Below are 59,930 nucleotides of genomic sequence, written 5' to 3'. Positions count from 1 at the left end.
CATTTCAAAGTCTCCCTCCATAAATCTTGTTCAGTGAGTTTTTCATTTTATTTCAAAAAAATAACTATATATATATATATATATATATATATATATATATATATATATAATATATATATATATATATATATATATATCCAGCCAACCTACCTACCTGATCAGAGAATGTGTCTATTTAACAGTATGTTATGAGAGACCAGATAATTTTTCCATCTAAAACAAACTACAAATGATATGACAACAAAGCATTGGTAGTGCATCATAGCAATTTGGGGGAGATGAAATCAAAAGCAAAAAGGTCTTATCTTGGCAGGGGAAGGTATATGGGCCTTGGCCCCACTTCAATTTTTTTTTTAAATGTACATATAAACATTAATTTTTTTTATATAAAAATTTTTAAAAATGATACTTTAGAGGAACTTTAATTCGGCCTCTCATAAAAAATTTGTGGCTCCACCCTTACATCCACCACAATCCATCCCTTTCTCGGGGAATCTCTCTGTAGAGGGTAAAAGAAAAAAAAAAAAAGATTGACTAAAAAAAAATGACAAAATGTAAGGTGACGCCACGGCCTAGGCGCGCCCTGCCCATATCGATTTGAATCGATTGATTCCAGCCAAATTTTAAAATACCGAGAAATGTAGAAAGCAAAACTTCGAATCATGCATGAGGAGACTCCAATACAAAAATAAATTCTTTTTGTGGGATTCTTGCCCACACCTCCTCTGCCCCACTGCTTTCAATACTGCCTCTCATTTCAGTTTCCATGCAACCCTTTGCATAATTCTCAAAACACGACTACTTTGGTAACTTCTTACCATAGTGGATTTACGTTGTCTGATGTATTTTCAAATGTGTAACCTGATCTCCCATTTAGGCTTATCTTGAATAAAAATATTATATTTTATATATTATATTATATTGTATTTTATATATATATATATATATATATATATATATATATATATATATATATATATATTTAAATCAGCTAACTATAACCCATGTGGCTCGATTGTTATTTTTTAGTTTGTTCATTAAAATCGTTGCAAAAAAGTGAATTATGATGTTAAAACCCTTGGCCAAGTGGCTATCTTAATATATGTTTCTCATTATAACGTTCTTAAGATTTATATATATTTATAAGGTTAGATTGCAAAAGAATATTTTAATAATTAAATTTTTATGTGTTTGGTTTTTGTCTCTTTACCAAGTGGTCCAGTTTTTACAAATTTTCATTATATATATATATATAAGGGTCGTCCATATAACCATCACTTTTTGTTGTCCATCACTTCTTTTTTTCTTTTTTCTTAATTGTCTACCATGTTGATCGAACAACCTTCGTTGGATGATTTGGTGATTCTAAAAAGTCTGCATAACCACCATTATATATATATATATATATATATATATATATATATATATATATATATATATATATATAGAGAGAGAGAGAGAGAGAGAGAGAGAGAAGTCGTATGTTATAGACAACTTGTGTCTTAAACAAATTTAAATAGCTAATTAAACAAGTCAAATATGTACTTAATCTGAACATGTGCACATGTTTATCTTCAGTTATGCGCATAAAGCACGCTATGGTTAAAACTGGTATTATAAAAATCTTAAGTTTTGTTATTCTTGACCTCGTGGTTGATATTTTTATTGCTCAAGAAATAGATCTAACGAGAAAATTGGTGGCGACCAACTGTCTGCTTCTTGTCTTATTCAATTGTAAGATCACAAACAAAATATTAGATGTTGAGAGCACATGCAAAAGTATATTTTAAGTTCTCTCATGTCTGTGATCTTAAACAAGACGTTGTTATGTATAAATTAATTGGCGTGTCATGAAAATTATCTGCCGTAAAATATTTTAACGAAGTTATATGTTTAACCACGATTCATTCAACTTGGTTGTGATGACTTTCTGCAAGACCTCGTTTGATGCACAACGATTTTATTGTGCATCGTGAGAACTTGCCGTTTTTGTACAGCTTTTCATTTTCAAATCAAACACAAGGAAAATTATCCTGCCGAATTCAATGGATGAGAATAATTTTACCAAGGAAAAAAGTCAGACCCCACAGGGTTGGGGTTGACTTTTTACCATGACTTTTTTTCATGATAAATTTACCGTTCAAAATTTTGCCATGCCAACAACCCTAACATATTTTGCAATATAGAAATCCATAGGGTTAAAATGATAGTCCAAATTAAGCCACATAGACCAGCATGGCTGCCACACTGATCAGTTGATGCAGGCTTTTGATCCTTCTGTCCTTGTGAGTGTACCAACATGGAGAAGGAGGTGGCATAAGGTGTCCTGCACAAGTAAGTGCTTCTCATAATTGCTTTTCTTACTCCAACAGTTGAGCATATGCATCTCTAACCCACTCAAAGAAACAAAATTAGATTTTTTATTTCCCCCCCTAGACAGAAGGAAGTGGCAAATTTGTAGCCTTATCTTCCAGAATGCTCATAGTCTTGAGCCTAGCTAGTCTTCTTCCTCATACCTCATATAGAACATGGATCAAAAATTAGGCATCATGCCTTGATTTCATGCCCTTCTGACATCCATGATGTCTAGATTTGAGGATCGACCACCTTTTATTTTTAATTTCCTCCAGTAAAAGCTGTGAGATAGGCCCACATCCTCTCTCTCTTTCTCTCTCTCATATATATATATATATATATATATATATATATATATATATATATATATATATATATATATATATATATATATATATATAGTTTAAGATCAAAAAGAGTCCACAAGAGGAAACCGGTGGTGTATAGAATTGGGGGTTTATAAGAAAGATCAAGGAATATTTGAAATTGCCAAGCTGTTCCATACACTTTTTCATGGAAGGAGGTAAGCACTATTTTAAAAAAGCAATTATGTATTGTTTTAAGGGGCTTAGCATACCTAGTTGAGCTAAGGGCTTGTAAAAAGGCAGGTCTCTAGTTCAATGTCTGTGGGCATGGCTTTGAATCTTATGTAATAGGGCGTGGTGCCTAATTTGAAAGATGCACTATTGTTATTGCTGACACCGATACATCCCTTCTCTAGAAGTAGAGGAAATGGAAAGACCTTTGGGTCTCTCTTTTAGGCAATGGGTTGTTAAGCAATTATGTGTTACGAATGTCTACCATGTGTTCCGCAAAGCCATTGTCAAAAAATGTTGTTACTCAATAGTTCATAATTAGTTTTATCTTTCTACATACTTGTTTCATACTTTTTGACAAACGGCACCTCTCATCTTTTTGCACTGATGGTTTGTGGAGCATACTTGGTGTCTCCTTCAAAAATTAAATTTTAATTTTGAACTTTCTAAGATTTTAACATCTATTGCATAGGCCTATAACTTTCTAATCTCCACTTCTTTATTTTGGGGCCCTCTCTTTTAGGCTTCACCAACTTTGTGAGTGGGAATTCCACCATTCTAAAGGAAAAGAGATCCCTTTTCCCCTGTTGCTTCCTTTATATCAGCATTAAGTGTACTTGCAAGTACGCTAATGGCCAAACTAGAAGAACCTAAGGACTTAGGTAAAGAAATGTAGCACAATTTCTAATATTTATTAGCATGGTCTATCAAAAAGGGATGTTTATCAAGAAAGGACATTGATTTGATGTTGGGTTCAAAAAAGAAATCTCAATTTGAGGTTATCTTGACTAGCGGTTCCAACATGTCTTCTAACAGTTTCGATTCCACCTTGAAAAAGGCTATGAACCAAAACAATCAACTACTTTAACAACCTCCTTTATAAGTTTTTTAAGATCTTTCACAATCTTCAAGATGAGACTAAACTTTTTTGGTATTACAGTCCACCTCCTTAAGACATACACGTTTGCGCTGTAAGACCCTAGGTTCGAATGTTAAATCATGCTCTGATATGGATCAATTTGAGCAAAATTTCTTGTTCTCTCTCAAGCTTGACAGCGGAACTAGCTAAAAACCCATGGACTGTAACTTTCCTTCACAAAGACTGTAAAAACTCCAACTCAACTTTGGCAAGTTGGACGTTGCCTTTCTTGGTCCGCTCAGGTTAGATCCACTATGGTCTAGAGTAGCCTTGTTAATTTCCATCTCCTGACAGTCTACGACCCTTGCATCGGCTGTAATGATCTTACTTTGCTGATACAAGAATTGAAATATTGAATATTTCTGTTTTCTTAAACGTTGTATTATTGTTCTTTATTTTTTGATATAAAGAGGAATCATATCACATAGACCAAAGCTTATTGGCTAAAACATCAAATTGATCAGCAAAATGACATGGAGTGGATATCTAATTAATATAGGCAACATTAAGTGAAAGGAAATTGAAATGGAAATAAAATCAAATATTATACTTGAATAAAACGTAATTTGCTCAAGATCATCATGCTAGGATGCATGTGACAGGGTAACGGTTTTCACAAAATGGAGAATTGTATACTTTCACAATTATATTGTTAAAAAGAAGAGAGGCAATGCACACTCTTTCTCGCCTTACTTTACCAAAACATGGACTAACTCTTACAGATTCAGTGTCTCTAAACTCATCTACCCCTAATTATAGGGTTATGTAATAACCACCGTCTTTAAGAAAATGGAGAGAGTGGCTTTGGAAACCATTCTCTTGTTTAGGAAAATTTTAAATTTGAATACAATACCAGAGGACTGCCATCAGTTTGACCAAATACTTAGTATCTCCTCTCTTTCTCTCTCTCTCTCTCTCTAAAAAAAACCGAGGTTTTACCAACGAAGGCTGAAAAATGTCGGTAAAACATGACAATGCGATCGTAAACGTTTTACCGATGTTCTAGACAATGTTGGTGAAAACTATCACTGACATTCTAGCGCATGTGAGTGTAGAATTTTGGACTGATGCATGATATGCATAGGTAAATAAAATTATTATCGACATCCACGGACATTGATAATAAAACTTTTGCCGATACTTGGTGGGCATCAGTAAAACGTTTACCAACACATGTCAGGCATCGTCGGTACAACTTTTACCAACATGTTGTGGACGTCGGTAAAACGTTTTATCGACATGCAGGTGGACGTCAGTAATATACTTATCGACGCAATTTCATGCATCGGTGAAGATTTGTTATTTTTTTTTTATAGACCCACAAAATGCACTACTGCAGTACTAATCTACCTGCTTCGTGAGAGCCTCATCAGTCACCTTAGCAACCTCTGTGTGTGTATGTGTGTTTGTGCATGCACACAAGAGAGAGAGAGTAGAATCATGCGCTTACTGAACCCATTAAGTACTGGGTAGACCCATAACATCTTGGGTGCATGATCCTACTTCATAGAGAGAGCTACTTGCAACTGTAACCAACTAGAAACACATGGTGAAGCACAGGAATTCTGGACTCCAATTAATTCTGGATTCCAATTAATTCTGGATTACTATATATGTGTTCATGTTGGTACAGGAGTCCAGTTCTTTGAGCCGTGATATAACGTTAATTTACTTTGCCATTCTCTTCTCCATCTTTTTTTGTATTGAATCCACTTATTTGGTGCGCAAAGTCTTCCAGTGCAATTCCATTTGATACTAAGTTTGCACTAGTGCTTCTTTGGTCTACCACGGTGAGACTGAAGAGAGGCCTCGGTCCCTCATTGCACCTCTCATCCATGGGGTTTACGGAGCTTCCTTCAAATCTTTATGGTCTAGGTGAGGACCTTAGTCCAGCTTCAATGCAAAAAACTAATAAATATATATGCGTTTAATATATTCATGTGATATAGATGTTGCCTTATAACATGACATTTACATATGAAAACTGGAACGTTTATATAGTATGTTTGGAAGCTTAGTTGTGCTTAATTAAACAGGGATGGTTTATGAAATTGTGGACATGAAGAAATTAACTTTCTCTTGTTTTGCCAGTTATAGAATAGCACTTAATACTTGAGTAAATAATAAATCACCGTTAACCTTTTAAAAGGTAACTAATAAAAACACTTCAGCATTTAATATAAAGAGGGACAAAGATGCTCTTTTGAAGACAAAAGTATCTTTCGTTGGCCACAAGAGGAGTGAGTTGTTAGGAAAGATATTTTATGCTTTTAAGTCAACAGTTTTTTTTTGGTGAGTAGGTGGCTCTTTAATATTCTATCTTAAAACTTGGGTTTCATTTTTTTTCTTTTTTCTTTTCTTGGGTTAGCGGGAGGCTCAATTTATTCATTAAATTTTAAAATTTGAACATTGAATTATTATTTGCCTAAGCGTTAAACGTTGTTTCTATTGTAATTTTTCATAAAATTATAACATATTAGTGAAATTGTATTAAAAATAACCAGATTTTTAAACATTTTTGTGAATGGGATATGTAAGAAGTTTTTGTGCTGTTTACCAGAGAGAAGTTCCCCTTAACCAACACTCAACACTCCAATCAAGGCGTATAGGAATGAACAATGAGATGAACTCGAGTCAAGCTTTCTGAGGTAATGTAAATTCATAAAAACATGTTAAAATTCATAAAAAAAAATCACAATATACTCAAATTAAAAACAAGGAAAACACGGATCAAGCCAAGTTTAAAAAAGTCTAGCACAGGTATCTCGAGCTTAATTCACTTATAAATCAAATTCCAACTCACTTGAGCATGCCTGCACAAGCGAGTTCGAATCGAATTGTTTTGAATGAAAGAGCAAATGTCAAATTGGAAGTCTTCTTCCTACCGTAGATCCCAACCCCTTCAAGCCCTAACTTATTGTACACGCTACCTGGAGAGCGTCGTGATAAACGCCGCTTTAACAACGACGCGATGCAAGCAGCCCTCGCATTTGCCTCCACGTGCGGTAAAGGAGGAGGGAGCGAGAGAGAGGGGGAGGTGTGGCAGGTGCGTGTTGAGCAATGATGATGGATGATGGGCAACGGAACTCAACCCAACCCAAACCCAACGAAGGCGGAGGCCGAAAGAGAGACGATCGAGGAATGGGGAACGCCCCCCCGACCGGAGAGACACGTCTCCCCTCGTTTTCCCTTTCCCTTCTCATCAAAAGCCGTTCTCTCGCCCCACTCCACTCGACCGCCTCTTCCCAACAGCAGCCCCACTTTCTTCTCCTTCAAGAGCAGAGCAGAGCAGAGCAGACGCCCTCCTTTTCAACCCGCCAATGGAACATCCACGATTCAAAAGCACAGAATCCTGATCTTTTGCTTGCAACGAGATCTTCCCAGTACATTAAACTAATCTCCCCTGTCTGGTGCGGCCCGAGGAGCAATGATATCCTCGCACGAGGAAAAGGCACAAAAAAGAAGGAAAAAAGAAAGAGACGGGAGGCAACGCAACAACATCATGGCGTCGGAAAGAAAGAAAGAAAAGGACGATGAAGAAACCAGATTGAAGAAGCGGGCCAGCTGTCGCCGTCTCCACCCGGCATCCACGGCCGATTGCCGCTCCTCTGTTCCCCCGATGGCCCCCCGTGTTTCCCCCTGTTCCCTCCCCTCTCCCCTTCATATTTAATGATGCTCCTCGCTTTTTCCTTTTTACCCTTCTCCTTTTCCCTTGTTCCCCTTTACCTCCACGGGAGATAAAGGTTAATAACCCATGAATTTATCGCGATATATAAGAAAAAACAAAATAAACTTCGAGGCCGTTAAAAACGGTTCAATAGCCACTCTGTGCGTCCCATTCTGGGTACTTTTCTTTGTAAATAGGGGCATTTTCGACTTTTTGCTGCTGCCCTGAATAAAGCCCCTCCTTTTTTGGCAGTGCTGTTTCCTGTCGCTTTCGGGACCGGCCAGGGTGGTGTGTGCGGTCGCGTGGGACGATGCGTCCCCCCCTCCCCCTCGGACCTGCTCTTTCCATTTCCTTGAATTACCGTATTACCCCTGACCTTTGCTACTGCCCGCTCAGATGCGGGTGTTGTGTTTTCGTTGGAGCGATCGGGGCGTTTTCGGAATTCCTATGACCTTTCGCTTTGACTTTCGCGTTTGCTAAGTTGACGGGACTGTCCTTTGACCATGGGATTATTTTTTTAAGCTCGTGACCATAGTGTCCCTACCAACCTCGATCGTACGCGCGGCAATGAGTAGGGGTAGAATCGTCAACCGGGACCACGGACCTCGATGCTTGATCTGTTATTCTTTAGGTTCTCGAAATTACCCATGACGTTTCCTCCAAATGACGGGGAAAAAGGGGACCTGTTACCTGGCTGGCTGGCCGGAGTGGCCATCCCCTGTAGGTGAGTGAGTGAGGACCATTTGGGGACTCTGGTGATTGTGCGAACCCAGAGGACGCTTTGGTGATTCGCTGAAGATGAACGGTCGAGAGCCGGGATGGATCGGTTGGGGGATGCATTTCGGCCGTCGATATTCCAGGCAGCACCACGTATAAAAGCGAGGGCCTTCCCCGTCCGGATAGAGTTTTCTGTTCGTTTTGCCTTTTTCCGTTTGTGTTGCAAGGGGGGAAGAAGGGAGGAGAAGGAAAAGAGAGGACCTGGGAGAACCGAAAGGGAAAGAGAAAGGGAGAGAAGAACTGTAGTGGCTGTTGCTGTTGCTGCTTTGCAAATGGAGGGTCCCTAGTTGCCCGCCCGGTATCTTCTTCTTCTTGTTGTTCTTCTTCTTCTTACCCTTTCCTCTTTTTCGTAACACTACTCTTTCTCTTTCCTTTTTCCTTCGCCTCATTTTTGTTCTTCCCTGCTTTTTCATCTCTTCGTGCTTCCTTTTGCGGTTCATACGACTCGTGTGAAGCATCGAACCTTGATCCGATCCCTTTTCAATCTGCACACGCCGGAGATTCCGTCTGCAGAGGTCGCTGCGGTGAGTTGCAGTTCACTCTAGATCGTCTCTCCTTTCCTTTTCTTCTTTCTGTTTTTCATATCTCATTGAAATTGTTCAACCTTATGCGTTCTGTGTAAGCTGTTTCTCTGTAATGGTTTTTTCCGGTTTTTAGTTGACTGAAAATCGAAGACGAAAATGCTGATCCCCCCCCCCCCTTCACAAGGCGTAAGACCGATCTTTTGTCTGCGTCGTGAATCAACGCGGAATGGAGATGAGCAATTGAGTTGCAGTGAGAGTGCGGAGACTAATTTTTTTAATTCGTGTTCTTTCTCAGGGGTTTCCCGTTTTCTTTTCGCCACGTTTTGTTAGTTATTTTTCCCTCTTATTGGGTTAATTCGGTTATATTTGTTTGTTTTCTTCTGTTCTGTGACAAGTGAGAGTTTGAAAGCTGTGGATTCTAAGATAAAATTCATGTTTGTTGCTCAGCTTAATAAAATTTTTAGTACTGCCGTTCTTCTTGCCTTCGTATTTCTCCTTGCTTGCTTTCTGTTTCATTTGAACAAGATTCAGTTCAGAATCGTCTCGGTTTTAGTCCCCGCTAAGCTTCTTTCGTTCTTTTCTTTGGTTTTTCGTTCTCAATTTCTGTATTCTAACTAGTAAAGAAGGAGTCCGGTGTTTTCTGAGAGTTGCACTTGAGCTGTAAATTGTTCCTGAGCGAGAAGTGCTACTCCGTGTTCATCTGGTTTGTTTTATGAGTTTTGTGTGAAAAAGTATCTGCTTTCCTTGGAGGATTTGTACGATTCTACCGTTTCTGCTTTTAATCCTCTTTCTTTCTCTTACGGGACCATATTTGCTTCTTTAAAGCATATACTCTCTTTTTGGTTAAAGCAGCAAAATCTATTCTGCGCAAATGTCTTTCCTTGTAGGCTCTAAAATTACTATCATATTGATCAATTGGGGGATTTTATCTTTGGGTGTTTGTCCTTGTGACTAATTTTGCCTGCTGTCTCTAAAAATTCATTGTCTGACAGCTATGCGCAATTACGCAACATTATCTGATTAGGTGCTTGTGTGGTGATCGTTAACAATGCAGCGTTATTAAGGGCATGCTCTCTGAGGTGTGAAGTGGTGTGAAGTGCACCGTTTTTTCACCTCTTTAAACAACTTGTAGAAACGTTTTTAAACGCCTTTCAGGCTTCCACTAAACAGGAGATTACTCTCTCTCTCTCTCTCTCGCTGAGTCTCTCCCACCGTTGCCTTTTTCTGGGACCCTTCTCTCTCTGTTCTCTCTGTGTTGAAGAATGCCTCCTTCACGGCTGTGCTCAAGTGTGTTATCTAGCTCTCATGATCTTTGCTGGAGAACCGCCGCTTCTGCTACTGGTTGTAATTTCATGTTTTCAAAGTAAAATTTGAGTTTCTCTGCCAGATTGGATCGGGTTTCTTGTGCTAGAAAGGTTACAGGCTTGTTATAGAAGATTTTGGTATCACAATTCATCAAATTTCAATGGATTTTTGCTGGCTTCCACAGGCATGTGTTCTTCACCAGTTCCAGCAATATTTCATGAATTGGATGCAAAAGTCAGAGTTTTAGGGCTTGACAAATTGGAGCTTTTGCTATCAAGCTGTGAAAAGTCGGGTTAGAACCACGAATCAAAGAAAATAATCGAGAAAAATGATCAACAATTGAGCAAAGAACACCGCACTGTTTCCATCGAGCACCTCTTCTTAAAACTGGCATCTTTTTCTTTAAATTCAAGCATCAATTTGGCATTCACATCTGCTGGATTTTTTGTTATTTTTTTATGTTGCTGTCCCATTGTGGTTAGATTTGGACCATTTGGTTGATGAACTGATTAGTTCTTTATTTGTAATCACTCTTGTCCTTGGTGTTTTTAAATGTATAGCAGGAGTCTACTTTGTGAAGCCTTAATTCCATCAACCAGACTTTTGCATGGAGCTGCCATGATTTTTTGCCTCCTTTTCACTTTCCTCTTTGATATTTTCTCAGACGACTTCAACTGTTAGATTCTTTTGTACTTGATTTGTTTTTTCCACTTTTCTTGTTTATCATGCTTCAATAATTGTCACTAAATTTTTGGTTCATGATGCTGTAAAGGCATTGCATGTGACGTGTCTTTCTTACGAATGGAACTAGGAATTTTGTCTGTTCACAATGTGGCAAGTAAAACCTGAAACGAGGAAACTGAAACCTAGTTTCACCGAGGTTGATCAGCGCAGACCTGGGACAAGCAGTCGTACGCTGACAGTGAAGGTCGTGAATACCAAAATAGTATTACAGAAAGGTCGTCCTGGTAGACCTCTTGTTCACCGGATGCATATTGCTGATTAATTGGTTGGAGATGAGACTGGAAGCGTTGTCTTTAACCTCAAGGCATGAGGGCTATAGTGCTTTTGAGTTGTCTAGTTGCTTATTGTATATGTCTATGCTCTTGTTCAAGAGTCGTGTAAAGGTGTCTATTTTTTGTTTGTTTAGTGTTTTGGTGAATGATCTTAGAGAAGTAAATGGAGCTTTCTTGTGATATTCTAGAGCACATAGTTTGCTACAATGTCATTAAAATCAATTTTTTGAATCAAATCAATCTGTCTGATTCAGAGAGCTAGGAAAATTGAATTGCAATAACTTAATAAGAATCACGTGAAAAGGCAAAAAATAAAAAAAAAAGAAACTTTGGAAACTTAAATAATAGTAATAATACTAATAATTGAATACATGGATAAGCCACCGAATCAAAACAATTTGCAGCCAAAAGCAAATGGCAACTAACATGGGTTAAATATGTTTTTTCACGTCGCCCTTTACTTACCTATTTGTTATCATAGTGGTTGTTTTTTCATTTTTTGTCATTACTTTTATGAATATCATATATTTCACAATTTTAATCCCAATGCTCATGCTTCGCTATGCCTCGGTTTACTTCACCATGCTTAATAATGCTTCGTTTTGCCTCGTCGCATTTAACAACATTGGTTAACATTCAGATTTGGTTTGTTGCTTTTGTATTTTCTCTAAAGTTTTCATTACTTCATCTGTTAAGGGCCTCATTTTAATGTCTTATACTGGATAGATTTCCTCTAGTAGCTTATGTGGGTGGCAAGCTTATCTCCAGTTTCATTAATTTACACTTTGTCCACGTAACATTCATTTGCTATATTAGTTACTGATAATGCACTCAGCAATTCACATTGAATGTGCCACCTGTATCAAATCCTTGAACATTACTCTTTTAGGATTTGATTCTTTGTAGATTTTTTTCTGTATATTTGATTCTTGTAGCTTTTTTGCAAATTCAGCATTAGTCTTCTCCCCACAGGCAAAGTTTCTCACTAGCATGCTCAATATCTTGGTGTGTCTCTGTGATGAAACTTTATGATGAGTGTGAAAGCATTAAGAATGAAGGTGTTGGAAAAGAAAGAAAATTAATTTTTAACGTAGTCCTGGCATCTGGCTTACTTGAATGTGAATTATGGGTAATGAGACTTACCTTTAGAGTATAGAGAATAAAAAGTAAAGAAATGTGGGGTTAGTTACTAGCCTCTTATATATCTGCCTTAGGAACTAACTTCCTGTGCATGGTTTAGCAGTCATCTGTATGAGATTTTACCTCTTGTAGTTGCTTTTTGATATTGCTGTCAAATTTGATCGAGGAAGAAATTATCATCTCTCTCATGACCCATCCACCTTGCTTTCCTTCGGAACATCATGTGTGTGTTTCCTGCTGCTAGTGGCTTTCTTGAAGGCACCCTCCACAAGTGCATGTTGGGAAATATAAATCTTATCATTCTCGTAGATGATTGAGGATTAATGTCCATTGAATACACCTGGAGCTTGTCATTAACTAATGGTTGGTTAAAATTCACATGCAGGTAAGACTGACTGATAAACTGCAGGATATTCCTTAATGTCATCCCCACTTGGCCATGTAGAGGAGGGGCCTAACAAGGTCCATCTGCCAGTTCCATCTGCTTCACTGGATAGCACTGGCCAGAGTAGCCCTGAATTGACCGAGCATAACTACATGGGGCTCTCAGATTCTTCTTCTGGAGATAGCTCTGTGGTCACCTCTGGTTTGGATGCAAAGGACGAGAGCATGAACTTGAAGGAGACAGAGCTTAGGCTTGGCCTACCCGGTTCACAGTCTCCTGTAAGGGATCTCGACTTCACCCTGTCAAACAATGTTAAGGTTGGGGAGAAAAACCTCTTCCCTTTGGGTCCTGTAAAGGAAGGAACAAGTGAAGAGAAACACTCGAGAAACAGCCTTTATCCAACCTCTCAGAAAAACATCGTGTCTGGAAACAAGAGAGGGTTTTCTGATGCCATGGATGGGTTTACAGAGGTCAAAGGCAATATATGTGTGGAGGGAAAATGGATGTTTAGTGCAATTTCTGATACTGAGATTAAGACTTCAGCACAGGGAAAGTTCACTGGCAGTTCAGGATTGACGACGACTTCTGTTGGTATGAAGCAGGGTACTGGGCCATGGCAGGCAAGTGGTCTAGAACATTCTGGAGCTAGGGCTTCAGCAAGTAATCTTGTGGCAAAGAGTACTAATGTTAAGGACCTATCTGCTACTCCTATAATGAAAGAGATCGTCTCTCCAAAGATATCACTGGACAGGCCTCATGTTGCCAAGGACTCCAGCAATAAGCAAATTGGCTCTGCAAACAACCACGTTGTGGCTCCTGCTGCCAAGTATAAATGCCATTTCTATAAAAATTTATAAATTGTTAAATCTGTCTACTGTCAGTTTGCTGCTTTCCACTGGACTGGTTTTTGTTTGCCACTGGTTTTTCATTTGACCTGCCTATCAAATGCAGGGCACAGGTTGTGGGTTGGCCTCCTATCAGGTCATACCGTAAAAACACATTGGCTGCAAGCTCAAAAGCTAATGAGGAGGTTGATGGAAAGCCGGGTTCAGGACCACTGTTTGTCAAGGTCAGCATGGATGGTGCTCCATATCTGAGGAAAGTCGACCTTAAAACATGTGCAACTTATGGTGAACTGTCATCTGCTTTGGAGAAAATGTTCAGCTGTTTTACAATTGGTAAGCTCCTCTATAACATTTTTTGTCTGGGTATTCTTGTTTTCCAGGTTAAATTATTTTTTTCAACTGTTATGGAAACTGTATGGATCAGAAAATCTCTTGGGCTATTTATTTATCTTTGTGATTGCTTCTCTGCCTTGGTTTTTCGGAGACATGAAGTTTGAAAGATGGAATAATCTCTCGGTCCTGTTGTATGATGTTCTGGTGTGGGATCTAGTTACTGCTTGCTCTGCTTGGTTTCAGGTCAGTGTGGTTCTCATGGGGTTCCAGGCAGAGACCTTATGAGCGAGAGTAAGTTGATGGATCTTCTTCATGGATCAGAATATGTGCTTTCCTATGAAGATAAAGATGGCGACTGGATGCTTGTTGGTGATGTGCCTTGGGAGTACGTTTCTTGAGGCTAAGACATATTTGTTTCCATGTAGCTGTGAAATTTGTAACTGTCCTTAAAGAGTCAAGTATCCCCGAGTTTTGAAGATTGAATTTCTTGTTGATTGAACTATTGTGCTTTTCTGCAGTATGTTTGTTGATTCATGCAGACGGCTACGGATTATGAAGGGATCTGATGCCATTGGCCTTGGTACGTGCTCTTCTTAGTTCAGTTTGTCAATCCATTGGGATTTTGAGAAATGCATGATCAATCATTTTCGTTGGTTTTTCCGATCTCATAATAGAATACTTTTATTCAACCTGATGTCATCATCACGTTGAATGAGCCTAGAAGGCTAGAACTTGACATGGTAAGGTGTCATAGTTGACTTGTTTCATCACATAATACTTCCATTTGGTGGTCTAAGTTTGCAACCTAAATTCTTAATCATTTTGAGCACGGGATTCAATTTAAGTTGTGAAGAGTTGAAATTATTCTTGCTTTTAGTTAGGATGTTTTAGTAGCTATTTGGAAATTGTACTTGTTTTGAAATTTGAGTGCTTTGATCCCCTCTCTCAAGTATTTGATGTTTAATTCTGTTTTGATAATCTAATTATAGGACGCAAATCTGACATTCTGCCTTCAACTCTTGTTTTACAGCTCCTAGGGCCATGGAGAAATGCCGTAACAGGAACTAGTTTGAAGCATCTGAATCATGGATGCTGTCTTCTGGTCGACGGGAGTTTGGGTGGACTCTAGCTTTTGCGGAATTTACTTGACAGTCCAAATCCTGTCTGAGTCTGCGATTAACTGTACTATGGGCATCATGATGGTGTCCAACCGCGGAGGATCTCATGTGCTGGGAGATGGTCCGTGGGCTAGATGCTACGTTATTATTGCAGCCTGAAACTGAATTTTTAGTTAGACATGTTTAAACGAACTTGGCTAGTACAGACGTTAGGTATATTGTATGCTTTCGAGTCCTTGGTTGTTTTCACCGAACATTGTCTGTAAAAAGGCCAGTCTGTTGTCTACTTTACCAGCGAGGAAAAAGTATGTTCTGCTCTGTTCTATCGGGTCTTCCACGACTGGAGGTGGCACTTATATGCGTCTTGGCACTATCCTTTGAAGTTTGTTATTTATTCCTGATATTTTCTTCCCTTCAAAGATTGCAACGACCGCGCGTTGATTGTGTTAGAACGGGTTAGCATTGGTTCCCCTGAGGTGGATCTTTCCTGCGTGCTTTGTTTTTTTTTTTTGGGGTAGTTATGAATGAGCCGGTCGTGCTTAGTACACGTGATGATGATGTCTCTTCCCCTTCGAATTGATGTCTTGGAATTCAGGACTGACATCTCCTGCTGCACATGCGCTCTGAACCGCGTCGGCATGCAGCATAGTCCAATGCGTATCACATCATCTCATTGCATAAAAGGGCGGCAGGCAGCGTGATCGTTTTGTCGATCTTTTTCGTTTTCTAAGCGCTGAATTATTTTAATTAATTATTTATTTTCAGAAAAAAAAAAATCAATGTCTTAACTGGTTCCCCTTTTAGTAAACCGGCCTGGTAGGTAAGGGTGTCGGCTGTTTTAGTACACGAGTGGATCTCAAGCTCATATTTTAACTCGCTCATATTTCAACTCGTCTTTTTAGTTGGCTCGAAATCGAGTTCGAGTGGGCTGTTTTAGTACACGAGTGGAGATCAAGCTCATAGTTCAACTCGAACTTTTAAGCTTGACTCAGGCTCGAGTAAAAATTGAATAGCTGTTTTAGTACACGAGTGGATCTCAAGCTCATATTTTAACTCGCTCATATTTCAACTCGTCTTTTAAGTTGGCTCGAAATTGAGCTCGAGTGGGCTGTTTTAAGTACACGAGTGGAGCTCAAGCTCATAGTTTAACTCGAACTTTTAAGCTTGACTCGGCTCGTAAAAATTGAATAGCAAAATGCAATTACTACTTATTTTGTTTTGAGTTTCATTTCTCAACATGTGTTTTTTCTCCTCACTTTCTTTGATTTCATCAAAATGGGAGGCTGGCACCGTCTCACCGACAATGGGCGATCGGTGAGGCTGCAAAACGCTCTCCTCTGCTGTAGATCAGCCAATGCCCAAGGTGCTATACTGTGTCTCAATCTCTCTCTCAATCTTAAACTCCCAAGGCTTGAAAATCCTATTCAAGTGAGGGTTTTAAAAGTCCTCACTCAACGAGGGTTGAGTGAGTGAGGGTTTCTCCGTGCTACCCTCGCTTGCCTGAGCGAGGGTTTCTGAAACAGGGTTTTTGAAACCCTATCGCTCAAGCGAGCGAGGGTTTCTTGAACCCCTTGCTCAAAGGGTTTTTCTTTCTGAAACCCTTAAAAACCCACGCTTGACAAGGGTTGAGCGAGCGAGGGTTTCTTGAAACCCCATTGCTCAAGCGGGTGAGGGTTTCAGAGTCTGAGCTTTTCCCATTTCAAAAACCCTCATGGGAGTGAGCAAGAGTTTCTGTTCGTAGAGTCCTCTGGAAATATTTTTGTATTTATTCTAAAGTTAGATTCTTCTCTCTTCCTCTGCACATCGACCTTCCCCTGTCACCCTTACTGTAAATGAGCTTATCAAGCCTTAGACTCGAGCTTGAGCTGAACTCGAAACTATCGAGTCGAGCTCGAGTTACTTCCATCGAGCCATTCTCGAGCTTGAGCTCGAGATTTCATTAGTCGAGCCAAGCTTGAGCTGGCTGAACTCGAGCTCGACTCGGCTCGTGTTCACCCTTCCCTTACTAGTAGGACCGACTCTGGAATCAAAGATCGGTTTTGGAAGCCAGTTCACCTCGCGGCCTTGCTACATTGCCCGAGTTTTATCAAGTGGATTTGTCAATTCCATTGCAAGGCCGTCCTTGGTGTTAGAGGCCCCTACCTTGATGGTTTTAGAAACCATCTAGTCTAGCTAAATAAACAGTCGTGCTCTTGTTTTGGGACACGAGCTTACACTAGAGGAGCTGGTTTATTGACTCGAGCTTGAGCTGGCCTCATAGAGTTCGAATAAAGTTCTAGCCAAACAATATGCAATTCGAGTCACTCTCATTGTACATTTCTACTTTCTTCCATGGTCTTTGGAATCAAGGTAGGGTAAGCCCAAAACTTACGTTTAAATTATAAAATTATAGATCTTAAATTGGAATTGTTAGATGCTTGTTGGTTACAATTTTTTACACACGTATAATTAATAAATTTTTTACATATTCAGATTTGGGATCGGAATCTAATAACGCTGCTCGTAGTAGGTCTGTTCCAAAATAGGATTAGCGAAGTCTTGTTAATGTTGTTGTGTGCTGCCTTCTGAGGCTCCAATCTTCTGGGTTTCTTTACTTTTTAACTTAATTGGTTTTGTCATTTCTAGAATAAGAAAATAGGCCACTGTGGTCCAATCACGTTCAGATGATATTGGGCCAACTGACTGATTGATATATGTAGGACCAAAATCGATACTGACAATACTTACTTGGCAGATTATATAGATCTGCTCGGCTTGGTTGGTTCATGACATGAATGTACTCGATAACAGTTCATTGGCTCGATTTTGCTTGCCTTGGTCCTTTTATGCTGGGCTTGGTGGATTGGAATTAAACTTCCAGATTCCACGGCCGGCTCGTGGCTCGTGTCATGTTTGATGGTGGACAATTAACCCACAAATTTTACTCTCCTGTACAGACGACATGGAATTTTTATTCCATGCTTTTTTTGGGGACCGATAATAGGGAGTGGTCTCTACATGCCGCCCATTAAGGGAAGCTACATGAAGTCGAAATGGTTGTCCTCAGGGCGGAGCCAAGGTAGGGCCTACATGGGCTACATCTCGGTAGCCGATCATGTGGCAGAGCTCAACTCTCTCTCTCTCTCTATATATATATATATATATATATATATATATATATATATATCCCCTAAAAGCTGGTTATGACAAATGTGAGTTATTTTGCTTCATTAGAGGTGCCATCATCAATTATTAATTAGTTGTTATATCGATTATGGCAAATGTGTGTACCATTTTGCTTCATTAGAGGTGACGTCATCAATTATATGTCCTGCTCGACTTCCAAACAGGCAATGGCCCCACTGCCTATTCTGTGGCAGCCATGCTTGTTCAAGGTGCTTAGAGATACTTCCCCAATTTTCTACTCTAAGAAGAAGGATCTATTTTAGCCATTTACTATCACATGCAAGTATTCCTTTTACCTTTTTTAGATGAGTTATCTGTTATGAAAATTTCATTTTGACTGTTTTCTGATAAAGGTTTTTGATGAGTAGTCTATGTTCACATCAAAGGGAGTATGTCCAATGAATGGAGTAGGGTTCATAGGTGTCCAGTCTCTGTTTCGAGCTCATGTGACATCAATTCCCTATAATGCAAAAGGGGGGCATCGATATAAAGGTTGAAGTATAATGTGGGCATCATCCCAAGATAACTAAAACAAACCTAATGCCCTGAAAGGATGAGAAAAAGGGTCAAGGCTTCTGCTTTTAGCTAGACGGTAGAATGAACTACTCCTACATACCTAAGGTAGCTATAAATATACATGTGATCCTAAAATATTATGCTCTCGAGGCAGCTAGGTATTTATATAGTAAAAAGGGATGAGGATAAGTATCTCTTTGTAAGACGACATACTTTTTTTTTTTTACTTCAAATCTTATACAGACTTACGTCAGTTTTTTCACCTGTCTTGTTGTTTTTACATTTTTGTAACAATGGGTGTTCTAATTAATTGTCTACCACATGTATGGATGCGTTATTCATGTGTTGCATAAATGTTAGAATTTTATCTACTGGTCTTCTGCTTGTATACTTCACTCTTTCATAATGATAATGATTTTTATTTATGAGGTACTTTCATTGCTTACAAATTGAAGCTTCCAAGAGATGTTTATTATGTTCATCAAGTGATTACAAAAAAGGGTAAACTTTGTGATACGCATTTTTAGCATTGCTAATGTTTAACGGTGCAGATCTAGTGTCAATAAAGGGTGTGTTTGTTTCACCAGGGATATGAAATCCACGGTGATTTGAGGTCACCAGGATCTCAAAAAACAATTTTGTGGATTTAAGGTAGGACATTCCTTCTCTCCCTACTTCCCCCTACAATCTGACTTTAAATCAACGGTTTTTTTACATGTAACATGTGATTTAAGATCCATGATATTAGGATCCTCAACTTGTTTAAATTAAAGATTTTACAATGCATACCTTTTAGTTGCAGTTTTGGATCTGAGATCTGACACAACCATACAGTATCTAAGTGCTATTATCTTCAAAGTATGGGTAGATAATCTCTTTCATGATTTCATCATCGCTGAAGCTTATCCGCGATTCATTTTCAGTTACAAGAATTACTGCCAACAATGAAGCATCTACTGAGTAGAGGCAATGAAACATCCGCAAGGCCTTTCATGATCACTTAAGCCACCTACTGAGTAGAGGCAATGAAACAGGGCGTTTGTCTTGCAAGATGCGGGAAGGGATAACAGTCACTGCAGCAGAGAATGTCAGTTTATTAGCCCCTATTTCTGAAGAGGAAATCATTTAGGCGATTAAGGGTGCCGACCCTGACTCTGCGCCTGGCCCTGATGGTTTCCCAAACAAGTTCTACATTCAAAACTGGGATATTGTTAAAGAAGACATCCAAGCTTATATAAGAGATTTTTTTGCTCATGGTAGGCTGGTTCGCAAGGTCAACCGTACACATATCGTCGTCATTCCTAAGATTCCAGGTGATCATAATATTGAGAATTTTAGGCCCATCTCGCTCTGCAACAGCACCACCAAATTCTTGAGTCGTATCATGGTCAGGAGAATGAGACCTATCTTATGTCGTATTATTGATGTGAACCACAATGCCTTCTTAGCAGGGAGATGCATCCAAGACAGTATTTTGTTAGCTCAGGAACTGATCCACTCTATGGAAGCTAGGAAGAGCAAGTCACTTTGCGTGAAAATTGACTTCAGCAAGGCCTACGACAGAGTGTCTTGGGAGTTCTTGGAGAATGCCATGCAAGTGTTGGGCTTTGACGCCATTTGGATACAAAAAGTGATGACTTTGGTTAGAACTGTCAGTATGACAGTAGTCCTCAATGGCAAGGAAGGAAATTGGTTTTTTCCTCAAAGGGGTTTAAGACAGAGTGACCCTTTGTCTCCGTACCTTTTCCTCATTGTTGCTGAGATGTTCACGAGAAGCCTGAAGCATGTCATTAACAATAAGCAAGTTAAACTGCCCACGATAGGTAAAGACAGGTCTGGCATTGATTCTCTGTTTTATGCTGATGACTTGATCATGTTCGCAGCCTATCACATGAAGTCATTGAAGACCATCAAGGGTATCCTTCAAGAACTGGAAAACTGCTCAGGGCTCAAAGTAAACAAAGATAAAAGCACTATCATTGGGATCAACACCAGCCCAGTAGAGCTTAGCAAGGCTGCTCGAATTATGGAGTGGCAAGATGGGCAACTCCCCTTTAAATATCTTGGAGTACCTCTTCAAAACAAACGGTTGGTAGAAAATAAATGTTCTGGATTGTTGCTTAAAATTGATCAGAAATTGGGCAGCTGGAAGAACAAATTGCTGTCTTATGCAGGCAGAATTTGCTTAATCAGGTATGTCTTATCCACTATCCCCTCTTACACAGGCATGGTATATAAACTACCTCTTAAATTTATGCAAAAAGTCGAAAGCCTGTGTGCTAACTTCCTCTGGGTTAGCAATAATAACATAAACAAAACACATTTGGTTAAATGGGATCAACTTTGCTTACCGAAGAGCGAAGGAGGAGTTGGCATGAGAAGGATCAAGGACACTAATATAGCAAATCTTGCCTATCTAGCCTGTAGAGCGCTTAGCACCAACAACATTTGGGCAGTTTATGTTAGAAAGAAATACCTCAAGGAACATGGTTTGTGGCATGATATGTCTTTCACTAAAAGTTCTATCATTTGAAAAGATATAGTTAAATCTTGGAAGCAAATCAAGGACAAAGTCTGCTGGCAAATTAAAGATGGCACAAGAGCCAAATTTTGGATTGACAGTTGGCGGTGATTGATGTTAATGACCCAATTCTTGAGGTTATCAATACTAGAATCACTGTTAGAGAGGTTATGTATGGCCCTAATCAAGCGCTGCGTGATACTGTGAACAGATGGAGGCCTGATATTGTGACACTCACCATGGTGGATAATCAGGCTGATACACTCGTCTGGGCTAATCAGCACTCCTGCCCAATCAATCGGAAACAGATTTGGGAGGCCATCAGGCTGCATGAGGAAACTGAAAAGTGGCAACAGTATATATGGGTTAAACATGGATTACCAAGGGCCACTTGGACAGTCTACATTGGATGTTATGGGAGAACCATGACTGAAAACAGACTCAAAAAACTAGGGATGCAGTTGGCCTCTAGGTGTGTTCTATGCCAAAACCATGAGGAGGATGAAAGCCACTTGTTTTTTGGATGTCCGAAGTCGGAAATTTTATGGCAATTCATTGCAGCCAAATTCAATCAAAAGATTTCTCGCCAACCGTCCATTAAACAATGCCTTGTTTGGTGGTTTAGAAGGAAATTTAGAAGAAAACTGTGGGAGGGCAATGGAAAATAACTTTCCACATGGCCATATGGTTCCTATGGCAGTTGAGGAACAAGGTTAAACATGAACAGGAACATATAGTTGGTGACTACTGCTCTATATTTTGAGAATATTGCATAGAACAATACAAAAAAGTTAATCGTAATAGAATGGACAGTCAAAAAGTGGGAATCTGGCTACGCCAAGGCATCATGGCAGCAGATTGGAGCCTCCAAGAAGGAGTTAGTTATAACATCCACATCGCATCTTGGCATGGTGAAGGTTTGAACCGTACTGCAGGACTGATTAGATGTTACAATGGAGAATACATGTTTGGAGTCTGTTCGTGGTCGAAAGAAGGGCGAGCATTCTCTGAGAACTGGATCTTGAACAAATGTCTAGAGAAGATCAATACTTCTGAGCATCTCATTGTTGTACAAGCCAACAATGAGGCTTGGAAAGATAAGCTAGACAAAGTCATCAAAGGTACCACAGACAGGGCAAGACATCTTTTGCACGTGCAGAGGCTTATCAGCAAATTGAAGTTGGCGTACCATCAACCTTCTGTGGAAGTATGTAGTATGTTGTGTTTGTGTTCCGATAATAGGGGATATAAAGAATGCTTTATGGGACAAGTTGGCTGGGATCCCAGTCAACTTTCATTTTGGTAATGTAATCATCCTCACAAGGATCTGATTTTTTTTGTATATATCTCTATTTTTTGTTAATAAAATGGATGAGGGCCTATCCCTCAACAGGTTTTCACCGGAACAATGAAGCATCTACTACGGAAGCTTCATGCCGCCAACGTCCATCTTCAGTGGCACATTCTAACTAATGCAACAATGGAGAGACATACAGGATATCGCTAGTGCAATTAATGACGTCGGTGATACCGTTCCAATATCACCATAGGCTGTTTTACTTGAATTATTCAGGAACAGCCTTCAGAGAGAGGCGGAAGTCAGAAATAGAAGGCTGAATTATAGTTTCAAAATTTTGACAAGGGACAAAATAATCATTTTCCAAAATTTTTATATACAATAAAAGAATTTTTTTAAAATTTATGTGTAAATTTTTATTTTTTATTTTTCGAAAGGGGGCCAGGGCCGGGCCCCTACCCCCATTGCCTCCATCCCTCAGACCCCATAGGGCCATACATAGACTTTTCAAATCTAGTTCTAAGAACAAAATCATCACCAATATCCACACAAGTTCTGGACATCTTGTGAGTGAATCATGAGTATCACCAACATATTGACATTTGGATGTCCAAAATGAACTAAAAAGATTTAGGAAAAGCAAGCATATCATCAAAAGAAGGCGCCAACCTACTTAACTAAATTGCCTAATGGAACATCAAAGTTTGGTTCTTCATCATGGTAGCTACCCAAACAGGTGCTTTTAATAAAACCATAAAAGCTCCAAATTCTAAATGCTCCATTACCAGAGGCGAAGCCAGGGGGCTGGCAAGTGCCATGGCCCACCCTCATGTTTTTAGATTAATAAATGCTGCCTGTAATTTTTAAAAATTTTAATTTAAGATATATAAAAATGTTGAAAAATTATATTTTGACCCCTATCAAAATATTGAATATAGAGTTCACCTCCCCAACAAAACAAATTTCTAACTCCACCCCTACTCATTAGGGCAATTAAGGAGGTTGGTACCCTTTATTGATGATATGCTTGCTTTTCCAAACCTTTTTTGGCTTTGGTTCAGAACCTAATAATATGGCAATATATTGGTGAAACTTAGATGCCCTTCACAAAATTCACGGGTTGGAGTGTTTATGAGTTTTTTTTTATTTAAATGTTGCATAATTGTTCGTGTAATTTAGACTTATTGAAAGTGCTTATGCCGCTCTTAACCATATATGCTTTTGAAGATGTTTACATATTTGAATTTGAATGTGGAGTTAAAGGAAAATGAAAAAATGTGTATACCATATCTGAATCTAAATCCAAATTCACAATGTGAATCCGATGCAAATGTAAATGCAACCTCATTGCAATATGTTAAGAACTGATTTTCAAAATATATAGACATTAAATATATGATATTTATTTAAAATTAAATTCAGTCGAATCCAAATCTGAATCCGAATGCAGTCATATATTTATCTACATTGAAATCTTCATTAAGTCTGCATTCAATCGGAGTTCTTCATCAGATGTTAAATTATTTGAAATTCCATCGTATCCAAAATTGAGTCAGGATCTTAACTGGATAATGATGTCAGGGTCTTGACTTGCACTAGATAGAACAAAAGAAGTTAACAAAATTATCCTCGAGAGTCGGTTCAGGTTCGTCATCAAATCGGTCAGGAAAAGCGAAGCGAATCGCACAAACGAGACGAACCGCCGTAGGCGCGCGTCAAGGATTTCAAAATGGCGCCATTTCTGTCCTGGCGTGGTGGTTGTCTCAATGTCGTTGCCATGACCATGGCGGAGACGAAAAGGAGAGGGAGGAAAGCGGTTGCTCAATACTGCACCCCAAGGAGATCCGCTCGGTTGGGCAGCGGGCCGCATTCAGCTGGTAGCTTTGATGGTGAAGGAGTTGAATCCGCGACGGTGGCGGCAGTCTCCGGCGGCACCAGCCGAAGACGGCCCTCTCGATCTGTTAAGGCACTCCATGGGAGGGACGCCAACCTTGGGTACACAGCCGATGCCGAGAAACTGGCAAATACGCCCCTCGGAAGATCTCCGAGAATCGAAACTCCGACGGCAGCCAATTGCGGTTTGCTTGATAAGATTCAAAAGAGAAGGTCTCCCAGGTTCATTGTTGCTGTTTCACGGGGAGAAAACAAAGAGAACGAGGGGTATACCGTCCACGGTGATGGGTTGGTGCATCCGTATGTGGTGAAGCTGAAGGAAGGGAGGGTGAGGGAGAGGGAGGCGAAAGGTAATCGCAATGGAACGAGTCAGCTTGCTCTTAGGAAATCTCCTACGTCTGCTCCACACAATGAAAGCCGTCCATCCAACAGCGAAATTTATGGCAGTATGCCAGAAAGAAGGTCCCCGAGATTCATCCATGGGGCTTATGATGAAGAAAAGAAGGAGAGAGAGAGGAATGTTGTCCATGACTGCGAGTTAGTGCAGACCAGGGTGAAGGAGTATAGTCCAAAGTGCTCGCAGGAAAGCTCCTAAATTTGCTACACCGGATGAAATTCAGAGATCCAATTTCCGAACTTCTGGTAATACACCAAAGATAAGGCCCCCAAGATTCGTTGATGCTATTTCCGATGCAGATGGGAAGGAGAATGAAGGAAATGTCACGGTGATGCGCGCGAATGTGAGAGAACATGTGAATAAGGGTATAAGGGAAGCAACGTGTAGCCGTATATAATCTTTTGCTGATAAAAAGGCAGAACGGGTGACGACAAAGGTGGAAAATTGGATGAGAACAATGAGACGAAGAATTCCAGTAAGCAATCTGCAGCGGGAGAACGCACGGAAAGGACAGATATTGTTTCAGGGAAGTTCATGCGTAACGGAGGAGGAGCAGGGAGGAAAAAAGGAACACTTCTTCTGATCTTATGAAGGACGAGAGAGGAGAGAAGAAGAGGTTGAGGGAAGAGAATGGAATTCACAAAAAAGAAAGCTGTGTGGAATCAGAAGTTAAACACGGTTACCATGACGACTCTGTTAGGAGGAAATCTGGGACTCTGTTGGAAAATTTTGGTTTTCTTGGCTGGTCACAAGATCAACAAAAGGCACTTGAAGGAGCTTACTTGATAACCAGGCCTTCGCCACACTTTTGGAGGGAGATTGCTAAGTTGGTGAGTTCCTATTATAATATAGCCTTCCAATACGACGGTAGTGATTCTCGTTTATTCTTTTCTTCCCGTACTTTACTGCTTGAACATTTGTTCATTCGTTTTCTTTTTAATAGCCGCACTGGTTTTCATAATATCCAGTTTCATAATATGCTGCCCCCATCCTTCATTTTTATATGCTTTCTACTATGTTAATTTATGTTTCTTTCTGGGAAATGCTGTTCATTGTTGGATTGTCTAGAGGATGTTTGTGGGACACTTTTATTGACTTATTTTGTTTTTCTTGCTTTGCATTTGTGCCAACCTTAACCTATAATGTGATGACCAATGTGTATATTTTGGGCATCAAGGGAAAATCATGTCTTTATATATATTACAGTTTTACTGGAATATTAGGAGGATAATTTAAAACCTATCCATACCAGAAATGTAGTTCTGACTTCTGACTAACATTAATATCATCCAAAACTAAAAACCAAGGGAAAGAAACCTGCATATCTCATATGTTTATAGGTGGATGAAACCTGGATATCTCATAATTGAGCTAAAAGGAACCTGCATATCTCATATGTATATAGATCAGGGATATCCTAATATTATGAAAATAAAGTTGGGTAACTGCATATGTTTATAAAATAAAAATTGAAGTCTAAAGGCCCCTCATTTGGGAAACTAACATATAAACAATAGCATTGTATTTAATATGGATATAATGTTTTAGAGTCTATCTCACATGGGTGAGGGTGTGGAGTATGGCAAATTTCAGAAAAACATGGGTGCATGTGTAGCAAGGGTGCATATATATATATATATATATATATATATATATATATATATAAAGTCACATCCTAGATTTCAAAATTTGTAGCATTCTGTTTCTTACATGTAATATGCATACTCTAGCCTCTGCTTTCAGATTTTACAATCTTAAAAAATAAGTAGACATTAAACAAGTAGCTGTTGCACATCTAGTATTATAAATTTATAACTGTATAAATATACAACATATAATACATATAACATGTATAAGATTGATTAACAAAATTGGTAACACATGTATAGAATAAGCAGTATATGTGCGTGTGTGTGTGTGTTAATATATATGAAAACATGTTCCCAGATTAAGAAAACTTATAAAGAACAACAACATATATGACCATATAGCACATGCAATATATAAAGTTATTATACCGTCTAATATTAAACTGCAAAAGTCTGCACTAAAAATACTAAAATCAGTATAACAGATACAACAAAACAGAAAAAAATGGAAAATAGAAGGATCAGTTCTAAAAAAATAAAAATAAAAAAGAGGACAAAAATAATCTTGATGCAGTTTGACCATAACGGATGCATGCTGACCGTAGCCAGTGCCGTGTTGGAGGCACACCCACACCCACACCCACACCTGAGTTGTGTCGATTCGGGTGCTTTTGCTGTTTTGGTGAGTCCAGGAGATGTAGTTTAGAGTCTATAATTCAAGGTTATGTAAGGCACTTCCAGGTTGGGGAAGAAAATGCTTTCTAAGAATCACACTTCCAAAGAGAAAAAACTTGATGCTTCTGTGGAATGGTTTTCAGATCTATTTTCTGTGACAAAGCAAGTTTCCCCTTACTTGACAAATAGGCTTAGGTTACCTTGAGAGAAGGCCAACTGCCAAGAGAGGACACTAGGAGTCTAGGACTACACAGACAAGTACACTATACCCTCACATCCCTTCATTGCTCAGGAGAGTACAAAACAGAATGCAATTGGTGACAAATTAAAAAAGATAAAAGACACAATATTGCAAAATGAGAGATCATCTAAGTAACATGGGCTTTGGAACATACAATTTGCTTTCAAACAAGACAAGGTGGAACACCAGAAGCAAGGAAGTGGAGCCACTGCCTGTCCCTGGAAGGCCATGAGCATGCATATCTATGGATAGAAGATTGGCCTTACCCAAGGTCTCCTGCCCTGGGTCAATCTTGATAGTAGTAGATTGGTTCTCTAGTCTAAGTATGCCACCTCCATGCTGGCACCCATTGACTTCACTCCGAACGAGTGGCCAAACTCTTTGTGAAGGGTGTGGTGAAGTATTGGGGGATCCCACAAAGTCTCGAAAGTGGAAGAGATCCCTAGTTCACACTTCACAGTGCGATTCTGGGCAAGCTACTAGAGTCAGAACTACACATCTCCACTAGCTTCCACCTGGCCAGACAAAGGGTGACATGCCCTCTTTGAGGAAGACATAAGGCACTTCGTAAGCGCAACAAAAGGGCTTGGGGGCATCTTTTGGATGTGGCCCTGGTAAAACCTCCAAATGGGTGAGGCATTGGCCTCTTCGAGCTTGCAACTGGGTTAAGTTTTTTTTTTTTCCCTTATTGAATCAATGATCACTCCATATACACATACACACATGCCTATATATATATATATATATATATATATATATGTTTAGGCATTCAAGATGAAAAAAACAGAAAGGCAACACTTGTTTGATATGTCCTTTTAGTGTCCTGGTGTGTGAGAATTGAGTCCTGTCAATGTGGGGTGTGCGACTGAAGTCTCCATGTGACAGCTTAGCAGCTAGATATTCTCTTGATTTGGAAACAATTAAACTATTCTCTATTGAAAAAGGTGTAAATTATTACAGTAGTTGTAAGATTTAAAAATGACTGACAAACAGGTTTCAATTGCATAGAAATGGGGCGTGGAGGGAGAGCAGATGCTTTCTGGAGTATGACGACTTCTTTTACCTGCTCTTTCATATTATCTCTTCGTTGATTATCCTTATATATATATATATATATATATATTGTATGATTTTGGAACTGCAAGATCTGTCTAAATGGCTTGAATTGTGGCTTATAGTGGATCCAAATGTCATAAAGTGCATAGTGCATATTTCTAGATAATAGGATTCACACACGTGCTGACACATATGTATGTATGTGTGTGTATGTAGCTGAACCCCATGCAAGTGCTATCTGAGAATGCTTTGCACCACGGTTTGCAGTTCATGTATAACTACCCAGAATATTTTCGGTTATACATATGAAGTAGATAAAATTTCAAAATTTCACGTGACTAGGCCTCTGAACACCTGTTCTGGTTGCTATACCTGTAAAATGAGTAATTCTTCACTTGATAGTGATTTTGCATGCTTCTTTGTGTATTAGTAATTCAAAACCTGAACTTTAATCTTTTATGTTGTTTAAAACATGCTGAGTCTTGCAACTAAGTTTATCTAGGCCCCTACGCTGGCTGTTCCTTGGAAATTGCCGTCCAGAAATGCTTAGTTAATTGCCTAGTGTGCTTAGGATCGTGTAAGCATTCAATAACTTGGGCATTTTCCTTCTACTGAGATTCCTTTTTTTTTTTTTCCTTTCTCTTATTTTTTCCTTTTTCTACTTCTTGAGGCAATTTTTCTTCTTCTTCTGCAATCAGAAATATCTTTTGAGGGATGTCGCATAGCTTTTCAGGCTAATGGGTATGTATACCATAACTTGTCAGTTTGATTCTCGTGTCTGCTATTCGCTTGGACCTTATGGGGTGGGGTATCATACTGACCACACTTAGGTCTCTACACAGCCCTGGATCCTAGAGGCAAAGAGAAAACCTGGGGAAGGGGGCAGGGGGGTGTTCCGCTCCTCAGGCGTTGCCTCCTTGACTAATTCTTTTGATGTTGATTGTGCATTACACACACACACACACACACACACACACATAAATCTTCCTAATACTTTTTACTGCTTAGTGAAATTATAATGTAGCACAGTTTTTAGTTTTTACTATAAACAATGTTAACATGGAAGTTTTGATTATGTTGAAGGCCTTGTTAACTCTTTTCTTTTGCAAAAATAGACTAGTAGTTTTAGCCTTTTAGGCTTACATTTGAGAAATTCAAATTAGAAATTTAGTAGTTAGTATTAGGAAATTGGAAGGTCCTGCATGCTCTATAACATTAGAAAGCACAAATATTAAATTGTGGTATTGCTTTCTTCATGCCATATAGCCTTTAACTTCAATTTTGCAACTTTATTAAATTTGTTCTTCAAATTGTTAGCTATATTTGGTAACATGTTATAGAATGTCTAGTGTGACTCTTATCGTGCATTTTGATGGTTTAACTTTTGTAAGTTGATTACCATTGGTTTTCCATTGAGAAATGGTTCAGTTCCATTGTTAAATTTAAAATCCAATGTTGCATTCTATGGTTTTTCCTTCTCTAGGACCATTTAATGTGCCTAGTCCCCTGTCTAAGGTCTATACTTAACTCACCACCTGGGTTGCACCTAGTGCTTTAAAGACATTGCTTTTAAATCAAGAACTGAAAGCTTCTTGTAACTCAAAATTTTGGTGAAAAAAAAGAAAAACAATTCTTTATTCATAAGTTCACTTGGACCATTTTGACTTTCTTTTGGTATTGGCAAACTAAGACTAGCTATCTACATGACATGGATACGTGGGCTTAGCCCACGTACCCACTCTGATACGCCGACACGTGGATCCAGGTACGGGACACGAGTGGGTACAGGTTGGATCGGTTTGGGTCAGACCTGATCCGAACCAAAAAATAAACCTTCTACAATTCGACTTCATCTCGAACAGTTGTCGAGCTCTGCACTTCACCGGCGACGTTTGTTTGAGACTTTCTTATGAGATTGTAAGAGTGAACTATTAATTTAATGTTTTTTTTCATTTTATCATTTTTAAGAATGTAGAAACAAAATGTGCACGAGAGAAGAAGAAAGCACACAGATGTAACGTGGAAAACCCTCGACTCGAGGGAAGAAAAACCACGGGTGAGGAGGTCTGGTGCCCACTAGCCTCCAGACACTCTCTCTCTTCAACACTTCATTAACACAAAGATTAGGGTTTACAGAAGTATAAGTAGTCCTAATTAGGACAAACCGGATCGGGTACGGATCCGGACCCGAACAACAAAACCCGTCAACACTCCCCCTCAAGTTGGGCATACATATCAAACATGCCCAACTTGGATACATTTCTCTCAAATGGAGTTACACTTAAGGCCTTGGTTAGGACATCAGCAGTTTGGTCTTCAGACTTCATGTAAGGTAGCGTTAATTCCTTAGCATCAATTCTTTCTCTGATGAAGTGACGGTCGATCTCCACATGCTTTGTTCGATCATGAAGAACCGGGTTGTTAGCCAAGTTAATTGCAGACTTATTATCACAATACATCCTCATAGGCCCTTCAATCTCTATTCCAATATCTGTCAGTAAGATCTTCAGCCATAACAATTCTGATACCACAGTAGCCACAGCCCTATATTCAGCCTCTGCACTCGAGCGGGAACACACATCTTGTCTCTTGCTTCTCCAAACAACCAAATTTCCCCCCAAGTAGACGCAGTATCCTGAAGTAGATCTTCTGGTGTCAACACAGCCTGCCCAGTCTGCATCAGAATACCCTTCAACTTCAATAGATCTTTGTTGCACATATAGAAGTCCCTTTCCGGGATTCTTCTTCAAGTAGCACAAAATTCTATCTACAGCCTTCAAGTGCATATCTGTAGGTGCATGCATGAACTGGCTCATCACATTTACAGCAAATGTGATATCAGGTCTAGTCAGAGTGAGATAAATCAGTTTGCCAACTAGACGTTGATATCTCCCTTTAGCTTCTTCACCCAACAGTTCTCCATCTTTGCTACCAAGTTTATGCCCAGCATCTATAGGAGTAGAGGCTGGTCTGCATCCCAGTTTTCCTGTCTCCTTTAGTAGATCCAGGGTATACTTCCTTTGACTAAGTACAAGAGTTGTACCTGATCTAGCAATTTCAATACCCAGAAAATACTTCAGCTTACCAAGATCTTTTAGATCGAATTCAGTAGATAGTAAACCCTTTAATCTTGCTATCTCTTCCTTATCATCACCTATAACAATCATATCATCAACATAAACCAATAGTAGAGTAACTTTACTCTCTCTTCTCTTTACAAACAGGGTATGATCTCCATTTCCTTGTTTGTAGCCATGTTTCTTCATAACAAGTCTGAGCCGTTCAAACCATGCTCGGGGAGACTGTTTCAGCCCATACAAAGCTTTCTTCAATTTACAACATTTTCCAGGCTTCTCAAAACCTGGTGGCATGCACATGTACACTTCCTCTTCGAGATCTCCATTGAGAAAGGCATTTTTTACATCAAGTTGGCACATCTCCCAACCCTTCAGCACCGCCAATGAAATAATAACTCTAACAGTCTTCATCTTTGCAACAGGAGCAAACGTCTCTAAGTAGTCGATCCCATATTTCTGACTGAACCCCTTGGCCACCAATCGTGCTTTGTACCTTTCAATGCTACCATCTGGTTTGTACTTAACAGTGTAGACCCACTTCGACCCAACCAAGTGGGCTGCTTCAGGAATATCAACCACCTCCCATGTCTGATTTCTGTCTAAAGCTTCCATCTCTTCTTTCATTGCATGAGACCACTTAGTGTCACCCTGAGCCTCTGTAGCATTCCTGGGAATCACAACCACAGCCAAGGAGGATACAAAACATTTATAGTCAGTGCTCAATCTAGAGTAAGATACGAAGTTACCAATAGGGTGCTGGGTACATGACCTGACCCCCTTTCTCAAGGCAATAGGAAGATCCTCCTTTTCTTTTCCAACATCTTGCTTCTGAACACGACTTGGATCATCCAAGGAAGAAGTAGGATTGGGATTCGGTGTAACCTCCTCATCATCAATCACCTTGTCAGTACAAGCTCTTCTCCTGGAATACACCTGTCCAAACATACGATTACCCTCTTGTTCTGTCACCAAAGGATGCTCTCCCTCCTTCTCCTGTTCATGTACATCAGTAGTCGTCCCCTCTTCATCTTTGCCATCTTCATCTTTGCCAAGCACCTTGGCAACAGGATTCTCTTCACGCCTGTAATCCATAAAGTCTGTAAACTGAATTTCCTGTGTGGGAGAATACTCTTCCTTAGACATTAATTTCTCCCCCTGAAGCGAATTCTCACCAAAATAGGAGACATGTTCCAAGAATGTGACATCTTTGGTAATGTGAAGACGACCAGTGGTAGGATCTAGACATTTATAACCTTTTTGAGTGGAAGAATACCCAAGAAAGACGCCCTTAATAGATTTGGGATCAAGTTTTTTCACATTGGGGCTGTGGTTATGTATGAAACACACACATCCAAAGACTCGAGGAGGAAGATGAAAAGGTTGACTACTCCCTGGAAGCATAGAGTATGGAGTACGACCCTTTAGCACACGAGTGGGCATGCGATTAATCAAGTAGACACTAGTAAGGATTGCATCACCCCAATAGTATTTTGGGAGATGTCTTTGGAACAGTATGGCTCGGGTGACATTGAGCAACTGACGATTTTTCCTCTCAGCAATCCCATTTTGAGGGGGGTATAACTACAGGATGTCTCATGAACAATCCCCCTCTTTCGAAAGAATTCTTCAACAGTGAGACACAGATATTCACGAGCATTATCAGACCGAAAAGTCTTGACAGAATTTCCATATTGGTTTTCCACTAGGAGGATGAAAGTTTCAATAATGTGAGGCACCTCACTACGATCTTTCAACAAATACACAAAGGTACATCTTGAATAATCATCTATAAAGGTTATAAAGTATTGAAAACCACCACGAGAATGAATGCCCGAAGGCCCCCACACATCAGAATGAACCAAGGAGAAAGCTTTATTAGAACGACTATTTGAAATTGGATAAGAAGCTCTAACATGCTTCGCAAACTGACACACATCACATGATAACATGGAAATGTTTAAACTAGAACATAGTTCAGGGAACAAATGTTTCAAAATCCCAAATGGGAGATGACCAAGGCGTTCATGCCAAAACAAAAATAACTGACGACACTCTTCCTCCTTCTTCTCTGTTCTGCTGACTGCTGACATAAGAGCTGTGACAACGCGTATAGGAAGCCGATACAGCCCATCAGACACCAAACCAATCACAATCTTCTTCCCTGTCACCAAGTCCTGCAAAACACAACGTTTTTCAGAAAATATAAGCTCACACTTCAGTTCCTTGGTAATCTTACTAACAGATAACAAATTTAAGGGAAGATGAGGAACATGTAAGGCATCATGAACTAAAAAATTATTTAACAAGGAAAGACTCCCTTTCCCTGCCACTGAAGTAAAGGAACCATCGGCAAGGGACACACGTTCCTTTCCCGAGGATAGCTTGTAGTCATGGAAAAGCTTGGGGTTGCCAGTCATGTGATGAGTGGCACCGCTGTCAACAATCCATTCACCCATAGAAGAAGTACCTTCTCCCCCTGAAACAGCCAATGCCTGATTGATCTTCACCTCATCTGGTGTATCTGCCTGACCAACATCAATCTTGCTCAAATATGCTCGTAGCTCACGAATCTGCTCTGCAGAAATAGAACCTTTCCCATCACTCAGACTTGTTGCAGACGATACAGGCTTCTTCCCACTCGAAGACCTCCCCCTACTATCCTTCTTCTCTGGATACAGGTCCCAACAAAAATCCCTAGTATGACCAAGTTTTTTGCAATGAGTACATTTTCGGGAAGAACGAGGAGTTCCAACAGGGGCACGGCTAACATAGGCAGACTGTTCTTCCCCCTTTCGTCCACTAGAGAGCAGCCTTCTCTGTTCTTCAGCTTCAACACGGGAATAGACATCTTCAATACTAAATGATTCGTCAGAGTTAAGAATCTGACCCCTTATATTTTCAAAGTCATCATTCAGTCCGGATAAGAAAAGGAATACCCTGTTTTCCCATTTATCAGTCATGTACTGCATCTGGTCGTGAGGACACCTCCATGGAATATCAGAGTGATAGTCAAGGTCCTCCCACTTAGATTTTAATGCTGCATAAAAGTCTGCAACCGAGAGAGCACCTTGTCGCAGGGAATACACATCCTTCATAAGTTGATACACACGAACTTTCCTTTTCTTTTGGCCATACATCTGCTCCAAAATAATCCACATATCCCTTGCAGTCTTCTTACGAAGAATGAGGGGTTGGATATCCGGGGACACTGAATTGACAAGCCAGGTTTTGACCTGGTTGTCTTCAAGAAACCATGTATCCCAAGCCAGACTATCTGCAGCAGGTTCAACCTTTCTCCCATTCACATAGGCAATGCGTCCTCGCCCAGCAATCCCCATGGTAATCGCAGCAGACCATCGGGAATAGTTCTCCTTGGTAAGTTGAATGGTGGTAACCTGAACCGGTACATGATCAGTCCGCGCAGACACAACATCAGGCAGAGTAGTGTTGACTGAAGAAGAAGACGAGTCAGCCATGATCACGAGGTAGAAGTGGCTGCCAAAGAACACACACAGCAGCAGTAACCGAGAGAAGAGGTGAGATGACGCAGTCGGGGATCAACGACGGAAGTGGCGGGAGCTGCGGAAGCAGCAGGACGCGGCGGAAGCAGAGGGCCGCGCTTGGCAGCGCGCGCCGAGAAGAGGCGACGGCGTCGGACGTCGGCGTCGGTGGTCGGACGTCGGCGTCGGCAGAGGCGTCAGCAGAGACGTTGGCGTCGGCAGTCACGACACCAGCGACGCAGCAGCGGTCACAGCCACGGCGGGGCAGCGACGGAGGCAGTCACGCGGCCACGGTGCGGCGACAGCGGCGGTGGTCACGGTCACGGCCAGGACAGCGGCGGCGCAGCAAGGGCAGCGGCGGCGGTGGTGGTAGCGACGGCGACGGTGGTAGCGGCGGCGGCAGTCAGGGTTGGAACTTCACAACCATAGAACAAAAAACAGATTTTGTTTTCTCCAAGTCCGACGGCTCTGATACCATGTAGAAACAAAATGTGCACGAGAGAAGAAGAAAGCACACAGATGTAACGTGGAAAACCCTCGACTCGAGGGAAGAAAAACCACGGGTGAGGAGGTCTGGTGCCCACTAGCCTCCAGACACTCTCTCTCTTCAACACTTCATTAACACAAAGATTAGGGTTTACAGAAGTATAAGTAGTCCTAATTAGGACAAACCGGATCGGGTACGGATCCGGACCCGAACAACAAAACCCGTCAACAAAGAATATAAAATTTACCGTATCCACGTATCCAAAATTTTCAAAATTGTTGTGTCCATACCCGTATCGCCGTACCCATACCCGTATCATACCCGCACCCATGTGACATAGCTAGCCATATTCTGAATTTATTGATTTGAATTGTTGGACATTTTTGGTGCTTCAGTTTTTCTATAGTTGAGGAACGTAAGGCAGCATCATTGTATACACTTTGGGGTTTATCTTGAAAATAGTGGATTTTCAAGCAGTTTGCTCTTGGATAAGGTTCCCTTCAGTCAAAAGAAGATGGTCAGAATCTATGTGTCTAAACATTTGACATTTTTCTGTTGTTTTGAAAAGATAGCATTGTCCATATGCATGCACTAAGTCACACGGGTGAGCCAACTATGGTGGCGTACCTGCACCAATGCGGGTGAGGGTGCGGCCCGAGGCGACACCCGACTAGGTCAAACCAAATCGGGTGTTGCTAACCGCACCCGTTTTTCTTTTCTATCTTTTTTTTTCATTTTTTTCCTTCTCCTATCTTTCCCTCTTCTCTCTCTCCCCCCCCCCCCCCCCCCCCCCTTATTTATTTAATAAAACTTTGAATTTTGTATGAGAGTAAGGTAACCTTGATAAAAAAAATTAAAAATATAGACAAATAAAATTACTTATAATATATGTATATATATATATATACATATATATATGTATACATTCTCTCGCCGCATCTGCACCCAATTTTTTTGGAACTTGCCGCATCCCGCACTGGCAACCAGCACCCGCACCCCGCACCCATGTGACATAGTACATGCATGTAGTCTTACAAGCAAAAGTGCCTTTTAAATATTGAAGATTGTTACTATCAGACTACAGCAGTTAATATGGAAATTGTACTACAACCATTCCCATCAAATAGAGAGTTCAGCAGGTATTAGACAGCAAGTTTGTTGAACAAATAAGTTTGGAGTACAAAATAAAATCTAGAACATTTGAAGGAGAGCTTCGTCTAAATAATCTTGACGTAGAAATTTTATGGTAATAATTTGTTGAAGCAATATAATTTGATCTGCTTAACACAAATTGGAAATTGAAATTAAGTTACTGACACAAACTTGCATAGAAATGACCTAACATAATTCTTGTGGATAATTGCTCTAAAGGATGGTCAAAATCTCCTTCAGGAAACTGCACCTAACTTCACAGATTTGGTTCTTTAAAAGAGCTGGTATTTGCACATGTCGAGCCTTCCCACATATTTCTATTTGTTTTCTGGTTTTTCACTCCAGATAATCTGATTCCAGCGTGACTGAATCCCAAAGAGGCTCTACAGTCCAGTGTGTTTTCTGTGGCAAAGGTGACACACTGCATTCAAGTGGGCCCACTTTGCCATATGTTCCTACTTCCTAAAGAGCTGTTGAAGGCTTTTAACCCGCATATTTCAGGCACCTTCGAAAAGATTAACAACCTCATTCTCTTTAGTATGCGAGTTTTCTCTCTGTCAGCATCACTGGAATTTGCACATTCTACTAAGTCCAGATTTTGGCCCATGCCCTCTTTGTTCTTCTTATGCATGTATCATTTGTATAAGGTTTTCATGAGGCTGATCCTGAGCCGCTATCCAAGCACGAATACCTTGGTTTAAAAGAATATTTTTGGGGTAGAAAGTCTCAAATTCAGGATCTTCTGCTAAGGCCAAAATTCCTTGATTATCAATGCTTTCAAGTACCAAGAAACTGTCAACTGTATGAACATAATATTTCTGCTGAGAGCATATCCATATACCTTTTTCGTTTTCACTCCTGGCTAATTTGGATCCATTGAACTTCACCTTAGGCATCAACAGTTTATTAAACGTTGGAGATTGAGGTCCTGTGCTTTGGCATACGAATTTTTCATAATGCCTATTTTAGTAATGAAATTTGTTCATTCTGTTTCTTCTTTATCCGTTCAATATTTCTTTCCTATGTTATTATTTTTCATGATGTATGTTCTACTGGTTTGTCAGTTATAGCTTCACTGTTCCATTTGTCATGTATCCTTAATTTTTCAATGCGTAGACTGATCAATCAGCAAAAATTTCGTGCAGGTCCCTGGAAAATCAGCAAAGGAATGTTTTGATCGTATCCATTCTATTTCTGTCATACACCACCTCGTTCTAGGACAAAGAGAAATTTCTCCGTCGGGGCAGTGCTGTCTTACGGGAAATGTTCCCCTTGAACAGTTTGGTCTTAGAGGGCGAATTAGTGGCAAAAGGAAAAGCCTTCTTGCTCGTAGGGCTGCTAGACATATACTGAAGAAGCATGTTCTTGCCGATCAGGGACGTGTGGCTGGTCTTTTCCGTCCTTGAAGGATCCTCCTCCACAGATAAGGGTTCCTCCCAGATGAGAAAACTTTACAAAATAAGTTGAAATCTCATTGCCTTGAGATGAACGGTGAATCGGAGCCATCAGGAAATAGAAACAAAATGCCAAATATTGTTGCTCCTTTCCATCAACAAGCACTTGTGAGTCCAGAGATTTTGAAGAAAATTAAGAATTGGACTTGCATGAGAAGTACATTGACCGACTTCATATCCGGGAGCAGACACGGGGCAAAAAGGCGGCAATGAAGAAGGCAGACTTAGTACCTGCTGAAACGAAAGGTCGAACACTGGATAAAACAGAGACTCTCAAATATGCAAGGTTGGCTCTCGTTTCTGAAGCAAGGGATGCTCTTAAGCAAATCCAACAGAGGAGTCCCATGAAATCGAAACATTTTCAGAATATGATGGGTTTAATGATGCTGACAATGATGATGATGACTGCGAGAGTGACTTTGGGACTTGTTAAATTACTGGAGCCCCACGCTGCTTTCTTGTCTGGTAGCGATGTCGATTAGATGTATGGCCATGACCAAGTTCTTTATACGAACATCTAAGATGGTTACATCCAGCAGCCTGGTCCTTGTTTCTAATGAAAGGGATGTTGCAGTTTCAACGCAAAGAGGCCCACTATATCGGAAGCTAATCTTGGCGACCATGATGTTGAGAGCGACCCTCTCTCCCTCTCTCTTCTCTTGGGTGAGCTCGGGGAAACCCCACCACCCGAGTAAAGGCTAAAACCCTGCTCCCCTTACCTTCTCCTTATCTCCTAGGTTCAGGGCTGCTTTGGGATGAAACTTTGAAATATGAATTGGCTGCCAGCCCCCATCCCAATCTAATCAGATGGATTCTCCTCACGTTGAATTAACACCCAAAATTTACATTTTCTTGTCTTATACATCTGCATTTTGTCGAGTTGCATGCTCGTCGTACGTTACTACAGTGTACATGTGCAACGGTTCTAAAAAGTGGCTTTATCGATGCACGTAATATGGCATACGTTCAGTCCTATGCAACTGCTGATTGTGAAAGAATAATTTCATATCAACTAGTTACACCTGAGGCGCTGTATATTTTAGGAAGCGATAAATGAGAAAGAAATTCCACAGGCACATCGTTCTCTCAATTAATAGATGTTTCTAATCCTTGGGATATGCCTATGCCTTTACATCCTACTGGTTAAGGCCTTCTATTGGCAGAACAGTTGGTGGTCTCCAAGCGAGCCAGAGAGAGAGAGAAAGAGAGAGAGAGAGAGGCGCAGAAAACGAAGCGCATGTGATCTCTCCACCAAATAAGGAGAATCCACAACTGGAGCAAGAGGTACCCACATTTTATTTGCCCTGTGAAAGGGTATGTAGTATGTACATAGGCCATGGCAGCCTACTTGAAAGTTGTTTATGGACACAGAAAGTCTCAATACATTATATTATAAATGCATGCTAGTTCAAAGACAAACAATCTCCTCATTCATCAACAATAGGATTTTGAGCTTTTGCCTCACAAATGCAAATGGTCCACTTGTTGTGGCCATCACATCAAGGAAAAAAGAGGGGAACAAAAGGCGCTTTCTGCAATTCTTCTTCAGTTACACCTTCCTCCATAACCTGCATTTCTTAATAGTGCTTGCTTAATATCTTCAGACCTTAACCGTGTCATCTGCTCCCCTTCCTGTTCATTCAGCAAACAGGGAAAAGGGAAAAAAGGAAAATTTGATCATCCGAATCTTCTCATATAATCTAAAAAAAAAAAAATCAAAGACATGCCCAACGATGGTCAGAAGAACTAACCTCTCTGCAAGAAGCTTGCATTCCAAAATCATTGAAGCAACTTATAACACATTGCTGAATTTCAAGCCCAAGGGCTTCTATAGTGCTGATTGTTGACAGCAATAATCCTGGTTTTGCTGCACAGCAGACATCTATCCTTGTATCTGCACCTTTTCTTTCTACGTCAAACTGCATTTCCATCCAAACCCCAAAGCGGGAGATGACAAAAGGAAACAAAAATTAGAGGCCATTGGATCTTTCAAGAGGTAAACTATCCACTAGACGGTGAAAGTCAGAATATTGGGTTAAAATATGGATTTATACCCACCCTGGGCGTGTTCCTCACTAGAGCCTGATTCTGTTCTAGCTGCTTGAAAAAGTTCAGGAGATTTAGATGATTGCAGCTATCCTCGGATAGATCTACTTCTTCTTGGAGGGATTTGATTCTGGCGAGGAGTTCCTTGGTATAATCAATAGTATCACCAAGGATGGAAGTCCTGTCCATCTAACAAAATCCCAAATGAAGTTTCAGTAAAATCTGGAAAAAAGAAGAAAAGCCAAACAGATAAAGCTTAACGATCATTTCTCAACCTTGCTGATTCTTGGAACAACAGATCTAAGCATAGAAAGCCTGTCATTCAACCTCTTCCTTCTCCTCCTCTCAGCCATGAGATTCTTGGAAGGTTGCCCTTCCAGTCTCCTCTTCAATTGCCTACTTCTCGTCCCTGTCTCTGCACCACTTGCCTCGAACTCTGGTATCCCGAGTGCTTGGGCCATGCTCTGCTTAGATATGCCCTCCTTTGAGTCTGAGCTGCAGAGGCTCTTGCATAAGAACCCCAACTCATCATCCTCAACCAGTGGGAAAAAAGTTGGTGTCTCGGATGAAGAGAAGGCCATATCAGGGGCTGCCAAAAACCCATCTTTGTATGGGAAAACTGCATCCAAGGAGCACCCAAGTGTTGATTGGGAGGAAATGGTGGGCTCATTAAATGAGGAAGGTGCAGCAGTGAGCTGTTCACAGTTTGCGGTTGGTAGAAATGGCGATTGTGGGAAATAGGAAGATGGGTTCCTGTGAAAATCATTCAAATTGCTACCATCTGCAAGAAACTCATTCATTTCACCGGGGTAGCTCTCCAGCAGCTCTCTTCTCAAGGCCAGGAACTCCTCAAACACTTCATCAACTTCCATTTTTCTTTTTCTCCTTCTGAGAAAAGCGAGGGAGAGAAGAAAGTGGGAGAAGCAAAGCTTGTGGCTCTCAAAGGTACAGTCGAGAAGCTGTTTTAATAGCAGAGGTCTGGATCAGGACAATGCGGTAAAAAAGAAAAATAAGGAAGGAAATGACAAAAAATATGGTGTTCGCCATTTCCCTCTCGACTCGACTGAAAGAGGCAGCAGCCAGCAGCACCCATTTAATCTTTACAAGTACTTTTTTCTTGTTTTTATTTTGGCACATTTTTCCATGGTACTGGAGAACCCACAACTGTAATTGGTTGTTTTCTTATTTTTTCAAAAAGGAATTTCTTAAAATCCTAATAAGGATAGGTGCCGTAAGACTGTCGATTAAAGAATTTCTTAAATTCTTACAGGGACATGGTTGGACTGCTGATTGAAACGGAAAAAGGATTAATTATTCCGTGTTTTGTATAAGAATATATTACTTCCTCCTTTGACATTATGATGAACGATACAGTGCGGAAGATCACAAAGTTCACATCAGTGACTCCACCACGTAGCAACCAACCAGTCAGTCGCCATGGGACTAGAAGGTTGTAAAGTTCAACTAGAGAAGAATAGAGCGCGTTTGAGTTTCCATGGGAGAAAGGCTTGTTAAGGATAAGGATCAAGCTTCAGTTTCAAAGAATTTGAATTCAGGCGTAACTTAAGGAAATACATACCCACATCATCAGATTTAATTGCCTTATCTTCTGTTTTATTGTTGTAAACCGTGTCTTTTATTTAAGGAATGGTTATTATCTGTAAAATCTTGGTAACATCTATATATATCTCTTGATAAATACAACAATACACTGCTCGTCTGAGTCTCTTTTCATCTTGTTTCTGATCCAAAAACTCTTCAAGGCTCTCTTATACATGGAGTCCTCAAAGGGACTGCCTTAGACGCATTCCTTTTCCAGTGACACTCTTGGCTCGCGAGACTGTTGCAATGTTTTTTAAGATAAGAAAAACCGTGTCACTAGACTTGTGTTTGATTTAAATAGCACACATTTGACATGGGATGTCTCAAAAAAATATCTTATGACCTTCTGTCTACCTATTCAAACATGCTCTTGTGCATTTTGGGACAATGGACCAACCACAGGGTCGGCGCTAACCTTACTTTTTGCCTCCAAAGAAGGTGGCTACATGAGGACTCCACATTCTATCACTATGTGAGTCTTTGTCATTTTAAGGGTTCAAACTCAATGTCTCAAACCTAGCACCAAAGTTTCTTTTCTCAAACACATGACCAGTGGTCGGAGCCAGAAAATTTTGACTAAGGGCTGCTAAACAATCTCTTGCTTAGGAAATGAGTGATTGTAGGGCACTAACTCAGGTATGGTGTGGGCACCACATACAGCTGGATCTAAGTGAATCTAGGTATAACTGGATCACAATGCAAGATTTTAGAAGCTGGCATGGGCAACAGTAGCACCGGTACTGCCCATGACATGTCATTCAAATGAGTGCGTTGGCCTGAATATCTGGTTCTCCTACCTATGGAAGAATAGATAGATATATGCACTTATTTTCACTTTGTCAATGTTGAAACATCCCTTAGTTTCAAATCATGGCATATCATCAATGATCTTTATAGGAGTGGAGATGAGATAACCCCTATTCCTGATTGAGTCACTAGAACAGCTAGAACCATATACGTGGTCATGTGATTGTTGTCTCTGCATCAAATGTATATTGCGTTTAGTTGTGGGCAGCAATTAGATAAAGAAGTGTGGACCAGATGCATGAAGGGATCTCAAGAAAGTGTGGAGCAGATATATGAAAGGGATCTCAAGGCTGGGTGGCCATTTGCCCCGAAGAGTTTGGCACATCTAGTTAGGCCAGTGGCTGGTGCCGGCTAGTCGCTGGTTCAAATTTCAGAGATGCTTGCTCCCGATATGCTAACTGGTGTATATGATCATGGAATAGGAAAACAAATTTAGGAGTTTTAGGCCTAAGTCTCTCAGCCAAGACCATGGGTAAGGGGAAGACCATGGGTAAGGAGAGGCTTGGACCTTCACTCGGGTAAATGAGATTTCCCTTCCCTTGCTCAAAACTTCACAGCACTTCCTTGCATGCTCTTCCTCACCGTATGAGTTCTCATGAAACATTTTTAAATCTCAATCGTTCTTGCCGGTCAAAAAAAATTCTCCACCATGTTTTATTTAGGTTTACGAGGGTGTTAGCAGTGTCCTGACTAAAAAATAGTAAAATTATTCCCTTCCTCATTGGCATCGGAAGAATATGCATCGGTAGAATTCATGCCATTTATTTAATGTGTTATCAATCAAATTTCACAAAATCGATACGTCTCTTGCCTTCCCGAGCTTTTTATGGGGCTTTGTTGGGTTTTCACGGCCAATCATGAAAAGGGAGCATCTTTCTGAAACAAAATTTTAAATTTCTGAATCAGATTAGACATCTTTAAAAGAATCCAATCATGAAGATGAAGATGGATTTAAAGCTCTACAACAAGAAATATGATAAGAAATGATGGAAATGGAGACCAAAATCAATATGCCCTGCCCTATGGGGTAGGTAACTTTGATGCCCTCCTATATTTCATAGCTTTTTTTCTAACTTGGACGCCTACCAATTTTTGTAGAATGTGCATTTTGATTCCCCAGGTCCATGTCTTCTTCCCTTTCTTTTTTTCCATTTTGGATTTATTGGGGACTTGCACCAATCATGCGGAAGAAAATAGGCAGAATAAGATCATAATAAGTAAGAAAAGTATTTGGCTAACTGCTTCATTTCCAATACGATCTCTCTCTCTCTCTCTCTCTCTTCTTCCTTGACAGCATACTCTCTCTCTCGCTCTCTCTAGAATTTACTGAATATTTTATGACCCGTGTCGGACCAATCGTAGAAGGAATACATGTTTCAAGCAAGTAGATAGAAGTTAAAAAATGCTTATTCACTTTAACTGTGGACCAGTGTCCCCTTCTACCAAGATAATGAAAAATTGTTATGGCCTCCCAGAAATTACAAATGTTAAACAAATTCAACCTTATGTATTTGCTTAGCCAAGCCATAGCTTTTCTATAGGGGATATTTCAGCTTGAGACCTACTCTTTGCCCATATGGCTATAATGAAGACCTTCATTTTGCTCAAATATTTTATGTGCCCAAGTTTTCTTTACAAGTATCAAACAAAGGGCATTCTAGCAGCATGTTCTTTATGGAAATGGAGAGAAATCTTTTATGTGCCTTAGTTTTCCTAAAGTATCAAACAAAAGGGCATTATAGCAGAATGTTCTTAATAGAGAGAGAGAGAGAGAGAGAGAGAGAAATCTTTTATGTGCCCAAGTTTTTCCTAGAAGTATCAAACAAAGGGCAGTCTAGCAGCATGTTCTTAAAGGAGAGAGAGAGAGAGAGAGAGAGAGAGAGAGAGAGAGAGAGAATGAGTGTTCTTTCTGAAACCAGGTTCCTAGCTAGCAGAATTTTAGCATCATGCAGCAGTATGGGATCTAAGCCGTTTCTCTGCTTGAAGGAGGTCAAGGACTGAAGCTCCACATCTTTTTGGAGAAATATTAAGTACCAACTTGACATTTTAAAAAAAATATTGGCACCCTGCCATAGACACCATCTCAGAGACCAGTCCTTGATCAGACAATGCCACCTTTTTATATTCATTTCCATGAGACTGATGGGTCACGAAAATGGATAAACTGCAGAAGGAAGGAAAAGAAGAAAAAAAAAAAGGAAAGAGAAGCTAATGCAAATATAAAACATGTATAAAAATAAAAGCAATGAACCAGAGGAATGGCAAAGTCATTATCACCGAAAATTGCAATCTGCCAAGAAAGATATTAAAAGCCAACAACCTGCAAAGTTTGACCCACAATCCTGTCCTAAACGAAAACGATGGGGGAAAAGAGGGTGACCTTGTCAGTACTCTCTCTTTCTCTCTCTTCCCTGCCATCTCCAGAGAAAGAAAGAAGAAGAAGAAGAAGAAGAAAAAAAAAAGGCCACACCCACTTGATTCCAATAGTGAAGAATTTTTGATACCCACGGTTTTAGCCTCAAGAAAAAACCAGAATCATTCCTAAACCCTAACCCTAACCCTAAATCTCGGGCTAAGATTTGTTTTGGTAGAAAAATGTTCTTCTTCTCTTCTTCTCTGCAAATGGGTCTATATGCCTAGTTGAATAGTAGTTTTTGAAAGAGACACGCTTATTTGGGTCTAAATTGGAGGCTTGTGAGCAAGTTGGGGGAGAGGAGTTGAAGAATTTGTGTGATGTGCAATGGAACTGGCTATCATACACAAGTGAATTATGAACTTCTGCAGTTGGGCCTTGTCCTGGCCCTGATGGGCAGCCAGGCCTAGCTAGCTAGAAGGCCGACGCCTCTAGAGGCCGGTTTTAGGGCCTATGGCTGGTAATGAAACAGAGCTTGCAGTGTTGTTGGTCTGGATTAATTGCTTCAGCCCTTAATTAACCATCCATGCTTGAGTTGGCTTGTATAATTAGTCCTTCTATTTTGGCTTACAGCACCACAAGAGTTCCACTCTTATTGGTGCCAATAAACGTCAGTAAGTTAAACCGGGCAAAAACGTCAGTAAAAGCTTCACTGACACGACTCCTTCGTACTTAAGGTCACGCTACTGAAAACGGACTTACCAACAAAAGGGGACTGATTTATATTGTTGTTTCTCAATGCATTTCTTTAGACAAAGATTTTGTTTTCTTGCAAATGGTAAATCTTTCTCAGAACATGGAGTGTGAATCAAACCCATGTTTGAATTGAAACAGATCCACGGTTAACTAATTGCCTAGGAATAGTTGAAGTCATACCCAATCAAAAAAGAATGTAATCCAAACCCATCACAAGTAGTTGCAGTAAGAATTGACCCATTGCATAATTACCTAAACTCATGTACCTTGTGTTTGCAGGGGTGGCGCCAGAAATGTTTTGTTGTAAGAGTCAAACTGTTAGCACACAAGACAACTCTAGTGGTGAGACAGTTGCAACAAGCATGACAGCTCACATTCTAACAGACTGTACAGCTGTAACATAACGAAAGTGTATCATGAATGTATAAATAGATTAAAGTAAAGAGAGAGAGAGATACTTGAAGAGATCAATAAAATTGAGTGAGAGCTTCTTACTCTGTTTTTCCTGCCGACTTCTCTTTCCCCTGTTTTCTGCAGAGTTCTGCAATTCTCCACAAGAACTCAAGTTTGACATGGTATCAGAGCTATCAAGATGAGTGCACAAGGGAATGAAACCAGCAATCGACAGGCGATGAATCAACACAAAACCGTAGTTCAAGATCCTAATCCCTCCTTGAAGATCACGACAACTCCCTTGAATGGATCAAATTACATCATCTGGTCCAAGTCTGCCAGCCTATTTCTCTGCGGCAAATCAAAGATGGGCTACGTTACAGGTAAAATTCCACAACCTGAAAAAACAGATCCTGCATTTGATGAATGGGAGGCAAACGACAGACTCGTTATGGCATGGTTGCTCAACTCTATGGAGCCAAATATAGCTGAGGGGTTCTTGTTCCTTGACTCCTCAAAAGAAATCTGGGATACTCTAAATGAGATTTACGGTGAAACACACAATCTCGCTCGTGTGTATCAATTGCAACAAGAAGTTGCAAGAACAGTCAAAGGTAACAAACCATTCCATTTATATCTGAATGGTCTTAAGGGTATGTGGGATGAACTCTCCCAATACCGACCAATTACAGCAAATCTAGATATTCTGAGGCAACGTCAAGAGGAAGACAAAACTTTCAAGATCTTGGCTGGACTAGGCCAAGACTTTGATAACCTACGAAGCCAGGTGCTGATGAGTGACCCACTACCATCATTAAACACCGTATGTGCCATGATACAACGAGAGGAAACTCGTCGCAAAGTGATGAATTCTGACGATACAAGAGGCATTGAAGAAAGGCAAGAACTGATGGCATTCAAGAGTCTAAGACAAGAAGATGCTGAGCCTCCTCCCTTGAATAGACTTCGATCAAAATTCAAATGCACATACTGTAAGAAGAATGGCCATACAAGGGATAAGTGTTGGCACCTGCACGGAAAGCCACAAATAAGCAGAAATCTAGGACAAGCTTCAAGAAATCCAGGACAAGCTTCAAGAAACCCAAACCTCTCTCAAGCACACTTATCCGACCTTGCTCGTCTGCTGCGTCAAGTAGCTCAATCTAACCTTGCCACCAGCACTGCATCCTCTACACCTGAAGAATCCTCTGCTGTACTAGGTAAGTCTCTTGCCTTCACAGTTAAATTAAATTCTGATTCTTGGGTAGTAGACAGCGGCGCAACTGAGCATATTACTGGCGATCTAAACAAAATAACAGATGTTACACATATCAGTAACACAAAGTTACAGATGGCAGATGGGTCTATGACATCAGTCAACGGAATCGGCCATCTGTCGTTTAAAAAACAATCCAGTTCTGCTTTATATGTTCAAAAGTTCCCTAATAACCTTCTATCAGTTAGCAAGCTGACCAGGGACCTTAACTGTGATGTTATTTTTTCCAAGAAGAAAGTAACTCTGCTGGACCCAACATCCCAGATGAAGATTGGTGAAGGCTACGAGAAAGATGGACTATATTTTCTGGATTTACAGCAGCCTAAAGTTTTCCTTACAGCAAAGAACAGTAAATCACTCCACCTTTGGCACTGCAGATTAGGACATCCATCAAATGGAATACTTAAAACAATGTTTCCAAACTTTGTGTGTGATTTCTCTGTTTGTGAAGCATGCGAGTTTGCTAAGATGTCACGATTACCTTTCCCTCAGTCTGAAACAAACAGTGAAGGGATTTTTGATTTGATTCATGCCGATGTATGGGGACCGGCTCCCACACTTTCCAAACTTCAATTCAAATACTTTCTGTTACTAATCGATGATAAGTCACGCATGAGTTGGATATACTTTCTAAAGAAAAAGGATGAGGTATTTGATTGTTTCAGAAAATTTCACAAGATGATTGAGACACAGTTTGATAAACGGATAAAAACAGTAAGATCAGACAATGGTGGAGAGTTTGTTAATGTGCAGTTTGACAATTTCTTTAAAGCACATGGAATCCTTCCACAACTGACGTGCTCAGGGACCCCGCAGCAGAATGGCATCTGCGAGAGGAAGAACAGACACTTGCTAAATATTACAAGAGCCATACTGTTTCACATGGATGTCCCTGACAGTTTTTGGCCCGAAGCAGTTGCTACTTCCTGCTATTTGATCAATAGAACAGCAAGCCGCCAACTTGAAAACAAAAGTCCATTTGAAATATTATATAATAGACAACCATCTCTTGCTCATCTGCGTGTATTTGGTGCCACCTGTTTTGTGCATGTACAAGATCATTACAGAAACAAATTCCAAAAACGTGCTATCAAGTGCGTATTTCTTGGTTACTCCTCCTCAAAGAAGGGATACAAGTGCTTCGATTCAAACTCTGGAAAATTCTACATTTCAAGAGATGTCAAGGTAGTAGAAGATCTGCCATACTTTACTGACGTGCAGAGTTTAAATCAGGGGGAGTGGATAAAGAGATGGGTGGCTCCTCGAATGTCACCATCTCTGCCATCGCCATCATTACCGTTACCTGCCTTGTCACCAATGACAGATACAGGAACTTATACAGAAACTGATGTATCAATGAGTGAATCCACAAGCAACGAGAATGGTATTGAAAACAATAACAGTAACAGCGACACTAGTTCTCATGAATCTCAACAACAACAGGTCAGAAGATCTACAAGAATAAGGAGGCCACCTGTAAAGTTTAATGATTTTTTCAGCTACTATGCGCAAGGGAAAAATCAATACTCAGTGCTAAATGATGTGAGACTAGAAAATTACTCTGAGCTGTATCAAAGCTACCTGACCAAAATATATGCACAAAAGGAGCCCACAAACTTCACTGAAGCGTGTCAATCTCCAAGTTGGCGTGCAGCAATCCAGGAAGAATTGAGCGCACTACAAAAAAACAGAACATGGGATATAGTAACCTTACCAAATGGGAAAAAAACTGTGGGATGCAAGTGGACATTCAAAATCAAATATAAAAGCAGTGGAGAGATAGAAAGATTCAAAGCAAGACTAGTAGCGAAGGGCTATACTCAGAAGGAAGGAATTGACTATCATGAAACGTTCGCACCCGTTGCGAAAATGAACACCATAAGAGTGGTGTTATCAGTGGCGGCAGTAAAGAAGTGGAGCTTACATCAACTTGATGTAAAAAATGCGTTCCTCAATGGCGATCTAGACGAGGAAATATATATGGATCTGCCACAAGGTGTTGAATGTAGCTCAGTTCCTAAGGCAGTGTGCAAATTAAGAAGATCTCTCTATGGACTGAAACAATCCCCTAGAGCATGGAATGCCAAGTTCAGTCAGAAATTAAAAGAACTGAAGTATATACAAAGTGCTTCAGATCACTCATTGTTTACTCACATTTCTAACCAAGGGAAAACTAGTGTGGTTATAGTCTACGTCGATGACATATTACTAGCAGGCGATGATGACAGATTTATGGAACTCACAAAGAAGACTCTCAACAGTCAGTTTGAGATCAAAGACTTGGGAAGCCTACGCTACTTTCTAGGAATAGAAGTAGCACAATCATCTAAAGGAATTTTTATGTGTCAACGAAAGTATCTACTTGATTTACTAAAAGAAACAGGTATGCTAAATGCAAAAAAGGCAGAGACACCAATGGAAGCAAACATAAAACTTCTCAAGGATGAAGGAGAGTTAGTTAAAGACACAGGGAGCTTTCAGCGACTTATTGGAAAGATCATCTACTTGACAGCCACAAGGCCTGACATTCTCTATGCTATAAACAGATTAAGCCAGTTCATGCACTGTCCAAGAAAACAACATCTAGAGGCTCTACTTAGAATAGTGAGATTTCTCAAAGGAACACCGAATAGGGGAATTCTTATGAGAAGAGAAGGAGGTCTAAATGTTACAAGCTATTCAGACGCTGACTGGGCCAGAGATCCCAATGACAGAAAATCAATCGCTGGATATTGCAGTTTTATAGGAAAAAACTTAGTAACCTGGAAAAGTAAAAAACAACTAGTCGTAGCTAGATCAAGTGCGGAAGCCGAGTACAGGGCTATGTCATTAGCTACATGTGAAGTGTTGTGGATCAAGTATGTCCTCACCGATCTTGGCATCAAAGTGGACGAAGCAATGGAACTCAAGTGCGACAACAAAGCTGCAATGTACATCTGTGCTAACCCAGTGTTTCACGAAAGAACAAAACACATAGAGGTAGACTGCCATTTCATTAGAGAGAAAATTCAGAAAAACGAGATAAAACCTGTGTTTGTCAGAAGTGAGGAGCAGCTAGCTGACGTATTTACAAAACCACTATGTAAGGATAGTTTCAACAGAATTATAAACAAGTTGGGAGTTCTAGACTTAGAATCTTCAACTTGAGGGGGAGTGTTAGCACACAAGACAACTCTAGTGGTGAGACAGTTGCAACAAGCATGACAGCTCACATTCTAACAGACTGTACAGCTGTAACATAACGAAAGTGTATCATGAATGTATAAATAGATTAAAGTAAAGAGAGAGAGAGATACTTGAAGAGATGAATAAAATTGAGTGAGAGCTTCTTACTCTGTTTTTCCTGCCGACTTCTCTTTCCCCTGTTTTCTGCAGAGTTCTGCAATTCTCCACAAGAACTCAAGTTTGACACAAACTTGTAGTTTCAAGAGCAAAATAAAAAATTTCAAATTTTTTATATATAATTAAACTAAAAAAGTTTTAGATTTACATATAAATTTTTAAAAATTTTGTGCAAGCTTCCTGCCCGCCCCCCTTCCCTCTGCCCCTGTGTGTGTTATATGTATGCCAAAGAGGATGATGCAAGGCGGTTGGTGATATGCGAGCTTGGGATTCCATCACCTTTTATCCGAAACCCCGGCTCTGCTGAAAAAGATAATCCATTATCTTAAAGATAAAAGAATATGAGACTCGGAGCTATATAAATATTGAGTAGAGGTGGAGCTGGCTCCTTGGCGAAAAGAAAAGGAAAAAAACAAACATTGCTTCGAAGCTAGAAGCAATAAGTTGCGTCGGCCCTTCAAATAGGTTGCTTGCATGCCAATACATATATAGTTTATTAAATAAATAAAAAAACAAGTTATAAATCACATAATTGAAATGAGTAAGAGAGAAAAGCAAGGGCATGAAAATCGATAAAAAATTGCATTCGAACTTTGTTGGTGACAAAATGTGTTTTGTTGGTGCATGCATCTAGACCACTAAATCAAGTCAAGACAACTTAGACTACATATGCTTGTAATTGCGCCAATACTCTTTAAGGACTGTTTGGCAACAACAACACTTTACTATCTCATGAATCTTCATAAAAAATAGAATAGATTCATGAAATACTGCAACGCACTGTTCTACAAATCGGCTCTTTGTTTGGGGCAGATTCATGAGACGGTAACAATACGTTACTGATTTAGTATAAAACATGTTTTTTTAACATTTATTTTCTTAAAAAACTTGATCACAGAAATTTTGGGTCTAAAATATGATTGACTTAATATATGTTTCTCACCAATTACTCTTAAGATCCTGTCTACAAGGTTAAAATTGCCTAGCTTTTTAATAAACAAATCATGATATCTATCTCAAGATTAAATTAATTTGGAGTTAAACTGATTGAACTGAACCAAATGCTGATTAATTTGAATCGAGTCTGAATCTCAATCAAATCTGATCTGTCCAAACGCATCAAGGTCACATTCATGTTATCCAAATGGTGAAATTCTAGATCTATTTCAACTATAACCTGCAGTTAAAACTTAGGATTAACGTTACATGATTTGACAAACAAATACTTGTGGAATTGAAAAAAGTTATAAAAAAGGCAGTAATCTCACATGCTCCAAAATAAGACTTTAATGTGAAGCCTTATTAAAGAGAACTTGGGTCCACATGTGCAAACTGAATAACCCCAGGCCTGTTTTGAGAATTGTAACAAGAGTATGAAGCCTCAACTGAAAACGTTTCTATGGTCAGCAGCCAGGACAGAAGGCAACAAACGTGGGATTGCGTACTTGTCCTCTCTCTAAGAGGGTGTTTGCATCACTGTGGGACACAGGAACAGACACCGCTGCATTTGACCGAACAGTGAGACATCAAATGGTGGGCCGTGGGAACGCGTAGACAGGGGGTTGTCTGTGTGTTCCAAATTCAACGGATTCAACTTTCTTTGGTACATATGGAACAGTTGAGAACAAACAAAGGCAACGGACGGCGTTAGAACGCGTGTAGAGAGAGGGAGAAGACGCTCGACAAAGCCTGCCTGATAGAGACAAAGACCTGCAACTCATCCGACGGGTCTCCCTCTCTTGCCATCCATCTCTTTCTCTCTCCTCTCTCGCTCTATCAGGTTTGTCCGTGAAAGAGGCTTTTGATAGCATGACTTCATGTCCCTGTCCTACTGCAAACACTGGACACGTGCAGTCTGCTAGCTACATGAATCAAACACTATTTTCAATTTCTCATAGCCTATTTATTGGTTTGGGCAACGTGTCTGAGACTATATAGCCTATACCATTTTCCTTCCAACGAATAAATATGAGATATGGAGGATTTCTATTATCAGTTTGCATGTTTTCAATTTAACGTTAGTTTTGACTCTCTTAGGAGATGAGATAGGAAAAGTTGACATGTTTACAGCTGTCTGACAAAGAATATTAGACAGGATCCACATAGACCCTCTCAAGGAACACCTGTTCCTTTAGATACTGTTTGGGAATGGTAACAATGTGTTACTGCCTCAAAAAATAGAGTGTCCACTAAATCTAGCCAATTTTTGGGTTAAATACAAGGAACACTAACATAAGGGTTCATATTCTTAAACGTCCTTTAACAAAATGTGTTGTTCTACTTGTTTGGCAATTGCGACAACATGTTACTATTTCACAAATTTGTCCAAAGATCAATGTTTTATTCCAATTTTTTTCTCTCTCTCTTATCTTTTTAGATTTGCCTGTTCACAATCATCTTGTCTCCTTAAAAGATTGGCAAATTTTGGAAGTTGTTTGGTAACATAAGCATCACATTCAAAAACAAAGTCTTACATAAATAGATCTTAAAGATTGGATACATTCATGAAATATTGCACTCCAAAAACACATTTGAAAGTAGGAAAAAAAAAACTTAAAATAGCAGTTTTGTTTTAGGGCATTATAGCGAGGAAGAAGTGAAATGGATTATACTCTAATTTCTAATGTGTGGTAACTATAAAAGGGAAGAAGAATAGCAATGTTAGGGATGGTGGAGCTCTCTGGGGCTCTACATGCCCACCCACTACTTGTAAACATCACGGAATTAAGGGGACGTGATGGGTTTGAAGTCCGAGAGTCGTCTGTCCGCCGCAAAGCGGACGCCGTGTACTTCCCGGTGACCAGAGGGACCCCAAAGGGCCCATTTGTCTTGTAGAGGGTGGGACAAAAGGAACCGCCGGTCACGAGAAGTCAGAACCACGCGCTTTTCACATGCTAGACTGGCAGTCCCGTGAAAAAGATTTCCGGATAGAAATCGGGGAGATTTGACCAAGAAAATTGTGGGAGGGGATGTCAATATCGAGCCCGCATGGGGCCACCGTGGACTTTTTCACCCCCTTCTCGTGTTTGCTTTTAGGTGAGGTCGGAAGTCATTGTACATGTAGCAGCGTCCTTCCTGGAAGAAGGAAGGTGGAACAGTGTACTGTAGATTCCAGAATGCGTTGCCACTGCTCCCAAGGAGCTCACGCTTGGGTTTCCGTTTGGGCACTCTTGTTATGTTATGTTAGAAAAAGAAAAAACAAAGTTACAAAAAGGGCTGCTCAACTTTTAAGCCAGTTAACATATGACCACCTAAGTTTCCATAACTAACAAATAGATGCTCACAGGTTTCCCATAATTTTCAAATCGCTGTCTCCTCGTAAAGGCATAAAATTAGAGGGGTACTTTACAAAGTCCACACATTACATTTAAGAAAAAAATGCATATATATATATATATATATATATATATATATATATATATATATATATATATATATATATATATAGTGACTCTGTAACTAGTTATCTCATCTGCACTGTCCGATCAAATAAGATGGATAGTTAAAAAAATTAAAGAAAAAAACTTTGATAAACATTTTCATCATCTAATATTAATTTATACTTGTTTTTTTCATTTTTTTTCTCTCAACCATGTATCTGTTTTCATAGACTGCTGGATGACTCTAAATACCAAAGTCATTGTCCACTCAATATATATATATATATATATACCCTCACCAAGCAAGCAAAGGTCAGCATCGATCCTTGCACAAAGACATTGTTGACCTCCCAGTAGCAAGTGACAACCCTCTTTGTCTGGCACGGGTCGATGGTGACTCTCACCTATACCCTTGCTATCCAGCGATGGTCGATTCTTACTCGACAACAAGAATCATTTTCTTAAATATGTTCATGTTTTAAAGTTTTATTACATGTACTGCATTGAGGGGATAATTTTGTAAATTGTGTCTCCAGTTTCATGCTTTTATCTAAAAATGGAGACTTAAGAATTATGGGAAACTTGAGTGCCTATTTGTTAATTACAAAACTCTAAGTTATATGGCTTATACCTGCTTAAGCTTCTACAAAAAGTAGGGTTGTACAGGAGCCGAGTCGAGCTTGAATTTGGTGCAGGTCGGCTATACTCGACTCATGTTCTGCTCGAATCAAGCTGTATAAGTTTTGCTCAAGCTCGACTCGATAGATTGTGTCTCGCTCATACTCGACTCATTTAAACTTGTTTACCAACTTCCAATTTAACTTTGATCTCTTTCTTTGATTTTAAGTTAGGAAATTACAAAAAAAAATATAATCAAGATTAAACAAGCTTACTAAGCTTAATCAAATTGAACAAAAAGGATAACCTAGATTAAACAAGGCTATTAGAGTTTAATTGAGTCGAATTCATGTAACTCAAACTCGAGTTCTAAGTTAAAATCGAGCTCAACTCATTTGTAACTTTATTTGAGCTCGAGTTAGCTAAACTTGTTGTACAGCTCTACACAAAGGTGGTGCTCATTGGATTTGAACTTCAGCCTATGTTTATTTTGCATAACACATGTTTAAGAATGTACTTCCCTTTACTTTTATAGTATCAACCCACATTTTTTTCCATGCATTCAAAACATAATATAATATATAAACTTCTACGATGTATGTCTTGTGTCAATAAATATTTTGTTTATTATAAAATAATTGAATCAATTTTTTAAGTGACAATTGCATATGGGTTGTACTTTATGAGGGATAAAAAGCTTAGAAGGATAAATTACAATAAATTAATAGAAGCACCATTATAAGAGTTCGGTTGGTACAAATATGTCATATATACGTACACCTAAGCCTGCTTCTCAATTATGTAAGTGTTTAACAATTCACATCATTCTTCCAAAAAAACAAAACTTGAAACAATTAATCTATATTTATTTATATATATCAAATGTCAAACCTCTTTCTGCACTTCTTCCCACCACCGTCGCTCGATTTTGAGATGGCGCCGGTCCGGTCGTTTTCTGGCCACCTATCAACTGAAAATGACACGGAAAAAAATGGGGATTCCATTTTTTTTCATTTTATCAAATTTCCGGCAATATACTTGCCGGAAAATGGATGGCCAAGAAGTTTTTATGGTTTTAATTCAGCATAGATGCCAAACTTATGTTTGGTCGGTTAAAAAACGAAGAAGAAATAAAAGAATATAGTAAATGCTTTTCAGCCGCCCACTGGTTAGAAAACGGTGGGCGGCTCAAAAGCGGTTGCTGCGTACCTTTTTTCGTCTAAAGTTATAGGTAGAACTTGTTTTGATCTTCAGGCATTTGCGGCAACTGAGCATTTCTGAGAAGACGGGTGAACGATTCTTGGCTCCCCAGGTAGTGGCTCCACACCTCATATGATGTCTGATCCAAGTGTACTCTGACTCTTTGGTCAGACAAATCCATAGATGAAAGAAGACAAAATTCAAAATTTCTCACATGGATTTTACTGTTTTGGATGGTGGAAAAAATTAAGCTGAAGAATGTACTTTGGAGTGGGTAGGAAGTTAGCAACTATCGCCTCAAAGACGGAAAAGCACCCCCCCTCTCTCCCTATTTGCTCGGACTCCAGGTCGTGTTGATTGTGTCTTGTTCATGGGAGGTGTTGTTTAGTTGAAAAGTTGCGACTCTTTTTAAGAGGTTCCTAATTTACAACATTTAAGTGTTTTTGAGATAGAGAAACAATGAGTTTGCCACCTTCAGAGTATGCAGGTCACTCCTTTCTTAAGAGCACTCATTTTACCATCAAGGTGCTGTTTGGAAACAATAACTTTGTGTGAGGTTCATCCCACCACTCGAAACGAGGCCCGAAGCCCCCCTCCAATTCCTCTAGCTTTCAAGGTCCTGAGTTGCGTTGGTATCAGTGATAGCAACAGTTCACTCTTCAACTTAGATGATGCGCCCTACCACCTTAAAATAATAAACATAATGCCCATGAGAATCGAAATAGAGACATGCCTTTATACAGGCCCTAGCTCAATCAGCTGCCATTATGCCTCTTGAAGCAAAACAATAACAGTGTGTTACTGTTCCATGCATTTGTCACAAAAAGTATGACAAATTCATAAAACACTTTTTAAATTGTCCAACTAATCTGACCATTTGAGCTAGATGCATTGGGCAGTAACATAATGTTATTGTTTCCTAACACCCCCAAATGTGGTATGTGCACTTGGTCTCACTCCTAGATCTCAATCTTTTATATGGCTCCTAATGCAAGAATGTGTCTAGATAGAGTCTAACCTCATGCTATCATGATGAAGAAACTATTTTCCACCCGTTTTGGTATTGGTATTATGAGGTAATGCAACACCTATTCAATATATCACATAGCACTATTAATAAAAATTTTAAAATAAATATTTTAAAATTATAAAGTATGTGTCTTTCCATGCAAGGGTATGTATTGAAAGAATGTGTTGTTTAGTTTTAAAAGTTGCCACTATTCGATTTGAAAGGTTGCAATGTTTGTGGTTTTTCATGAAAAGTTGTTAGTTTTTTTAACATTTATAAATTAGCTTTCTGTTAGGCAATGGCAATTTGAATGAACAGCTTCAGTGTAGTAGAGCTTTTGTCTGTGTGCAAGACATAGAGCTCTTAAGGTATTGACCTAATTATGTCATGAGAATGCAATCACATCATCCCTTTCACATAAGAATAAATCATAAACTGGGGGAGAGGAGTTGTGAAGGAAACTCTTCCATTTTCTACATTTGCACCAACAAGTTGAGAATTTCAAGTGTCGCCTTTTTGTTCTACTTCAATTGACTTGAACTCCATGAACTTGTTGACTCATGATTTGGAGAAACTCATCATTTTGGTGGAACAAACTTCAAATGTTGGGAAGCAAATGTACCATTTTTTGATGTCAAAACTTTAGATCGACTACATCATCAAGAAGCTATGTCCATAACTTGCTCCATTCGAAGTAGAATCTGAGCAACAGACGAAAGAAAGAAGGAAAAAATGAGAGACTGACTACTATCTATGCAAATGACATATTCTAAATATGTTGGAAGAAACTTTCTTTGACTTATGTACGTTCAACAACAACAAAGGAATTGTAAGTACAACACCAAAGATGTCGGCAACAAAACATTCTTGGTAGATCAATATGTCAATAGCACAGATTCATGAGATCCAATTCTTGGCTCGTAAAATAAAAGATGAAGATATGTTTCTAGAGGATGATTTTCAAGCAGCCACTATTATTACAAGTTATCCAATTCCCGAAAAGAGCTTAAGAACCTTCATAAACATAAGCATGAGAAGATCACTTTGAATGGACCCCTTAAGGGCATTCACATTGAAGAAGACTCATTTATTCATGATAAAAATAATGAAAAATACCCAGCAAAAGTCACTCCTACAGTGAACATGATTTCAAACATTTGTAGCAAAAGTCACTCCTAAAATTTTTTAAGGAAGTTTTACTTGAGGCAAAGCAAATGGCACAAAGAGAGTTAATGTTTTGTTTGTGGTCAAATGAGACATTATACAAGAAATTATAGAGGTAGGAAGACGACTGGTCCACAATATAATCATATAGAAGAAAAGCTTGTTATCATAACTTCTAAAAGATTTATGAGGACATCAGATAATGGCTAGTACCTAAATATAGGAAGCAATGTGCATGTGGTTAATGACAAAAGTTTAGTTAAATCTTAAGAAATAACTTGGAAAGAAAATAATCTCTACATGAGAAACTCTTCTTCTGCTAACCTGTTGGATAAAGAGAGTGTAGAAATCAAATTCACCTCTAAGAAAGTCTTAACACTAGAAAATGTCCACTATGCTCCAAAAGTGCGAGAGAACTTGATCTCTACATATTTATTGCTCTGCATTTGGAAATTTATAGAGGATCCTTATTTATATAATAAGGAGGCCACTTGTAAACTTTAAATTTTTTAGTTTAACCTATATACCAAAGTTGAAAAATTGTATTTCGGCTCATGTAAAAGTTTTGAAACTATAGTTCGGGCCCTGTAACGAAAAAAATTATAGCTCTGCCCCTGATCATACATGGGCAATCAAGCTACCATCAATGTAAGACAAGACAAGTTGTTCACTGAAGCAATTATTTGATGATCACGTAAGGTCTCTATGCGCATTATTTTACTATGAGGAAAAGTGCATACTTTTATTTGGGTATTAGATCCCGGATCTCAATTTGTCATTGTGTTTTCCTTTCTGTTCACTTCTGGCCACATGCCTGTCTCCCCAGCCTGCCCACCCTTTCCAATATGTTAAGTACTCTCTTCAATAAGTAAGAAGAGGAACCCAAGTGGTCCTCCATAAAACAAGGAATATATTGTTCTTCTTGTCATGATATGCACAATAGGTAGCAGCCTGCCTTTGTCTTCAACAATGCGCTCACTGTTTTCATAGAAATCTCCATTTTAAATAATGAGGATCTGGATTGTCTGTCAAAGAAGAGCAAGAGCAAGATCTCTTATTACACATCAGCCTTTGACATCTTGAAGAATTCCTTGTCCCTTTCCATTCACTATCATGAGTTAATAATTAGGAAAAGAAAAACTAAGTCCTGACTTATCTATCAAGAACACTAAACTAAGAAGAATGGACGAATTAACACTTTCAAATTTTAACGACCACCATTCGTACAATTTTGTGTGGATATGGAGCGGGTGTCCGGTCTGGACCCGGATACCGGATAAATAAACATGTCGGGATTCGTGTCATATTGGGATATGGTGTATTAGAAAAAGAGAGAACAGATCAAACCCATTTCCAATCCTTGGAGGGCTTGATTACCTTGGATATTGATCAAATGAAAATTAATTAAGGTCAGAGGTAATGTGGGCACTTAATTTGCTTCCACAATGAAATTTAGATTTCACAAGAATGGACTTGATACCTCCACTGTTGTTCTCCAAATCCTTAGGATTCGGATGGCTCCAAGGGGTGTAGCATAGCTGGTCAGGCTGGTGAAAGTCTTGTCATCAATCAATTCCTATGGGCGCTGCTCATTTGAACTGCAAATGATAGGAGGTGTTGATATCGAATTGAAGGGAACAATCATAAGTTCATCTGGGTCCTTGTAGCAGTGCTAGACACCCCCTTACCCTGAGGAGTCTAATGAGAAAGATCTATGAGCTAGGCATTCATAATTAGACATTCATGCATCTTTCAAACAGGACATCTATGAGCAGTGATCAAATCCATTTGAGATCCTACGATCTAGGATCTCAAAATCTAAAATCACCTCTGACATGAGACAAAGCACATTCGAATACTCTCTCTCTCTCTCTCTCTTTCTCTTTCTCTCACATGTCGAGATCTTATTTGTTAAAAAACTAAGACCAAAATCTGATTACATAGAATCTGCCAGGCAGAATTCAGTAATGGCTGGATCCAACTCAAGTCCAAGTAATTTGCAAATGGATAAGATACCAGGCGCAACTTTTTTGGCTAACTTGAG

The 59,930-nt window shown here is 39.6% G+C and overlaps 2 protein-coding genes and 1 long non-coding RNA gene across 4 annotated transcripts; 1 reads left to right on the top strand and 2 right to left on the bottom strand.

The window, feature by feature from the left end:
- The first annotated feature begins 8,359 nt into the window (after positions 1–8,359).
- On the top strand, positions 8,360–15,243 carry LOC116252678 (auxin-responsive protein IAA9). The gene is made up of 7 exons (XM_031627111.2): positions 8,360–8,552; positions 8,710–8,778; positions 12,625–13,450; positions 13,576–13,802; positions 14,046–14,187; positions 14,321–14,382; positions 14,833–15,243. The coding sequence occupies exons 3-7, from the start codon at positions 12,660–12,662 to the stop codon at positions 14,868–14,870; spliced, it is 1,260 nt and encodes a 419-aa protein (XP_031482971.1). The 5' UTR covers positions 8,360–8,552; positions 8,710–8,778; positions 12,625–12,659; the 3' UTR covers positions 14,871–15,243.
- Positions 15,244–39,213: 23,970 nt separating this feature from the next.
- LOC116252947 (transcription factor bHLH93-like) lies at positions 39,214–41,060 on the bottom strand. Its single transcript, XM_031627594.2, has 4 exons — positions 40,262–41,060; positions 39,999–40,175; positions 39,692–39,859; positions 39,214–39,572 (listed from the first exon to the last, which is right to left on the bottom strand). The coding sequence occupies exons 1-4, from the start codon at positions 40,856–40,858 to the stop codon at positions 39,486–39,488; spliced, it is 1,029 nt and encodes a 342-aa protein (XP_031483454.1). The 5' UTR covers positions 40,859–41,060; the 3' UTR covers positions 39,214–39,485.
- Positions 41,061–48,142: 7,082 nt separating this feature from the next.
- On the bottom strand, positions 48,143–50,583 carry LOC116252397 (uncharacterized). Of its 2 annotated transcripts, none has more exons than XR_004172160.2 (3): positions 50,507–50,583; positions 48,734–48,850; positions 48,143–48,647 (listed from the first exon to the last, which is right to left on the bottom strand). It is a non-coding gene; the product is annotated as an uncharacterized LOC116252397 (long non-coding RNA). The 2 variants fall into 2 exon arrangements; XR_004172159.2 differs by having other exon boundaries at positions 48,755–48,850.
- Positions 50,584–59,930: the final 9,347 nt, after the last annotated feature.

The sequence above is a fragment of the Nymphaea colorata genome, chromosome 4 (assembly GCF_008831285.2).
Source record: "Nymphaea colorata isolate Beijing-Zhang1983 chromosome 4, ASM883128v2, whole genome shotgun sequence".
NCBI classification, from domain to species: Eukaryota; Viridiplantae; Streptophyta; class Magnoliopsida; order Nymphaeales; family Nymphaeaceae; genus Nymphaea; species Nymphaea colorata.
Note: the sequence above shows the minus strand (reverse complement) of the source record. Positions and strands in the feature narration are given on the sequence as shown.

Excerpts from the sequence above, each read along its gene's own strand:
- LOC116252678 (XM_031627111.2), top strand. The coding sequence starts at position 12,660 with ATGTCATCCCCACTTGGCCATGTAGAGGAGGGGCCTAACAAGGTCCAT. Across the intron at positions 13,803-14,045 it reads GTTCAGCTGTTTTACAATTG|GTCAGTGTGGTTCTCATGGG; the intron begins GTAAGCTCCTCT and ends GCTTGGTTTCAG. Across the intron at positions 14,383-14,832 it reads ATCTGATGCCATTGGCCTTG|CTCCTAGGGCCATGGAGAAA; the intron begins GTACGTGCTCTT and ends CTTGTTTTACAG.
- LOC116252947 (XM_031627594.2), bottom strand. The coding sequence starts at position 40,858 with ATGGAAGTTGATGAAGTGTTTGAGGAGTTCCTGGCCTTGAGAAGAGAG. Across the intron at positions 39,860-39,998 it reads TAGTGAGGAACACGCCCAGG|TTTGACGTAGAAAGAAAAGG; the intron begins GTGGGTATAAAT and ends ATGGAAATGCAG. Across the intron at positions 39,573-39,691 it reads TGCAAGCTTCTTGCAGAGAG|GAAGGGGAGCAGATGACACG; the intron begins GTTAGTTCTTCT and ends CTGAATGAACAG.